This window comes from Miniopterus natalensis, chromosome 17, assembly GCF_054644295.1.
Source record: "Miniopterus natalensis isolate mMinNat1 chromosome 17, mMinNat1.hap1, whole genome shotgun sequence".
NCBI classification, from domain to species: Eukaryota; Metazoa; Chordata; class Mammalia; order Chiroptera; family Miniopteridae; genus Miniopterus; species Miniopterus natalensis.
Window position 1 is genome coordinate 21042694 of NC_142097.1, and position 72089 is coordinate 21114782.

At 42.0% G+C, this 72089-nt stretch overlaps 2 protein-coding genes across 2 annotated transcripts in view; both read left to right on the forward strand.

Annotated features, from left to right (window-relative positions):
- Positions 1–20577: 20577 nt before the first annotated feature.
- HEATR6 (HEAT repeat containing 6) lies at positions 20578–50512 on the forward strand. Its single transcript, XM_016202052.2, has 20 exons — positions 20578–20835; positions 23294–23401; positions 25130–25270; positions 25758–25873; positions 26716–26830; positions 29695–29796; positions 30710–30847; positions 32805–33106; positions 33849–34026; positions 36017–36223; positions 36599–36698; positions 38355–38710; positions 39564–39686; positions 40049–40135; positions 42856–42990; positions 43779–43901; positions 44642–44766; positions 45578–45674; positions 46888–47092; positions 48972–50512. The coding sequence occupies exons 1-20, from the start codon at positions 20578–20580 to the stop codon at positions 49511–49513; spliced, it is 3558 nt and encodes a 1185-aa protein (XP_016057538.2). The 3' UTR covers positions 49514–50512.
- Positions 50513–62411: 11899 nt separating this feature from the next.
- Positions 62412–72089, forward strand: part of LOC107528827 (leucine-rich repeat-containing protein 37A3) — a 31490-nt gene continuing 21812 nt past the window's right edge. The window contains exons 1-2 of the mRNA XM_087826493.1: positions 62412–63496; positions 65851–65922. Of these exons, the coding sequence (XP_087682619.1) occupies positions 62412–63496; positions 65851–65922 (1157 nt within the window). The remainder of the gene's footprint in view (positions 63497–65850; positions 65923–72089) is intronic.

Below are 72089 nucleotides of genomic sequence, written 5' to 3' on the forward strand. Positions count from 1 at the left end.
CCCATTGGCTCAAGCATAGACTAAGGGAACTGTGGATAAATCCAGGCTATAATCCCCTAGCCAGTTAGATCCCCATCTCCTCTGGCAGCCACAGCAGTGTTGCTGAGCTGAATTCTTCTACTTCAGTCTCATCTTTCCCTCAGGGCGAGTCTGTCCCAGGCTGTGCCTGATTTTCTCAAGGCTCAAGGACACCTGGTAGAGCCAGCTGACTGGTTTGACAGGCTCAGCCAGTGCTCTCTCGGAGTTGGTTTACGCGAATCTGCAGGGGAGAACTTGCCAGGAAGTCTTCTGTGCCCATGTCAGAGACAGAGGTGGAGGAACTGGCATCCTACCTGCCTTCAGCCAGTATCTCACAGTACTTTTGAGCCCTGTGAAGAGTGAGGCAGTCTCTCCTTGCTGTCCCGAACATGCTGTGACCATGTGTGAGCAGGTCAGGACTAATGGGAACAAGGCACCATCTTAGCAATTGGATGGACTCTCAGCTTTGGGATCCCCTGGAGAGAGGGCCCTGCTGCACAGGGCAGTATGGCCACAAGGACACTGACACCGGGGGCAGTGATGGGCCTCCAGGCTCAAGAGGCTTTGCAGAGAGCAGACCACACCACAGAGGCCAGATGAGGATCTGAATGGGTTGTTTGTGAGCACGTGTGGACACCTCAGGGACTCCCAGGAATATGTGAGCAAAACCAGGGAGATAGGGTGGGAGGGAATGGATAGGAGATAGGAGCAGCCAGACAGCCAGATGTGGGCATAAATAGACTATAACTTCTTTCCTCTCTCTAGGACTGTTAAGTCTTGGAACCTTGGGCTTAAAGTAATGTGACACATTGGGTGTAGGAAAGGGAAGGGGAGACCTTTTAGAAGAAGTGTTGCTGGTCACTATGGGGACTGGAGGCAGTATGGATGGAACCCAGATGACCCAGATGTGTGCCTGGAATACTTTTTTTAGATCAGCACAAGTAGAGGTGGAGGTTAATAAAAATCCAATGCCATTCCCCACAGGCAGACCTTTAATGCTCTGGCTCCTCATGACTGAAGCTTTGGTTCATCTCACCTGGCTAGAGTTCTGCCCTGTTGAGATGCTTGCTTAAGACCAGAAGAGCTTAGACTGGATGTAGGAGGAAGCCTCATAACTATTTGCAAAAAAAAAAAAAAAAAAGGCATCTCCCCCCGATATTTTTCTTCATAGTGCTAAACTATAATATATGTTACATATTTTTATTTTTAAATAGAATCTTTATTTTCAGTAATATTTATTTTCTCTTTTCCTCGCCCTCTTAAATAGAAAGTCAACACTTTCTATTTTAATCCAAGATTATATAATAGAGTTCTGCTTGTGTGGGACTGTTCATCATGGAATATTTTACCATTTATTCTAAAGGTTGTAGATAACTAATGAAGATGGGATCAGGATGGAAACAGAAGAGTGATGGAAAATTTTCGGAAAGGTGGCCGTAGATGCCTCACTACATACAACAGCTGGATATGTCATTCTACTGGGGGAAACTGAGTGTGTTAGTGGGTGTACATGGAAAGTGCATCATATTAGAAGAGCACCTTAGGATACGAATGTGAATGTGCACAAGGGCAGGCTGGCTGCAGGAGAGCCCTCCTGAGTTGGTTATAAGACTCACAGCAACACTCCCTATTCTGGAAAACAACTTAGTGGCCATATTTTCACAGAGTGACCTGGACTCTTTGACATTGGTTGAAAGATCCAGATCCAGACCTTTGAGTCAACTTCTTTCCTCCTAGGAGTCTGAAGTCTGGAAGGGAGAGACTCAGAGACTGGAAGTTATTAAAGTTGAGTCATGTTCATGGCAGCATCCTCAAGAGGAATTTAATAAAATGAAAATACCTGTTACTTATTCATTCTATAAACAATCCACTCTGTAGACACTCTGTAGGCAGACAGATTTCTCACACTCTGTGGTCACCCAGATTTGGAGCCATATGTTAGGGGAAGGTGATTAACACTCACCATGCACGGGCCCTTTCACATGTATTATCTCACTTTACACTCGCTACAGCTTTAAAACATCGTCTCAGTAGCAGAATTTTATAGATTTTACAGATGAACAGGCTCAGGGTCCAAGTAGCTAGATGACTTACCCAGCATCACACTCTTAACGAGCAGAGGGGCCAGTCTTCTGCTCCAGGTCTGGTTGGCTTTTAGGTAAATGCTGCATGCCCTGTACCACGCCGACCTTCTCTTCCAAAGAGGGAAGGTGCTCACTGGCAGGGTTTTCCTGGCCAGGTGTTAAAGTTTCAATAGAAAGGCATGCATGGATTATCTAGGTTTCATGTGTAACACAAGGACACACTGTCATCTGCAATGGGCTTTATAAGCTTTAAAGGAAAGTTTGCTCAGAGCTCTTTGGGATGCCCACCTGCTCACCCATATTTATTTTTTAAAAAAACAAAAGATTATATATTTTTTGGGTAGGCATTTTTTAACCAGCCAAAGAAAGCTCTTCACCACCTCTGGGCTGGCTGCGTCTCCCATATACAGCCTGTATTTGTGGCCTCTTGACCACACATCATTCCCTAATTCTCTGCTGTGAAACAGAGTTGGCTCTACCTCCCTAGCATCGCAGAAATGTACCTATATATGTGACAGGCTCACAGGATTTTGAGACTCCCTCCAGCTTGGCCAGGTAGCTGTGAGTCTCTTCCCTCACCATCTGTCCATGCATAGTTTAGAAAAGAAAGTCATGTAAAAAACCCATATTGGGGCCCAGCCGGGTGTGGCTCAGTGGCTGAGCATTGGCCTAGGATCCAGGAGATCACTGTTCGATTCCCAGTCAGGGCACATGCCCAAGTTGCAGACTTGATCCCCAGTCAGGGGCATGCAGGAGGCAGCTGATCAATAACCCTCTCTTATCATTGATGTTTCTATCTCTCTCTCCCTCTCCCTTCCTCTCTCTGAAATCAACAAACATATATATTTTTTAAAAACCTACATAGGGAAAGATTTTTTCAAGTGCTCTTTTTTATGTGGTTATGTAGTTATTTCATTAGCCTTCTTGAAATGCCAAGCTCCTGAGCACACTCAAGGCCTAGCACATGCCTTGGAAGTCTGGGAACAGGTTGTTGTAGGAAAATATTCCTGGGAGGCAGTGCCTTTCAAAGTTCATTTCTTAATCCCAAATGAGCCCTTGACTTTGAGAAAAAAATTCACAGATCCCCAAAGTGCCTTTCGGTTGAATGAACCAAAAGCCTCGTTCTCTTGGAAGTCATAGCCACTCCTTGCCAAGAGATTGAGAAACCAAAAAGTGATACCCATAGAACCAATAAACCAATAAAAACCAGCCCACTCTTGCACTTAACAACTCCCCCCAGTTTACACAGAATGTTAGCTTATCTCCAGCTTTCTCCTCCAAATAATCATTTTAAAAACCTCAGTATGTGAGGCATATGTGCAGCACGAGCTGTTTGGACAGGCCTGTGGAGATACCTAAATATCCGTTGGTCCAAAATTAGTAAGCAAAATGAGGTATATCCACAATGAAAATGCTTTGAAGCCTTTAGGGTAAAAAATAGAGGTGTAGCAATGCATCCACTCTCCTGGAAAGCTGAAAAAAGGAAAGTTTTACGATGTTTGTGAACTGTAATGCAATGATTATTTTGTGCCACACCCCCTGAAAAAATATATATACAAGGATATGAACAAACCTATAACTATGTTTATCTCCTGGTTGATGAGATTATGGGCACATTTTGATATCAATCCGTTCTGTAGTTTCTGACTTTTCTATAATAGGTATATATTCCTTTAAAAAGATGAAGATGTTTTTCAGGATTCTCCTACTTGAGAATGTTGGGATAAAGGGCCTCATGACCAGCCTTTCCCTCAGGCAGGGCAGGAGCAGAGGGAGGCCTCAGGCATTCAGGCGGATTTCTGCCACATTTCCCGGGAGCACACAATTGTGAGAGTTCAGAGAGCACCGAACTTCTAATTCTCCCTGGACAGACCAGGATGGAAAGAAGTCAAGACTTACCTATTTGGGGGTGTTGGGGGATTGGGTGAAAGAGGTGAAGGGATTAAGAAGTACAGATTTGTAGTTACAGAATAGTCACAGGGGTGTAAAGTACAGCAGAGGGAAAATAGTCAGCAATTTTTAATAACTATGTATGGTGCCAGGTGGATTTTGAAAATATCAGGGGGAACACTTGGTAAAGTATATGATTGTCTAATCACTGTGCTGTACACTTGAAACCAATATAAAATAATATTGAAAGTAAACTGTAATTGAAAAATTAAATTCAAAAAAATTGTTAAATAAAAAAAACTTACCTACTTGAATAATGGGAAGCATGTGTGACCGCAGCCCTGCCTGAGGCCCTGTGTCCCGCCCACAGTCCCTGCCTGCTCGGCTTTGGTGCTCATAGTTGCCTGATGAGAGGAAAGACTAGTTAAAAGCTTTTAAGTCCTACAATTAAAGAATAAATTTTGTAAATGCCTCTACAGTATCATCCAAAAAACCAACAATTACCTAAGTATAAATCTAACAAATTAAGGTCAGTAAACTACATGACATTACTAGAAAAAATTTGAAAATATCTTAATAAATGGAGTGATATGCCCTGTTCATGGATGACAAGACTCATGACTATGAAGGTATGAGTTTTCCTCAAATTTAAATTTAATATAATTCCCATCAAAATCTTAGAAGGATTTTTTATGAAAATTCATAAACTGATTCTAAAACTTTATGAAAATTCTAAAAATCAAGAATGATGAAGACAATTTTTTCTGGGTGTTTTTTTTTAAGTTACAATTGACATTTATATTAGTTTCAGATGTACAACAAAGTGATTAGACATTTATATAACTTACAAAGTATTCACCCCGAATCCAGACAATCTAAAACAAAGTTGGGGGTTTGGGGCATGGAGGGGATGAAGGAAAGAGAGGAAACTGGCTAATTTTATTATGACTATTACTCATAGCAGGACACTCATAGATAAGAATCAAAAAAAAGAAGGGAGCAATGGTAGTACTTAAAGGTTTTAGTATAAGATAACTGTTAGAACAAAAATGGAAACCTTTCTAAATACAAAACATATAGTAGGAGAAAGAGAAAGGGAGACACATTAAGCAAATAAAATAGGATACACGGTGAAGATCACATATCTAATAAAGAGGAAATAAAACTATAACAGTAAATATAATAAAAAGGTAAGATAAATCACGATGAAAAGGAATTCTTATCTTTTAGAGGTACAGACAGAAATAGTATGTAATAAAATAATGTCTGGAATTTGCTTCAAAATAGCGTGAGCTGAGGGGAAGCGGGCGGGGTCATGAAAGAGTAACAGTGACTGAGTCTCGGTGACCGGTGACCGGTACGCGGTGTACCGTTACACTGGTCGCTCTGCTTTGCATGTGTTTACATTTGCCATAATAAAAAGAGAAAAAATGAACTGTTTGTTCCTTACAAACGGAGCTCTATTAATTAATCTTGGATTAAACTAGTGTCCACTTTCTCCCAGGTCCTGTAAAGGCTGTGCCCCCGAGTGTATGCCTCAGTGAGAAGGCCGTGAAATGAAACCGCTATTTAATCTTGGGAGCTTTAGCTATGAGGCCTCTATTTTACAGATGAGGAAACTGAGGTATGAATCAAATGCCTTTATTTTTACTCCCTTGTCCTGATTCTTCTCTACTCTCTGTCTTAAGTCACTTGGATCACACTGTAAATAGTGACACCAGGAGGCTATCGTACCTAATGGTGTTCCCAATTTTTTAAAAAATTTATTTTATTGTTGAGAGTGTTACAGATATCCCCCATTTCCCCCCTTGCCCTCCTCCACCCATCTCCCACCCCCCCAGGCCCCCACTTGTCCACCATCTGTGTCCACAGGCCGTGCATATATGCCCACAAGTTCTTTGCTTAATGTCTTCCTGCCCTCCTTCCCATCTTCTCTCTGAGATCTGTCAGTCTGTTTCATGCGTCCATGTCTGTGGTCCTGTCGTGTTCAGGTGATACTTGTCTTTCCCTGCCTGGCTTATTTCGCTTAGCATAATATTCTCCAGGTCCAAACATAGTGTCCCAAAAGGTAAGAGATCCTTCTTTTATTACAGCTGCCTAGTATTCCATGGTGTAAATGTCCCACAGCTTTTCTATCCACTCATCTACTGATGGGCACTTGGCTGTTTTCAGATCTTAGCTATTGTAAACTGTGCTGCTATGAACACAGGGGTGCATATATTTTTCCTAATTGGCGTTTCCAATTTGCACTAACGGCTGGTGTCCTCCCCCTCCTGGGAAGCAGAGCCTGAGCACCTCTCTTAGGAGCAAAGCCTGGAACGGCATTAGCTCCATTGCGCCATCTGCTGGCTATCACCCCCGGTGCATGATCTACACGGCAGGACTAGCTAGAGGTGAGGCGGAAATGCTATCTGTAAATCCCACACTTTTGCCTTTACTCTCCATAACACCTTTTTGTAAACATTATTACTCTTACTGCAAGTGCTTGGAAACTGGGTCTCAAAGAGATTATGTATTAATCACATGCCAGGGAGTTAATAAGTGACAGGCCTCCTCACCTCCACAGCCAGAACACTTTCTAGCACACCATACTGTCTCCCTTAAGGATGTAGCTATGAGGGATCCACAGTGTTCTGTAATTTCCTTTCCTTCAAACCATTCAAACTATAAGGGGAAAAAAACCACCCCACATCTTTGCATAGAGTGACCACAAGTGTGTGTCCTAGTGTGGTAGCTGCTGGCCATGCTCTGACTCACTCTCATGGCCAACTTCCCCACTTGGGATCACTTCTTCCTGCCCAGACCCATCTTTTCCTGTTCTCTGAGGGGCCCAATGGGAGCAAGTAAGCTCTATCCCAGCGGGGTTTCCCCAACTCCGGCTGGCTGGCTAGACTTCCTCCAACCCCCCCCTTTTCCCCTTGTTGGGACTCACAGAGCCCCATCCTGAAGAGCTAAGACAGGAGGCCACGGGGGCTTCTGACTGGGGACAGCTATTCCTAGGGCTCTCATCACCGTCCTGGTTCATGGGTGGGCACGGCTACTAGCTCCACAGAGACTTGGCAGCAGATGAGGCATGAAGTCACACAGGCCCAACTGAGACCCTGGCCCCCCTCTCCCTAGCTCTGTGGTGTTGTGAAAACTCCCACAGCCCCAGAGTCTCATTCATAAGAGAGGATGATAGTTCCTGCCTCACAGCATCTTCTAAGGATTAAATGAGATTGCGTCAAACAGCCGAGTGCTCTGCGCATAACAAGTGCTCAGTAAATGGTGGCCAAGAAACAGGTGAGGTGCCGGTGCTGGATATGCGTCTTCCCTGAGGTTCCCTTGGCCAGTAGGGGGCATTAGCATCATGTGGAGGTGAAGATCCTAAGGTCTGGGGACAGGCAGACACCCTTTTGGGTTTAGGCCTTGCCACTTCTTGGCTGTGGACCACTTGGTGACCTTGTGTATTCTCTCTGTAGGGCCCTCGGTCTTTACTGAAGCCCAGGGTCCTACTTATTTTTAAGGCTTTAGATTCGTTATTTCTTATTGGCTCTTCCTAAGGACCCTTTTTAAAATGTCATAAACATTAAGACAATCCTTAGCCAGGTAAACTTTTAGTATTCAACATGCTTAATGACAACATGCTGAATGGATTCAGTAATTCCACTAAATGGAAGTTTGTCATTATTTACAGCAGTCTCTACTTATATTTGAAAAGAGTATTTATTCATTTTACAGACAGTGTATGGGTTGCACACGGACTTGCTGACCACATGCATTAACCCTGTTGCCTGATGCCGCCTGGCATGTACAAGGCTTAGGAAGCTGGCCCCCAAGGGCCTGGGCTGCCACCCGTCTCTGTGGCTCTGGGTCCCCCCTCTGGCTTCCCTGGGTGCTTGTCACATGGACTGGAGTTTGAGGGTCGGCCTGGGAAGGGATCTTCCAAATTCTGTGTCATCCTTTAAAAATCTGTTGTAGTGCGGAACTCAGAAAAGACGCAGACCCCAGGTTGCCAAAGGCCCCTTCTCTTAAAGGGGTGGACGGAAGGCTTTCCCCCTTTCCCCCGTTCCTGCTGGAGTTTATCTCCACCCTACTCCCAGAGCGAACAGAGTCCCATTAGGTTTTCACGCCTATAATTGTCCCCCCAATTTGCACTGAGGAGGAAGTTGATTCCAGACAGGAAAACCACAGCCTCACATCTGCAGATGGTGAGAAATGTATGTGGGAACAGCCTGTGTTGGAATGCAGAAAGTCACGACAGGCTGGCTAGAGACCACCACTAGCTCAAATGACACTTCTGTGATCCTTAGGCCAAGGCCCCCTTCCAGTGGACAGAGCCTAGTGTGCGCTCAGCCGGGTAAACAGCACCTTTATCCTGTGCAGTGAGAGTGTCTGTCCCTCTGTGGGGAGGCAGTGCCCGGCGTAGGACTTTACAAATGAAGTCGGGGATGGATTACAGTCCCGCTCATCCTGTCACCATACAGAATTGTGCAGAACACAACCTATAAAACCACACGTGGCGGCCCCGGCTACAGTGAGGTGGAATGAGGCGGGAGCGTGAGTCAGGCTTTTACCTGTGCTTTCAGGCCTTAGGACATGTCTCCAAGGTCATGGTGCCACGCTCATTTCATAGACATGGGAATTGGGGCTTAGGCAGGAGATGAGATCTGCTCATAAATGGCCAAGCTGGTCTCTCTCACTCGACCACCAGACACTTTCTCCCACACCAGACTGCCTCCTCGCACGAAGTATCTTTCAAGAGCGACCTCCGGCCCACTTCCCCATCTTACTTCTTTCATTTTCTCAGGGCATACACATTTTAACAACAAGCAGCCCCACGTCTTTGCATGTGGCCTGTTCCGGTGCGGCAGCTGTGACCGTGCTCTGACTCACTCGTGGCCAAGCTCCCCCCTTGGGACCGCGTCTTCCTGCTCAGGCCCGTCTCATCCTGTTCTCTGAGAAGCTCCACTGGGACAAGCAACTCTGGCCCACTGGGGCCTCCCCGTCTCTGGCTGGCCCCAGGCTTTCTCCACAAATCCCCCTCTGTTCCCCTAGTCAGGACCCACAAAGCCCCATCCTGAAGAGGCCATGGGGGCCCTGAAGAGGCCCATGGGGGCGGCTATTTCCAGGGCTGTGATCATAATCCTAGTTTGTGGGTGGGGACGGCTGCTAACTCCACAGAGACTTGGCAGCAGTAGCGAGGAGGCATCTTTTCAAATCTTTCTTAGGAAATCAGACTTAGTCTAGAGTCTATGGCTCTCTTTTCCTAGCTCTGTAGCTTTGTATAAATTGCTCAAGTTCCCAGAGCCCCAGTTTCTATAAACTGGGATTAGGAATACCTGCCTCACAGGGTCTGTGATGGATAAATGAGATCATGGTGTGAGTCACTTGCCTGGAACTGGCACAATAAGAGGCACTTACTAAAGGGCAGGAAGGAACCCTGGGGGCATGGGAGCCAGATGTACCCCATTTCTGAAGATCCCCTTCATCAAGAGAAAGCATCACCCTCACATGATGGTGAGAAACCAGAATGTCTGGAGTCCCACAAATACCAAATTGAATGCCTGAGCTGCGTTAGACCTCCTGTTATTGCTTTGGGCTCTGTTTGGAGGCGCGTTGACCAGCCTCCACGTACACCTTGAAGTGTTTTGATTCGTATTTTCAAACTGCCCCACGAGGACCGTTATACTGTAAAAAATGTTAGGCAACACACACGGTGGTTGTAGTATCCCGTTGACCCAGTGATGCTGTTAAACTGCTCTGTATTTAATTGCATACAAGTCCCACAGGTGTTTGAAAAATAGTAGTTTGTACTTTTTCTATATTTGGAGCCTAGGAGTTACCAACCTTATGCATGCACTGCTTCCCCGAAGGACACACAGCCACTGTGGGAACAAACACTGAGATCTGAGCTCCTGCCATGTGCCACGCAGGTTCTAAGGTTATTATTTTAAATCTCAGGGTTACCCTGTAGAATAGTTGTTATACGGGTGAAGAAACTGAGGCTACAGCCCGGCCGGGCGTGGCTCAGCGGTTGAGTGTCGACCTAAGATCCAGGAAATCGAGGTTCAATTCCCGGTCAGGGCACATGCCCGGGTTGAGGGCTCAATCCCCAATGACTCTCTCATCATGGGTGTTTCTATCTCTCTCCCTCTCCTTTCCTCTCTCTGAAATCAATAAAGATATATATTTTAAAAATTAAAAAAAAAAAAAGAAACCGAGGCTACAGAAGTTAAGCATGGCCACATTGAGAATGAGAGGAAGAGCCCAGGGCTGTCTGTGAAGCATAATGAAATTAGCACGGGCCATCTACCTTCGCCTCCTTTTGCATAAATTAACATATATTATCTCAATAAAGCATCCTACTGTGCATAGCATGTTATACCTTACAATTTAACATTAATTGTGGAAAGACTTCCATGTCAGCACAAATAGATCTAATTTTTTCTTTTTTTTGGATTATATAATTACTAGTGAATGAATTTGCTGTAGTTCATTTAACCAGTACCCTTTTGGTGGCCATTAATTAACCTGACATTTTTTGCTATTGTGCAGGTTGTTGTAAGGTGCATGATTTTATATTTTTATCCTCTTATAGAAACGTTTCCTATAGAATAAATTCCTAGGAGTGAAATTATAAAATCAAAGGTTATAAATATTTGTTTTCATAAATATTCTCTCTTCCTTCCTCTCCCCGGAGTCTCTCCCCCTTCCTTCCTCTCTCTACCTCTCTCCCCCCTCTCCCCCCTCTCTCCCTCTCCCCCTCTCTCCCCCCTCTCCCCCCTCTCTCCCTCTCTCCCTCTCCCCCTCTCTCCCCCCTCCCCTCTCTCTCCCCCTCTCTCCCCCCTCCCCTCTCTCTCCCCCTCTCTCCCCTCTCTCTCCCCCTTCCTTCCTCTCTCTACCTCTCTCCCCCCTCTCCCCCCTCTCTCCCTCTCCCCCTCTCTCCCCCCTCCCCTCTCTCTCCCCCTCTCTCCCCTCTCTCTCCCCCTTCCTTCCTCTCTCCCCTTCTCTTCCCTCCTCTCCTCCCTCCCCCTTTTATTTCATTCATTGTTACTCTCCTACCCAATGCCTCCGTAATGATTCTTCTCGGTAAATTTTGTGTACCTCTTCTTATGCACAGATGAAGAAGTTGAGGCTCCTTGGGCTTAAGTGACCCACAAATTTCCTATGGTTACAGAAACAGTGAGTGGCTAAGTCCGGATTTATCCCGGGTCTGTGTTTGGCAGAGCAGAAGGCGTAGGGCACCAGAGCCGTCAAATTCCCCCTCTGCAGCTCATCAATGTGAATTTTAGGGCAAATTACTTAACCTCAGGTTCCTCCTCTGCAAAATGGGGTAACCCTACCTCAGAGGGTTATGATGAGGACTCAATGAGCTAATGTATATAGTGCATTTGACCCTGACACTAGCACATAATTTAAAAAAAGATAAATAACAGTAGGGAATAGAATGAAGTTACAGGAGACACTGTAAGCGGGTGGCACCATCACACAGAATTAGGACTTTATTTCCAAATGTTGCTCTGATGCTTGGGAAATGTATTTAATTTTTTTAACCCTCAGTTTCCTCATCAGTGAAATCCAGAAAATGATTATCTCTGTTACAGCCTTGCGTGAGGATTGAATAGAATGCATGAAGGTGTACACTGTAAACATCTAGCGAAGCCTAAGTGCTCAGAAAACCAGAAACTGTCAGAGCCTGGGCTGCCTGGGGGCTGAACTCCTGGGAGCTGGGCGGAGCAGGAAGAGCCAGCCTTAGGGCCCACTCCTCCTCTCCCCTCCGCCCCCCCCCCCCCCCAATGAGGTTAAATTAACCCACGTTGATCAGAAGGAAATAAAGCAAGAATTGGAAAGAAGATCAGATTCTCAGCTAGGACACATTGTTTGATGTGAATCAGCCTCTATCACAAATTGCTTATCTGTGTAAGAAACTCGGCACTGCAAACAAGGAAACTAGCCCGGAGAAGAAATAGACTTCAGGGAGCCAGCATTGGCCCGGAGCTGTGGCAGAGATTATTTGTTCCTCTCCTCCCTAAAGGTAAGAAAAGCTCTGGAATCACACAGGAGATGAGCACATTCTCTAAGCAGTCCCTCCAGGCCAGAGAATAAGTGTCTCAGGGTTATACCATCCTCTATCCAAGAACTGGGAGCAGGACACCTGGGGTCTGAATTCTCCTCTCATCAGGCCTGGAGCCTCAGACCAGAACACCAACCCCAGGCCTCACAGCCTGGATCACTGGGGGTGAGCTTGTGCCCACATTGGCCCAGTTTCCCAAAGCCACAGGGATACTAGTCTCACTGCTGATCAATAGAATCAAGAGTGTTGGTTTCCCCTGCAGGCTGCTAGGATCTGACACATCCCCAACATTCAGCACAGGGCATGCTACATAGTAGGAGATCAATAACTATTTTTCCAAAAACCGAATGCAATTTTTAATGCACTAATATTAATAATTGCCCACTGTCACACACCCAGGAAGTGGCCACATGGAGGGATTCAGGTGGAGGTTTATCCAGCTCCAAAGCCACATCCTTTCTGCTCTTAGTACATTTATGAGCTTCCACTCTGGCAACCATAAGAACTCAATGTGGGTCCTATTGCGGATTCCCAGCCCTGTGCTTCAAAATCCCCCCCAGTCTCCTGCTGTGCTCCTTCTCTCCCCCCAACCCCTTAGTCAAAATTTCCATTCATTTATCACTCTGCACCATGTGTGCACTTAATAATTATTAACCAAATGCCCATCATTGAGTATAGAAGATGAAAGGTACATTAAGACCCCTCTCCCATCTTAGCCATCAATATATTCATAGGAGAGAATGTAAAAATAACAATAATCGCTAATTACAATGTAGTGTGTTAAGTACTATGACCAGACAAGTATAAAAAGACAGTTACCTTTCCCAGGGTGGGAGTTGAGAAAGTTTTGGAGGTGACATTTGTGCTAAGCCTTGTTAAATATGACAGAGAAACAAAGGGAAAAGAAATTCCAAGTTCAAGGAACAGCCTGAACTGAGCTATAAAAAGCATGGAGTGCTTGGCAGGAGCAGCAGCCAGAGCAGCCTGGAGGGCCTGGAGGGCTGGGAGCTAAGTCTCAGGAGCAAGGCAGGCTGAGGGCCCCAGCCAGTGGTGAGTAGCCCAAAGGACAAACTAAGCATGTGCTGAGGGCACTAGCAAAACAGGGCACCCAAAATAAAGTCAGAAGAGAGGCCATCTAAAAAGGAATGAGTTTGCACTGGCCAGTGTTACTCAGCGGGTAGAACATTGGCTGGTGCTCCAAAGGGTCACGGGTTCGATTCCCAGTCAAGGGCACATACCTGGGTTGCAGGTTGGACTCCTGGCCTTGATCAGGGTGCATTCGGGAGGCAACCAATCGATGTGTCTCTCTCACATCCATGTTTTTCTCTTTCTCTCTTCCTCCCCCCTTCCCTTCTTCTTTCTCTAAAAAAATCAATGGAAAAATATCCTCAGGTGAGGGTTAACAAAACCAAAAATAAAACAAAAGGAGTGAGTTTAATGTTCAAGGTGTCTTTGAATTTTGTGCAATTTCAAAAACTACTTTTATTTCAAGTGTTAGCATTTTTAAAAATTTGGAATTACATATGTAGACTATCACTATAATCTTTCAGGGTTTCCAGTCTCTAAAGATTTCTTCCTGTTACAGAAATTGGACACCAACCAATTTCAGTTTGGGGATAGGCGGGGTAGAATTGAGGCAGTTTACAAAATTACTTTCTGAGTAACCTATAACTAACTGTACCCCTTAACCCACCTAGGGGTACTAGCAATTTATGAGGTCAATTGTTTGCCCCAAAGCCCTCCAAGTGGTGGCATTTCAGAAACTGTGACAAATGAAGCATAATAGGGAGGGTCTCTTCCTGTAGCCCCAGAATTTGGAACCAGGGCTCCTAGTGAAACATCTAAACAGAAGTCAGCTGGCCCCCCAGGGCCTTATTAAGAGGCTGTAAACTGGTCCTGCCATTCCCACTCATCCCAGTCATTCTTATTTTCCATTAAGTAAGACATTTTATGGGAACACAGTGTTCATGGCCAAAGGTTATGTATGCCTCCCACACATCCCCACTGCTATTGGGAAGAGGGCATATTTTTCCAAAAAATTAAATGTGTTTCAGAAAATCACTCATTTATAAGGAGGGAAATGAAGTCTCACTCCGCAGCTGGCTGGTTACTGCAGCCCCTCCCCACTCCCACCCAGTGCTGCCTGAGGACAGACATCCTGGAAGAGTTTAACATCGGGAGCTTGGGTTCTCAGAAATGAAGGTAGACAAGATACAGTGGGACCCTATGCCAGGAAAATTACATATATCAAACAGGCAAAGACACTGCACTTGCCTACGCACCCAGCAGTGGAGAGAATCAGGCCAAACCAGAAGGTGATTAAGGTCACCTCCTTACCACCTGCAGGTAGGTGACTTAGGAGCACCCCTGGAGCCTCCCTGCCACCAACACCAGAGGCGCTGGGGCTCAGAGCAGAGGGGGGACACGTGGAAGAGCAGGCTGCACCCTCACTAGCTAGCACCCAGTTCCTAGGTTGTAATTTCTGTAAGGACATGTTCCTCATGCCTGGCATGTGCTGGGCCCAAAGGAGACATTCAATAATTGTGTTGAAAAAGGAATGTGTGAACGAAAGTACATAATAAAAGTTAGTGCCCACCCTCCATCCCCTTCTCAGTCCCTCATGTCTTTCCTGGTTTAGGAGTTTTGTCAGTCAGAGGAGGGTGTCCCATTGGCTCAGAGCCTTGTTCAGGTAACACCGTGACATGACCCAGGGTGCACGTGTGTCCTGAGGGAATAGCAGCCTCTGGGCGGGGCTTAGGCTCCTACAGTCGCTAGACCCACCCCTAGCCTTGCATTTGCAGCTCAGTGGGCAGAAAGGTATAAGTTTCAGCTGTTCTCAGCCCTGCTGCTGCATTTTTACCAAAGGCTTCCAACAGCACCATGAAGGTGGTAGGAGTCCTCTTGCTCATGACCCTCTTCGGCCTCAGCCTAGGGGAGCAGGTCCGGAGGGCTGCGCCGATATTGTTGCGTTTGCTGGGTGAGTCCAGGCAGAACGCAGCCCTGTTCTTCTAAAGTGGGGGAGCCAGAAAGTAGGGCATCGCGGCCCAGTGTGTGCAGGAGGAGGGGAAGAAATAACAGAAGGATAGATGTTCTAGTCCTAGAGTCTTTGCAGGGACCCACCTTGATAGCAGAACCTCTCTTCTGCCTCCACTCCCCCCTCCTTTCCCTGGTCACATCTCCACCTGGACTCTCCTCCACTCCCCTCTTCTGCCCCCTCATCAGCCATCCTCCATTGCCCAGCATCTCTCTCTCTACAGGTTTCTTTGTCTCTTGCTACAAATAAATCGGATTGTCTAGAGGAGATATTTTCTTAAGTATGTTAAACATTAACCCCTCAGTCTCTTCCTTTCCTTTTACCATCAACATTCTCAAAGAAGGAATCATAATTCTCTACCCTGACTTCCCCATACTTCATCCCTTAACCCCCTGAAGACTGACTATAGTCTCCATTGCTGCCCCCGTTACTCTGCTGAAACTTCTCTCCTGGATCCTGTTGACAAACCTCTTGGCTCCCTTCAGTAGCCAAAGTCTTTAACCTCTGCAGCATCTGACATTTTTTGCCACTGCATCAACCCTCAAATTTTCTTCTCTCCTTTTCTTCACTGTATCTCTCTTCTCCCTAAAAACTGTTAGATTCAACTCCTACCCCTCTTTTCTTTGCTCTCCTCTCCCTCGATTCAACTGGTTGTCAAATATCGCCCATTCTTTGAAATTGTCTCTTGCATATGTTCCTTCCTTTCCACTCCCCACTGCCACACTGTATTTCCAGCCCTGATTACGCTATGCTTGGGCCAGTGGAATAACTTCTCAGCAGCTCTCCCTGTCCCCTCTTCCTCCTGAAGTTTAATTCTGGTTCGTTCTGTGCTCTGACACCAGGATAACCTTCATTAGTAAACAGCAATCATGTCCTCCTCTTGGCCTGCTGAATGAAATCCAAATGCCTCAGATACTCAAGATCCGTTCTCTGTAACTTTGTCCCCTGCCTACTTTTCCTGCTTAACTTCCAATTGTTTCCTAATACTCATCCAGCCTTTCACTTGCCATTCCTCCTGTATTCCTTGTATTTCAGGGTGGGGAGTGAGGCAGACAAGGCACCCAGGGCACAACATTTAAGAAGGTACTTGCTTTCAGGGTTATACAAGTGCCTCCTTAAATGTTGTGCCCAAGGCACCTTATGCGCCTCTCCCCAGTCCAAGCCCTGTTTCATTTTCCCTTTGTGAACTTTGGCTGGGAATTCTTTCCTCACAACACTCTACTGCACCCCTCAATTCTGCCTTTAAAAAAAGTCCTGTACTTCAAGACTCACCTTTTCTGATTAACTTAATATGAAGTAATATCTTCTCTCTTCTGAGCCCCTTTAGTCCTTTGGATATACCTCTCTCAGGACGCTTGTCACAGAGTGCTTTGTTTTTAGTATTTTAAACATGTCTTGTTACCGTCGTTAGACTACAAGCTGCTTGCAGGTAATGACCCTATCTTACATCTTTGTATTTCCTGAATAACTTACCTCTATGATTCATACATAGTAAGAAATTAATATAATCAGAGACCAAACTGCCATGAGTGGGGACAAGAAATCTTTAACCCTCTCCCCATAAAACAACAACAGCTCATGGAAACATGGAGGGATGGTACTGATTTGCTCTGAGGTCTGCAAATACATTGTAGACATCCCACCAGGCCCCCTTCCTGCACATCTTTAAAGTAGTCCTTGCTTTATTGGGATTATGTGAATGTATTGTTTTTAACTAATATATATAAGATGTTAATGAATATTATTCTGCAAATAATCATTTAAATTACATTATGTATTAAACTAAAAAACAAAAAAAAGTGGAACTGGCTCCTTAAACAATGGCTGTCTTCTCTAGCACCTGTGCCTAAACCATGATGGTATTCAGCTGGTCTGTTCTAATGCAGGCACCTGTAACGACCGCTGCCACACTGACGCTAACTGTCAACCAGCGGAAAAGTGTGTCGTCCACGTGTGTGGCCTTGGCTGTGTTAAAGGTAAAAACATCAGGCCCTTTCTAGCTGCCTCGAACCTTATCCAAGCCAACGCCCTGATGGGACTTTCCAGAAATGGATGGGACAGAAGCCTATTTCTCTGTGGTCTCTCCCACTTCACCCACACTACCCCTGCCAAAAGAAGCATCTAGCACAGGATAGTGGTTTCCAAATCTTTAAAATAATTTAATTACCCAGTATATCCTGGAAATCATACTGTTTGATCAAAAAAAGATAAAAATCACCCATAATCCTCAAATGGTGCTTGCCTAACACTTTGTTGAACACTCTAAACACACACAAATATATGATATTTACATAAAAATAAGACAATCTTTTGCTTTCTTGAGTATTTCACTTAGAAATAGCTAGTGAACTTTTCATATCAACACGGATGCTTTTTTATACCATCAACTTTAACAGCCTTATAGAAGTCCATCATATATGCTCATGTACTTAGCTACCTCCATTAATACAAATTTAATATTTCTTATTTTTTATATTATTATGATGGCTGTATTGAATATTAAATTGGTGTACATGCCTTTATTAATTTTTGAGGAAAATTCTAAGAAGTATAATTAATGATCAAAGCTTTTTGATCATTTTAAGCTTTTTTTTTTTTTTAATATGTCTTTATTGATTTCAGGGAGAGGGAGGGAGAGGGAGAGAGAGAGAGAAACATCAATGATGAGAGAGTCATTGATCTGCTGCCTCCTGCACGTCCCCAACAGGGGATCAAGCCTGCAACCCAGGCATGTGCCCTGACCAGGAATCAAACCTTGATCTCCTGGATCATAGGTTGATGCTCAACCACTGAGCCACACTGGCCAGGCTTATTTTAAGCTTTTAATGCACAGTGCCATATTGACCTATGAAAAACCCTTTCCTCTAAAAATATTTCAGGGTCCTCACGGGATAGTTTTTTAAAATTTTCAGTAGCCATTAACTTTTTTAAAAAATTGTAATTTAAGAGCTACTGTAATTCCGTTTTCTTTATAGATTAAGTTGAATTGGCCCACAGAGGGCAGAGCAGAGTAAGCTGGCACTTCTTTTCGCCCCCTCCCTCCCTAGCCTTCCCCACTGGCAGATGTGGCAGCGCCTCTGCCTTGCCTTTTCTTATCCTCCCCCTTTTTTTTCTTTTCCCCCTTTCCTCCCTTTCACAATTTTCCCTTGGAAAAGGTTTTTAATTAATAATTAAGTTGTATTAAATATAATAGAATCAACATACAATTTTAAAATAACCCATTTGTGTTCATAATCTATTACTTGTCCAATCCACCCACAATCCTTGGGATGTTTTTTGCCTTGCTGGCTCCTTGCAAGTTCTTATTGATTTCCAGAACTGGAAACTGTCACCTCTCAATTGTGTAAGTGCATTCGGGTCCCCCAAAGAGTCTAATGCATAATTTTTTGTCCATTTCTCAGCTGAAGACTTAAATTAAGAATCATCCTTCTGCAATAATTGCCCAACCCTTCCTGGAGTTGCTGTCTTCTGAAGATGAGGCTGTTTGGAGCGCCTTGCTCAGGAAGACAGATGAATATGGGGGCCTGTGGATGGAGATTACAATGAATGTGGTGGCGAAGGAAAACAATCTGTTTCTTTTAATAATAAAAATCAGCATTGTAAAAAACACCCACACTTCTTGAGTTATTTGGGCAGGGGTGAGGAGGAGGAGGAGGAGAAGGTGGGGGATACATGACATTTGTTGAGCACTCGCTACACAGCAAGGACTGTTATATTCTCCACAAGCACCATCCAATTTACCCCTACAACAGCCTTGTGACTCTGCTTAATATCATTACCATTTTACATATAAGGACACTGAGGTTTGGAGAAATTAAGTAATTTGTTCAAAGCCATGTAAGTGTCAAGGTTTTAACTATAATCCCATGGAACCTAAGTTGAGCCACACCAAACTCAAATCCCTTCCACAGTCTCTTTCATGTCACTTCCACTGTGGTGATAACCAGGTCTCACATCCTTCTAGTCCAGTATGGACATCTCTTATGTACTGCTTCAAATACTCTTCACCTGACACTCCTATTATAATCCTTGCTACAGCAACCAGTTTATCTCAGTCATCTACCAGTTTAGCACAAGATAACTTGTTGACTTTTGCCTTGAAACTTGTACCCTAGCACGCCACACCTCTCGCTTTTGCCTCAGGGCTTCTTTGACTATACAGTAAGAGACTCCTGCAGGAACCGTCACATACTGATGCATGCTCAACTCAGAAGCACTGGAGAATTCATGCTTGGTGGGGCAACATTTGACAATAGAAGGCAAAGGCTTACGGATATGTGGTTCCCCCTTCCATTCCTGAGGATGGGCGGGGGAGAGGGGGATTCTGAGACCATTCGGAAAGACTTCGCAGAAAGTCCTGAGGATTGAGCACTCACCCCTTGCAATGGCCAACTCAGTAGCATATATTTGTATTGATTCTCCTTTCTTCCATGTTCATTCCTGAATAAATCACTCACATAGTAACCTTAACTGGGGCTCTGCTTTATGAGAACTCAAACTAAAACATCAGAGACTAGGTCTCAGCTCCTGATCTTCTCTGAGCAAATGCTTAAATAGCACAAGTACTTACACATACATAACATACAAATGCACACATCCCCAAAATAAACAATAGCAAGCGCAGTGAAATCTAAATTCAAACAAAAAATAAGTATTTCTCCCCAAAGAAACTCAGTCTTCAGAGAATTAGCTCTAGAGCATACTCCCAAATTTTCATTGCTAAACAGAGGCGCTTTATTCTCAGGATAAAACACGTACATTCAGGTGACTTCAAGGTTTCTCCTAAGAGCTGTGGGTGAGAAATTGCTTTACAGTTGCGTAACTCAAAGGTTTTCCCAGTCTGCCCAAATGGAAATTTCAAGGCTTCTCCTCTTGGCTGCCTGAAAATGGTTCACAGCTTTTAAAATGGCTATTTTCTTTGCCAGCATTTTGCTTTTAAGGTTTCAGGAAATCTTGGGGATGTCCAGTCTCAGCCAGGTCACCCTTAGGCAGGTTGTATTTTACATGGTTCACTTTGAACTCCCAAATTACTCGTGCAGTGAGGTGTCTCAAGATCCACAGGGATATTCACAGCCAGCGGCAAGGAATACCGGGGAATGTAACCTTTATTCGGGGTGGTTTTGTGCCTGGGGTAAAAAAGTGGGCTGTGATACGATGTAAGTAGAGGAATGGAGTAGAACTAGCAGTTTCTGCCCGTGCCACCCACAACGGCCCCTTTCCAACTCCAACCTGAATCTGAAAGGCCAGTACTGAACAGGAATGTCAGCTCTGCCAAGGAACAAGCTTCCTGGGAGGCCAAAGAGAGTCTCCACCTTTCAGTCGGGGCTCAGGGAGAGGTGAGGAGGTGGGGAAAAGTCTCCAAGCCAATTTCTGACGAGTACTTATTTATATGCAGGGCACCAGTCTCCGGAGCTGTTCCCCAAGGTCTTCGAACCCTAACGCGTCGGGTTCCAGCCTAAATCAGGTATTTCCGGAACTGGAGCGTGGAGACAGGGATGCCCCGGAAGTACTTCCCCACGTTCTACGTAGGAAACATGGCGACCGTGCAAGTCGCCTGCTCGCTGCTGGGCGGGCCGCCGCGGGAGGCGCCGCGGGAGCTACCCCGGGAACAGGGCGCCGGGTTCCGCCGCCTGTCTGCCAGGCTCTGCGCCCTGCGGCCGGATGACAGCAGCGCCTGCCGCACCGAGATCCACCTGCTCTTAGACCAGCTCATCTCCGAGAACTACAGCGAGGGCGGCGGCGTGGCCCCGGAGGTAGGCGGGGTGCGGGGCGGAGAGGACGCCAGAAGCATCCGCCGGCGCCGGCCCCGACCCCACCCCTCAGGGACCCCGGCGGGGAGCTCCCGCCTGCCTCTCGCGGCTTTTCTCACCCCCACTTCGCATTACTTAATTCCAGGCTGCTTTGCTCCTTCCGACCGTGGCTCATTCTCTTTCCTCGATCTGGAAGACCCCGCAGTGCTTTACAAACTTGTATCTTTCTAAACCCAACTTGATGGATTCTGCTCTGATACCAGCGCCAGTGGCATCTCTGTTTCCACCGGCCGGACCACCCCCCTCTCCCGTCCCTACCCGCTCCACTCCCTGCATCCGGAATACTTTGTAGATAAAGTTCATTACTACTATTCACTGAGTACTTGGTGTAGGACCAGGTACCGTGCTTTCCTGTGTACAGTTCCAGGAACTTTAGAACGTGGGTATCAGTAGGTCCGTTTTACTGATAAAAACGCTGAGGCTCATAAAGATCCAATATCGTATTGCTGGCAAAGGCGGAGCTAGGATGGGAACCTAAGTGTGTCGCGAAGTTCCTGCCTTTTTCTGTTCCTTCATGCTAGCTCTGCCCTCGGCCTCCTCTTTAGAAGTACTTTGAGTAACACTATTCATACACATCAGGCCTTGGATACTACTTACTGAATTCCCTGAACTCTTGACCCAGTCATACCACTACCTTCTGGTGCTCACAGGCCCCTCAAACTTGACACTTCCTAAAAAGGAGTACAGTGGTACCTCGGTTTTCAAACATCTCCCACCGTGTCTGTTGACAAACATTTCTGTTTAGGAACCCCGTAAACCCAGAAGTAAATGTTTCAGTTTCCAGCGCGCCTCCAAGGTGGACCATGCCCCATGGCTTCTGCTGAGGGCAAGATCCTGAGGCCTAGCTGATGGCTGTTGATCCCTTGGTTTTCCAATGTTTCAGAACCCGAACGGTCTTCCAGAACGGATTACATTTGAAAACCGAGGTACCACTGTAGTTATCTCCATACACACACCATCCCCAACCTGTCCTATTTCCCTACACACACAAACGTGCACATGCACAGTCTGCCAGATCACAAACTGGTTCTTCCCCTTTCCTTCCTTCCAGATCGTATCTAATCTGAATTTTTACAATCTCATAAATATTTATCTGTCCAGCCCCTCCTCTCTAGTCCTAATGCCAATGCCCTAGGCCCTCAGGCCAGATAACTCTTTCTTGGACTATTCCACATGTCTCCTCTAACTTATCGCCTGCCTCCAATCCAGTCTTTCTCTAAACCATTCTTTGCTCTGCTGCCAGCGTGACCTTTTCTTTAGTGGGAAAAAAAAAATCTTATTAGAGTAGTAAAACTGATTTGGAAAGATCTTCAATACATGTTGGTAAATGGTCAAAACAAGTTATAGAACAATTCATACAGTATGAGACCAATATAAGGTGAGGAGATTTAAAATTTAATGTACATTTATAGGTACAAAGAGTTCACACAAAAAGTAATAGTTTGTGTCTCAAGGGAGAGGAGTGGAAATAAGGGAGTAGTTAGGGACTTTTATTTGTATAATTTGATATTTTTGCATCAAAATTATGTGCCTTTCCAGTTTCCTGTTCTGTAACTGCTCCTTTTGTGCCCTGTGTGCAGTCATTTACAACTCACTGTTCCTCAGGCATCTATTGGGTGTATCATTCCCACTAGTATTCCAGGTCTTTGTACACCATACCCTCTGCTTGCAGTGTCTTTCAAGCCTTGTCTGTTTGCAGATTTCTACTCATCCTTCAAATCATTTCAGATTCTGCTTAAAAGTCACTTCCACAAGACCTCCCTAATTACCATCTCCTCAGAGGTTAGACTTAGTTCTTTCAGCACATAGGTCACTTTAAGTATTTGTAAGTACTTCGTTTCCCTCATTAGAATCTGAGGTTTTTAGTTCAGAAATATGTTTATCTTTGGAGCACAAAAACCTAGCATACTACCTGGCACATAGTAGGTACTCAGAGCCTTTTTATTCAATAAAACGTCAATGAATGAATGAATAGCGCAATTTTTTTATTATTTTTTTTTTTAGAATTCCCTAATTTTACATTAAGTTCATACAAGTGTCATTTCTGATTTTTCCAGTGGCAGTGAAAATCTGGTTTGCTGCTTTTTTGGTATTTTGACTTCAGTGTGTGCTCTTATATTATGGAAGCCTTTCTTCAGTTATTTAATTATACTGGCTCTACATATGTGGAGAATTGGGAATCTTTAGCCTGACAAAAACCATATTAGTTCTTTTCCTTCTTGTTTAGCACATCCTGTTTTTGTGCTGTCATTTCTTACTTTTTGCATCAAATTTCATCTTTCCCCATTTTGAGTGTAAAATTCACTTTTATTTTACCATTTGCCTTTTGTGGGGGGTGGTTCTTCACTTGACTAATAGATATATCACCTTTCATTGTCTTTTTTTGTTTTGTTTTTGGTAGGATGTCAGTACTCTTCTTGTCCAAGCTTGCCGACTGGTGCCTCTTAATCAGAATCATCTTGTCAGCAAAGTGTCTCAGCTTACCCACCATTTACTTAACACGTTACAGGTAATCATTTATGGAACTTTAGAATTCAGATTGTGAACTTTGAGAAGAATAAGTATCTTTGAAATACTACATCCATGGTAGGTATGATAGGCTGGTGTTTTGAGAAACTAAAGAGAAAGGAAATGCTCCTAAGAATGATATTAAAACAAATAAAACTCTGACCAAAAAAAAAATATTCTGCACAATTCTAGAACTTTCTGCGTTAGAGATATTCTAAAGAAACCAATATCATTCAAGCCTCCAGGTCTTAGGACTTTTCATGGCAGATGTATTTGACCAAGATACATCTAAGAATAAATTGAAACATTCCCCTACCCTTCTCCTACCAGTATTTTTTTCTTCTTTCTCAAAGCTGCCATTTTTGTGGTCTACTTTTGGTCTTTATAAAGCATGAGAAGTAGCTGGGAGGAGGAGAGGGGTAACAGGATGCTAAATAAAAACACCCGTTTTATTTATATCAAAGTCTGTACTATAGCTCCCTTCAGAACCTTTTCCAACTTGCTAAACAAATCTATTATCTTTTTACGAGTAGTTAAAACATTAAGTTTATTACTATAAGATACTACATGAGTATATGAATGTAGTTCACACAAAACTTACTAATTAGCATTATGTAATTGATGGTGCTGTTGGCTGCAAGAAACAGAAAGCCAACCCAGAGTAGCTAAATAATTTTTATTTATTTATTCCCCAAGCTGAGACAGCTCTAGGGGCACTTAAAAATAAGAGGATTACTGGCATCTTTCCATGTTGCCACCTAGGATGTTTGGCAGAATCCTTGGCCTCTACCCACTAGATGCCAGTAGCATCCCTCCAGTGTGACAATAAAAAATGTATACAGACATTGCCAAATGTTCCCTGGTGGCCAAAACTGACCCTAGTAGAGAACCACTGTGTTAGACTACTTAGGATTTACCCTCAGGTCTCATATGGGAGAGGTGGACACCTAAACAAAATTTACTCAGCCAGCAAAAAATGAGGAAGTAAATGGTGGTAGGTTACCAACAGTGTCTGCTGCATGTGACTTCATAAATGGAATAAGGCTGTTTTCAAGTTTAGAATTGTTGAGACTGATGTGATAGCTTCTGAATGCTTGCTATTCTCAGGTATATCATCTTTGTCACACTGGCAGTAGGAATAATTTCTACTCATCTATGGCATTTACAGCTCTTAATGAACTCTCTAGCATTTGATGACAGTTTATCTCAATTGTCTGTGAGTTGATGTTTAGATTAACCTACTTTGTCCTGACAAGATTATAAACAACTTGAGGACAGGGGTATGCCACATTTTCCTGTTGTATTTGCCACATTATGGCGGAGACCTAGTAGCTATTTAGTAGACATTTACTCATAATGTATTTGTGGAACATTTACTATTTATAAGGCAATTTAGTTGAATTAAGAAATTTCAGTGGATTGAGTCTTACATATCTGTATATTTACAGCTGCCAGTGTCTGGTTAGTTCAAGGAAAAGTTAAAAGGACTTTGCCAGATTCTTCTTTGAGTAGAGGGGGTCAGGGGAAGAAGTAAACAAGACTTGGAGGTCAGGAGAAGGCCCTGTCTTGATCAGACTTTCAAGGCCTTTAGAGCTCATCTTTTTGACACAAAAAAGATGGACACACCACTCTTTCTTACACAGCTTAATTCAAATTAGCATACATGTCTGAAAAGGATTAAAAATGTTTTTTGAAGTTAGATCGTTTATATTTTTTCCTCTATTTATAGGTGATTGTTGATGAACGGAACCTGGATTTCCTGTTGGCATATACGATTTCTGCTATTCAACAGTGCAGCCCCTGGACACATGTGAAAATTCTTCAAGCACTGGCAGCTCTGGTTTATTGCAATGGCTCAAAATGTCAAAAGGTAATTTAAACTGTGTTTTGTTTTGTTTTGTTTTGTTTTGTTTTGTTTTGTTTTCTTGAAGGATTAGGTTCTGAACTAACAGGCCTTTTTGTTCAGGCTTCTGTCCTGCATTAATTAGATGTGCTGAGCAACCCTTACTCAACCACTCTGAGGCTTATTTCCTCATGTGTAAAACAGTTCCTCTTAGGATAAAGTGAGACAATACTTGTAAAGTGTTTGGCACTTGGTAAATATTAACCATTATTATTTTTATCATTACCCTTCAGCTATGCAGCCAAGACTAAATACTTTAGTAGCTACCTAGGCTGGGAGTGATGGTCCTTACTGATGTCTTTTGGCATCTCTTTGCATCCCCATCTGAAAGATTTACCCAGCAGCTAGTCTTTTGGTACTTAACTGCCCTTTAATTAAAAAGTGAAATCTGTCTACAGAATAATATTTTTCAGAAGTTGTTCTTTGACCAACATTGGCTATTATTTTGTTTTAGTACCTCCCAGACTTATTAGGTAAGAGTGGACTCTTGGTGAAATTGAGTGACTTGGCTCAGCCTGATCCTGAAGTTAGGAGAGCTGCAGTGCATTGTATGGCAAACTTATGTCTCAGGTATGTGGATCCAATCAGATTTCCCAGTTGTAATAATATAGGGCCTCTTGTGCACTCTTGGTAGCTGGTTCAATCTGTCTGAAGCCAGAGCCAACTTAGAAAAAGCACCTATTTTTCATTTCCCATGTTCTTTGCTAATAATATCTTATATTGTTTATTTTTAACTTTCATATTGTTTGTAAAGAAAGCTTAAAAGAAATGAAGGAAAAATAGACTAGGACCATATCCCTAAAATATAATAGAAGTGATATATGTGCAGTATGTCAAAGTTTTCCTTTTACTGGTATAAATTCTAATCTTATTCAGTCTTTTAGAAGGATATATTCATATGAATTTAAGCTTTGGTGGAATTTTTTCTGTCAAGGCCAATTTCTTCTAAGAAAATGGAACCATTCACAGATGCCCAGCTGTAAATTCATGCAGCAGAAAGTGAGCAGCACAGACTTGGACTGATGTATGATATTTTGACTATGTTGCAGTGCTGTCCAGTGACTAGGAAGGCAGGGTCAGCTATGTGATTCTGACTTGATCTTTCTGCATTATTTCCCTTGCAGAACTAAATAAGATTTCTTTCTCCATATTTCTTCCACTATAAACTTCTGTAACTTTTCCCTATGGAAACTATTCTTCTTCCTATTTATTTGAGTCTTATGCCTGTCCCACAGCAGTGATTAACAGTGATTAATTAACCAAAGTGCACAATCTTTAATAATACAGTGTCACTCAAGGGTATTATTCCATCTCCATTAGTCTATATTATTGCTACTTTTAATTCTTACTCTTTTGCAAGCCCCATTTCAAAGGAGACTGAGTTTGAGTTGCTTTCTCTGTATGTGTTTTAGTGTGCCAGGCCAGCCGTACTTGGAAGAGCCCTACCAGAATATCTGCTTCCAAGCTTTCTTGACCACTTTACAATCTCCAAAATCATCTGATATGGATGATATCACATTTTGCATGGTAGGTGGGTCTACCACTAATCTTGTGAATGTAACAGATGAGACTAGAAGCAGCGGTGGTACAGAAGCTGTTATCAAAGATTTTAATTTGGTTGCTGTATTAGTTTTGTCTAGAGATATAGGCATAAGTGAAATGTTGATAACCTAAGACTAAAATCATATCTTTCAAGTTTAAATTACAAGAAATTGTTTTTGTTTCTTTTGTTTTGCTTGTTTTTTGTTTTGCAATTCTAGGTTTTTTTAAGAAAACTATTTTCCCTCTCGTGACTATAAAAGCAATATAGTTTCAGATTAAAATCTGTCATTTATTTATTTAGAGACAGGAAAAGAGAGAGAAACATTGACTGGTTGCCTTCCTTATGCACCCCGACCAGGGATCAAAGCCACAACCTAGGTATGTGCCCTGACTGGGAATCGAACCCAAAACCTTTGGTGTACTTTTTTTAAAAAAAATATATCTTTATTGATTTCAGAGAGGAAGTGAGAGGGAAAGAGAGATAGAAACATCAATGATGAGAGAGTCATCATTGATCAGCTGCCTCCTGCATGCCCCCGACTGGGGATCGAGCCCACAACCCAGGCATGTGCCCTGACCGGGAACCAAACCGTGATCTGGTTCCTAGGTTGATGCTCAACCACTGAGCCACGCCTGGCTGGGCCTTTTGGTGTACTTGATGACCTTCCAACCAACTGAGCCACACTGGCCAAGGTGCAACTGCCTTTTAGATGAAAAGAAAAAGAATAGGTTCCATAATATCTCCAGTATTTTATTTCTTTTTTTTTTTTTAAATCCAATGCAAATATGACAATTTGTTAACATATTTATTTATTTATTTATTTATTTATTTTTAAATATATCTTTATTGATTTCAGAGAGAGGAAGGGAGAGGAAGAGACAGAGATAGAAACATCAATGATGAGAGAGTCATTCATTGGCTGCCTAGCCCGCAACCCAGGCATGTGCCCTGACCGGGAATCGAACCCCGATCTCCTGGATCCTAGGTCGACGCTCAACCGCTGAGCCATGCCCGGCTGGGCTTTATTTATTTATTTTTTAAGAACAGTTTATTGATTTTTGGAGAGAGAGGAAGGGAGAGGGAAAGAGAGAAACATCGATGTGAGAGTTCAACTTCTATTGGCTTCCTCCTGCACACTCCCTACTGGGGATCGAGCCTGTAACCTGGGTGTGTGCCCTTAACTGGGACTCGAACTGGCAACCTCCCAGTGTACTGGACAACACCCAGCCAACTGAACCACATCAGCCAGGGCTGTTAACATATTTTAAATTACGAGTGGCAGCCCGGCTGGCATGACTCAGTGGTTGAGCTTCAACCTGTGATCCAGGAGATCTCAGTTTGATTACTGATCAGGGCACATGCCCAGACTGTGGGCTTGGTCCCCGGTGGGGGGCCTGCAGGAGGCAGCCAATCATTGACTTTCTCATCATTGATGTTTCTCTCTTTCTCTCTTCCTTCCTGTCTCTGAAATCAATAAAGATATATTTTTAAAAAAATTCTGAGTGGCACATATAAAAAATTACAGATCTAAGATGATGAAGTTTCTTAAAGTCCTGTACTCAGATATAACCACTAGGCACAATTTGTTCTACATGCCCCCAGATTTCTTTATATAAATGAACATGCTAATATGTTGTTTTGCCACTTTCTCTCCTTTTTAAGCTTAATATCTCTTGGACCCCTTTTCAGTACCTATTGCTATACCTTAGGCTTTCTAATTCTGTAGCTGGGAGACCTTGGACAAATTACTTAACTTCTTTGTGTTTTTTTAAAAAATATGTCTTTATTGATTTCAGAGAGAGGAAAGGAGAGAGAGAGCTAGGAACATAGGTCGATGCTCAACCATTGAGCCACACCAGCAGGGCTTACTTAATTTCTTGAGCCTCCATGTTCCTCACCTGTGAAATGGGACAAAGGATATAAATACCTTGTAGGGGTCTTACGAGGAGTATATGAAAGCAAGCAATTAGAATGCTTGGCAAAGTGCTTGCTATTATTGTTGAGCTTTGCAGGTAGTAGAGGGTTAGTTTCTTGTATAATCATTGTCATAATTGATGGAAATTGAAGTTTTTTCAATGTTTTCACTATTTCAAAAAGGCTACAGTTTACATCCTCTCCATGTGAAGAGTATTTCTTAAGGACAGAATTCTGGAAATGAGATTACTGAGTTGAAAAATCAATCTTGCCCAGCTGGCGTGGCTCAGCGGTTGAGCACCAACCTATGATCCAGGAGATCGCAGTTTGATTCCTGGTCAGGGTACATGCCCGGGTTTCGGGCTCGATCCCCAGTGGGGGGCGTGCAGGAGGCAGCCGATCAGTGACTCTCATCATTGATGTTTCTATCTCACTTTCACTCTTCCTTCCTCTCTCTGAAATCAATAAAGATACATATATTTTTTTAAAACCAATCTTGATCAGAGTTGCCCTCCAGAAACCTGCTCTCACATTCATTTCTTTGCCTTTGAGAGCTGCTGAGGATACTGAATTATAAATTCCCTGCTTCTGATCTCTGCTGCCACTTTTTCATTCCTATCACATTCTTCCCACTGAAAGTCTCTTTTTCTTCTTACCATTGGTATGTGCTGGTTTATAAACATGTACGATAAGGCCACTCTTATTCAATAAGAGCACTCTGTTCTAGAAAATAGTGATTCATCATATCTCTTCTCTGGGTCTTTGTGGGGTGTTTTTGTTTTTGTTTTTTTGTTTTTTCCTCCCCCTCCCTGTCTAAGGACTTTTTCATCATCTAAAGACATTTTCTCTTCTACATCATAAGTGATGGTAGAAAGTTGATCCCTGGACAACCAAACTTCATTTACCTTTAATTTGGTCTCCTTTTTCCCCCTAGTTGTTACAAAATGCATTAAAAGGTATACAGTCTCTTTTGAATGGTGGGAAGATGAAACTGACACAGACTGATGAACTTGGAGCACTCCTAGCTGTGCTAAAGGTAAGGCATTGGCCCTTTAAGCCCCACATCCTCATTATGATTAGTGTCTTCTCTATTTAAACCCCAGGCATAAGGACCACTTTATCACTACAAGGCTAGTTTTAGGGTATTATAGTTTAAGAGAGAAGAATAAACTGTTCATATTCAAACATATTTAAAATTAAGATCTGAAAACAAGAAATCTTGCTTTAGTACCTATATCAAAATTCTAAAATTTTATGTATGTATCTTAGTTTAGGAAGGGACTGCATATAATCTGAAGATAATTAAATTTTAGATTATCTTGAACCTGGTTGTATTTGAAAAAGAACCAGGGCTTTTTGGCTCTCACCCCCACGTAGTAGGCAGGCCAATCAAGATGTGAGTCAGTAGGCTGCCGTCTTTTGGCTTCTAAGCCTGCCAGTCAGTGGGAAAGTCAGGTCAGCCTCTCTGGGGACCCAACTGTCATCAGTTCAGTCAGAAAATAGTAAGAAGCTTTGTGCTGGCCTCAGATTAAAGCCATGTAGGATAATTTAGCTTTATCATGACTAAAATTTTAACTTTTTTCCTGTACCATCTCCCCTATTGCCAAATAGATAGGCAGACAGATATCTAGGTGGGGCATGGATAAGCTAAATTTAAAAATTATATTTAGATAAAATAATTAGATAAAACTCAATAAAAATTTAAAATTAATAAATAAAAATAATAAGTAAATAAAATCAGATCTAATCTGATCTGACCAAATCACATCTAACTGGATGAGATTAAACTCTTCTTAAGTCCTACATGCTATCTAACTTTTGTCCCATTTTTGTTTCCTTAATAAGCTTTTAAACAATCTGTTGTCTATGTGATCCAGAATATAATGAATAATTCTGATTTTTGATTTATGGGGTTTTTTTGTGTGTGTTTTCTTAATCATTCTCATTAGAAATCCATGTTTCATGGACTCCCTGGAATAAACATAGAGATGCCCACGGTGTTATACCCCACTCCGCTTCCTCAGTATGATGGGCGACCAACCGTCAAATTGCAGCTGTCAGAATCCAGTGCTTCTCGACTAACTGTGGTACATTTACATCTATTTAGATATAAGTTGCAGATTGTTTTTAATTGCTTGCTCTGTGTTTTCTATGATTTGCATTACTACTGTGCCAAAGACTCACTTTGAAGTTGAATGAATTTATGGGTTTTAACATAGTAAATTTAAATTCACTACAGTGCTGAAAATACCAGTTAGAGCATCTTCTACTTCTAAGATATCTCGTCAGTGTAACAGCTATAAAAATGGGTATTCACTTTACGCCCAAAGCCAGGCCTCCTCATCCCTCAAACGCTAAAGATCACAGGTCAGCAAACCTTTTCTGTGAAGAGCTAGCTGGTACATATTTTAGGTCTCTGTTGCAACTATCCACTCTGATGTCCTAGTACAAAAGCAGCCATGGACACTATATTAATGAATGAGTGTGACTGTATTCCAGTAGAACTTTATATACAGAAACAGGCTGTGCCCTAGGCTGGATTTGGCCTTTAGACTGTAATTTGCCAACCTCTCTCTACACTGTTAGAACCCAACTACCAGTCAGCTCACTATCTCCACACTCCTTACATTCACCAAGTTTTCTAGCCTTTCCAGATACCTACCATCTCCTCATGTTTCTGCTGGGGAACCTAGAATATACAGATTATGGCCAAGGTATTACATCTAGAAATGTAACACCTGATAAAAATGCTTATAATTAAGAATTCTTTAACTCATTCACTTAGTATTTACCATACATCTATCTCCCAGACTTTATGCTAAGCATTAAAGATATAGACTGTTTTTAGGAGTTTGGGGGGATAGGCAAAAACTGATAAATAACTACAATGCAATATTGTGATTTCTTTCATCAGCATAGTCACAGAGTACTTGGGGAAACATTCAGGGCACCCAATCAAATTGAGTAGTAAGAAGGCTTTTTAAAAGATGTGACTAAACTGAGACTCAAGTATGAGTAGTAGTACAGAAAAGGACCATTTTTATTTTGAGGGAACAAAAAATGCATAAATATACAGAATGAGAGTGCGTGTAGCACCTTGCTAACCAGTAGGTGTAGAGTGTCAGGTGTGCAGAGGGGAGGGGCAAGTATGTAGCAGAGGCCAAATCATAAGAGTCTAGTATGGTGTGCTAAAGAATTTGGACTTTTATCATATAGGTGGTGGAGATTCATTGAAAAATCTTATATAGCAGAGTGAGATGATAAGATTTGCATTTTAGAAGAATCACTGATAGCAAGAAAAGGGTGTGAATCTGGAGCCACATTAAGAACCTAAGGTAGAAGTGATGAGGACCTTGTTCCCCAAGGTCATGGACTTGAGAATGCAGAGGAGGGCATGGAATCCGGATTCCATGGTTTTGGAATCCGGAGGGCACGGATTCCAAAGGTTTTTGGCTGTCAGAAAGAAGTAGGAGAAAAGAAACAGGCTTTTACTTAATATCTACACCTATAAAGCCCCAATGCCCTAAAACGTGCATTGTATCTAATGGATTAACATCTCTCCTATGCATCTAGAGTGGTACAGACTATGTATCTTATTTGAGAGAACTGAGAAAATAATCACTCAAGTCATTTTCTATAGACATAATTCTCTTACAGAACCCCAGTTGAAAAGGCTGAATGCTTTCACAACTGTGCAAGGTAGGTGGTATTAGCCTTATACTTACAGATGATGAAGGTCAAGTTCACAGGCTAAATGATTTTTGCAGGGTCACAGAGGTGGAATTTAAACCCAGGACACACGTTTTGCTCTGTCCGCATTTTTTATACCTTGCTTCTTAATAATCCCATAGGGTATGTATATGCACTTAGCATAGTGACTGACACATAGGGTGTTAAGTAAGTGCCACTTTCTTCACTTTTCTTCTTTCTTTCAACTACATGTTGGGGACATATTTGGTAGTTAACAGATGAGAAAGTACCAGTGATTGAATTCGAAACTTCTTTAAAATTGTTGTCATATATGTTGTCATCTTCTCCTACCAGCAAAATAGAAAGAAAAAGTCAAAAATAAAACCAAAGAAAGTCCACCAAGGAGAGGAGGAGGAGGAAGAATCCAGCGGGGAAAGAGAGGCAGCCCCAGCCGTTGGCTTGGGCAGAGTGAGCCTGCATGAAGGGATCGCTCAGCCTCCCTCCTCCCCGGGTCTCCAGAGTTTGCCATTAGATGGAAGCGGACCTGCAGGAAAAGATCGAGTCTCCTTGCCCTTCAGTTCTTCCAGCTGGAAAAGAGTCAGCAGTAGTGAGTCAGACTATTCTGATGCTGAAGGAGGCATGCAGAGTAAAATGAGGTAGTAGTATGTTGTTATATTTTTATGCCTCGTATTCTAAGCTGTATGTAAGTTTTTATAACTTTGCTTAAAACACCGACTGCCACATGTGATTTAACTTGAAGATTCTTGTTTATGTGGGACTTTGCATTACTCTGCTTTTTGCCTCATTCTCTTGATTTGCCTTTGTACATGTGGTTTCTCTGCCTGGAATACTTCTTTTACTTTTTTTTGGCCTTTTTGCCTTATTAACCACTACTCAGCAGTCATGTCCTCTGAGAAGCCTTTTCTGAGCCTCCCCCATGCCATCCCCTTCTGGCTTAGATACCTCTGCTTGTATGACTCTTTTACTTATCTCTGCCATCAGTAAGCCAGTCAATGACAAGGGTTTGGTTTATGTCTGCCAGCCTCAGCACAATGTCTGGCACATACATGAGGATACCCAGGACATGTTTGTTAGATGAATGGATACTCTGCAATGTCTCATATCTAACACCAGTTTCCTAACATCAAAATGCCGCCCTCTTATTTTCTATCTAGTTGTGTGTTTTTAATTGTTAACTTTATTAATGTGTTATATAAACAAATTGCTTTAACATGGTTTAATTGTATTTTGAAAAATAATTTTTTTAATGTTGGCATCTTTAGGACTTAGAATGTTGAATTTCTCAATGTATATCATTTGAGTTGGCTGGAATAAATAATATTTTATGCTTATATTTTTAAGAACCATTAGAAGACTTTTTTTCTCTTGGTTTTAAAGGTCTTACCAAGCCAAAGTTCGCCAAGGAGCATTAGCTTGTTTTCTTTCTACTATAAAATCAATAGAAAAAAAAGTTCTTTATGGCTACTGGTCAGCCTTTGTGTCTGATACACCTGAGCTTGGAAGCCCGCAGTCTGTTTCCTTGATGACTCTTACGTTAAAAGATCCTTCCCCAAAGGTAAGAGCATTTAGATGCTAAGTGTTATGCTAGGAAGAAAAACTTTACAAATCCTTGTTGTTTTCTCTGCCCTGTCCAGTATTATCTGAACACAGCTCTTACTAATACCTACCCTGGTCCTGACTTGAGAACCAGGAGACTGGCAGGAGAATAGGAAATGGCCTTATATGAGTAACTGGTTGAGGAAGATCACCTCCTGCTCTAGGGCTTGGTTGGAGCTTGAGCTTGAGTTACTGCTTCAGAGTCCCCTTGCACTGAAGCAGCTTTGCTTTTCTCTCTCTGTGGAAATGTTGATTACCATGGTATTTGTAAGAAGAAAAAAAGTCGCTTAAATACTCAGTGTCATATCATACTGGTTATGAAGGATGTGTAAGGCTTAGAAAATGCTTATGATGGTTTATCAAAGTACAGGATATAGAATTATATGATCCAAACAGTGGGTTTTTTCCCAACTTTTCCATATATTTCAAATCACATGTAATAAATATTTACATAGTTTAATGAGAAAAACTTATTTTTAAAAAAGAAGAAAAATAACTTGGAAGTAATGGATAACTACAGCAGGGTAGCTATGGCTGATCACATATTTGCCTCTTCTTGGACATGTTAACTGTCTCTAGAAGTTAGCCTCTTACCCAAGTAAGGAAAATAGTGTGCTATTTAGATTCCCCTTATAATAATGAACATTAAAAGTCATGCTGAGCGGCATCTGGGTATCCTCAGGTTACTAACTATGCTTGGACAAAGCCAAAGAAGAGAACAGCAAGATGCCTTACATTGAAACCTCTGTGACTTTGTCACCCTCCCGGAAATATTCTGAGACTGAACATACATAAAAAAGGGGAAAAGAAGGATGGACTGAGCTACCTCAGCATACATTTCTGCTACATTCTTAAGTAGCAAAAAAGGAAAAGTTCTGTTTCATTACCTTTGAAAAAGCCTTCATGCCAAGGCAGTAAACTACCCTCTAGTGAAGCTGAGCACACTGGTGTTTATGAGATTGAAAAGTTCTTCATCCATCGTTGTAAATATTCAGACAATAAAAGCTTAACAAAATGAACTCTCTCAAGAGCTGCATTTCTAATGGTTTTTTTGTACATCAGTAATTTCTGCCGATTAGAACTGGTATACAGTATATTACATGTGGATGTAAGAATAAATGAAGCAGAACATGAACCAGATTCAGTGTCATAAGTAGCATTTTTATAACAAAAGATACATCAAACAGGGTTTAAGAGAAATTAACTCAGAGCTATGAGAAGTGTAATTTGGTAATCCCATTTCTATGTAGATTTTATACCTTAGTGGTGGGAAATAGCTAATTTCAGTGACATTCCTTTTGCTTTTATCTGTGATGGTCATTGGTGCTATTTCCTTCTTATGGTACCAAAGGTAACTGAACTGAAAATTTTCTACTTTTGAACATCAGTTCATTTCTTTCCACAACTTGGTTTTTAATTTTGTTTTGTGAGCTGTGAGAATTGCCTTCTAAAGAAACAGAGGTTTAGCATAACATGTACCTTTGTCAGTTCCAACCAGTCAGCCATTTAATTAATTATCGTAAAGGTGCTTCAGGGTAGAATATAAACCAGAATGTCCTCAGGAACACTGATGTGAAACAGACACTAGACATGTATATTTTTTTCTACCTCATAGGCTGTTCTCTCTTTTTCAGTTCACCTCATGCTTGAGTAAACTAGGCCTCTAATCTTTAGGTTATTCTCATGCTCATGATTTCAGGTTTTTGTAGTATGGTGTAGCTTAGACTTCATCCTTACAGTGAAAAGCCCTACTGGCAATATTATTCAAGATTTTTTTTTTAAGTGTTGAGTGCAAATGGCTACTTTTAGGACCTGATAGATAATCCCATTGCCTTTATTCTAATGAAAATAATCCTAAAAACTTTGGAAATTAAAAATGTATATAGGAAGAAGGGGATCCAACTCCTGATTTTTAACTAACTTATGTGAATCATCCTGTGAAATTTCAGACGCGTGCCTGTGCTCTGCAAGTTTTATCTGCCATCTTGGAAGGCTCAAAGCAGTTTCTTTCTGTTGCTGAAGATACCAGTGACCACAGAAGGGCTTTTACTCCCTTCTCTGTCATGATTGCTTCCAGCATAAGAGAGTTGCACAGATGTCTTTTGTTAGCCTTGGTGGCTGAGTCATCCTCACAGACCCTTACTCAGATCATTAAGGTAAATGTGCCAAATTATCTGTTTCAATTTTGAATAATGTTTTACATTGCTGAAAAGTAACTTGACTTAAGAATATAGCAAAGTAGTAATTTTATTTAGAGATACCCTATTTGTACCTACTTGTTTGATCTTACCTACCATCCCTAAATGTCCAAATAAATGGTTTACTAAAAAATACTCCTTTATTTTTAGTTTTAAGTTGTACTCATGAGAAAACAAGTGTTATCCCTCCATCCTCACCAAAAGACAGAAAAGAAAATGAGTCATTTTCAAATAAGTGTGAAGGCTTTTCTTTTGAAATTAAATGCTGTAAAAATTTGTCATTATATTATGGCTTAAGCAGGTCTATTGACAAGCTGTTCTTGTGCTTTTCAGTGCCTTGCAAATTTAGTATCAAATTCACCTTATAACCGTCTGAAACTCAGCCTGCTGACCAAAGTCTGGAACCAAATAAAGCCTTATGTCCGCCACAAAGGTTGGTGATAGTTTAAAACTATTTGCTTCTTTATATCAGTCAAATCTAGATTATTTAGTTTAAAAATATTCACAGCAATTATATAGCTCTAAGATAATACTCTACTTACTCTCAAGTTTTCAGGAGAATCACATACTGCCAGAACTCCACTTTTGATCCCTGAAGCACCACTGGAAGGAAGTGAGCTGGAAAATTAATTGTAAAGTTGAATGCCTCTCTGATGCTTCAGTGCAGTAATCAGAATGTCCCTTTAGATTGAGCCAAGTGCAAGGGATCCCCTCCAGTGTGTAATAGTTCATATCCTTTAATCATAAGTAGAGGATGGATAGACAGTCAGATAGACAGATGTCGTCATTTTGGAAAGAAAAACTAGGATATAAAACCTAACTTCTTTAGCATTATTTCCTCTGAAGATCAGATAAAACTCCAGAACCTCAAATCACCACTAACTACAGTCTTATTTCTTGCTATTTCCTGACTTACTCCCACACATAATATACAGGGGTGGGCAAAAGTAGGTTTACGGTTGTTCATATGGAAAATAATACAGTAATAAACAAATTAATACAACAATATGTTTTGCATACTTACAACTGTAAACCTACTATTGCCCACCCCTGTATATGTGCTGTAAACACTTGTGTTTAAAAACATTTGGTTTTTTTTTGTTTGCAAGCTTTATGATCACACCACATTCTGATAAGTTGAATTTTTTATTCAAAATTACAGAACTTGATGGAGGTGTGGATGGTTTTTTGTGACATTGTGGGAGGGGTACTAGACTCGGAGTCAGTCGGCCTCCCACCTCTGCCACCTTATAGTCATGGCCCTCTCTGAGGTGACTAAAACGGCTTGCAACAAAAAGGAATGTTCAACCCACAGAACATTTGAAAGAATAGTACATTGAACATCTGTATACCTCTACCTAGACTTTAATAGTTGTTAATATTTGTCATATTTGCTTTCTGTGTCTCTATATATATCTGTGTATGTATATATATGTATGTGTGTATATGTGTGTATTTTTGTGTACATGTATATATTAATGTAGACCTTTTTCCCTTGAGCCATTTGAAAGTAAATTATAGACATGATATTTTAACCTAAATACCTCAGAATACGTATCTTCAGAATAAAGATGACCTAAAAAGAACCACAAACCATTTTTGTACCCAAGAAACTTACATCAATTCCATAATATCGTCTAATATCTTGTCCACATTCAAATTTCCCCATGTGTCCCAAAATGTCTTTTATAGCTTTTTAAAAAACAAACAGATGAACAAAAAGCACCTACATTTATTCAGGGTTCATGTATTGCATTTAATTTTTATGTCACTATAGCCTTTTAAATCTAGAATTGCTCCCCACCTTTTTTTTTTCTTCATGATACCAACTGAGTTTTGGAAAAGTCCAAGCCAGTTGTCTTATAGAATGTCTCACATTCTCAGTTTGTCTGATAGTTTCTTCATAATGTTGTTTAACTTATATTTCTGGCCCCCCATGTATTTCCTATAAACTAGAAGATAGGTCTAGAGGTTTAATTAGGTTCAGATAAAACAAGAGTGCCATAATTCTTAATTGCCTGCAGGGATAACTTTGGTCCTTATAACAGCTGTTCCCATGGTGATAGGTTCTTACTGTTTCCTTTGACAGATGTTAATGTTCGTGTGTCAAGTCTCACACTCTTGGGAGCCATAGTATCCACTCACGCACCTTTACCTGAAGTCCAGCTACTTCTACAACAGCCCTGTTCTTCTGGACTCAGCAATAGCAATTCAACAACTCCTCACCTCAGCCCCCCTGATTGGTGGAAGAAAGCCCCCTCAGCACCCTTTCTGGAAGAAGCCTCACTTAGCTCACCAAAGGGGTCTTCAGAGCCCTGCTGGCTCATTCGACTTTGCATTTCCACTATTGTACTGCCCAAGGAGGATTCCTGTTCAGCTGTCGATGCTGGCTGTGCAACAGGAAGCACCTATGTGCCATCCCCCATGAGACTGGAGGCCTTACAGGTAGGAGGCTTCATTTCCTCATCTCTGAAATGGAAGTTAATTATTCCTCCTTCATAGGGTGTTGGTGAGGAGTGAGTCTGTGAAAATAATGTAAAACCGAGCCACATGTCAGTGGTGTCAGTGGGAGTTGTATTATAGGTGTGAGTGCCTTGTTTGTTGTTGCTGTTTTGTTTTGAGGAGGAAGGGCTTTGGTTGTAAAATGTCAGGTTCATTCCTTTCTGTTGCAAGCCATTTTAGTCACCTCAGATATTATATGACAGGTGGATATAATAATTATATAGTAATTTTGACAGAAACTGTGTAGTTAATCTTTGATTTCTGCAACTTAAAGTTAAATAAATGTTTAATCTTTTATAAACTTTTCTTTGGTCTTATATCTGCTTAGAGACAACAAAATATAATTGCTCCTTCAAAAGAAGAAAACAACCCTAGATTAAAGTATTTGCTTTTGTTGTACTCATATATGATCTAAGTCATAGGTTTGGTCCCGGGTTCTTTATCTGCTTATTATTAAACATGTCTTTAACCTCTTAACCTTTAACTTTTTCAACCTTAGTGTCTTCAGTTGAAGTATTCAATTAAGACCTACCTCAAAAGATTGTACCCAGGCTTTCTTAAATGAAATAATATTGATAATCTTAAACATATTTCATAAATTATAAAGCACTATAAAATTATATGATATAGTTCATTGATTTTAGCCGTAAAATAAAGATTATGATTATTCATTTCATTCAACATAATATTTCAGCCCTTTGTTAAGTGTGAATGATTTCTGAAATATTGAAATACTTTTCCAGATATTGCAGCCCTGCATTCAGGTTGTGGGGTTAATACTCTATTTTCTTTGCAGGTATTGGCTCATCTAGCAAGGGGCTACTTTTCAGTGGCTCAGGTCTATTTGATGGAGCTTGGAGAGGTGATTTGCAAGTGCATGGGGGAAGCAGATCCATCTATTCAGCTTCATGGAGCAAAGGTAATTTTCATGAAAAGCCACGTGTTTTTTTCCCTCTTTCCTTTATATTCTTCCCTCTGTTGCATATTCATCAGTTCTGAGGTTTCTTCAAGAGGTTTCAGGTAAGGAGGTCATACATTCCTCTCTTTTCAGCTCTACATATAAACCCAACAAATTGATTTGGTAAGAAACTAACAATACTGTATATAGCTGGTGATTTTGCCCCTGGAAAGAATGCTTCTGACATAGAAGTTACATAGAAAAGAAAGAATCAGTTGGAAATGATTTTTCCCCTTGATCTGAGGTAATCTCCCAATGGAGTAGTCTTTTACCTCCATAGTTCAATATTGTGCTTTGACAGTCTATTTCTTTTATCTCCACAGCTTCTGGAAGAACTGGGTACAGGCTTAATACAGCAGTACAAACCAGATTCCACCCTAGCACCTGACCAGAGAGTGCCCGTCACCTTGGTAAATAGATGTCAATTCTCTTTTCTTAGTACTTCAATAAGTTTATTTTGAGACTCAGTGATAAAGTGGAGTGGACAGTATGGTTTGTTCTAATGTGAAAAATTATGGTTTATTATCTTGGATAATAAGATACTAGCATGAATAGGTTTAATTGCATTTCAGTTTATTTGCATTCCAGTATGTGGTAGGATTATGTGTAACATTCAACCAGCCGTGCAAAAACCAATTTTTTCTTTTGCGTATAACCTAGTTTGGTTGCTCAGCCTGCCCAAGAGGAAGACTAGAAAGGTGGGGAGAGCCAAGGATTTGGAATCAGAAAGCAAGAGATCAAATCTAGGGAGCGCCACTTAATTATGTACTTGTGAGCAGAATTTCTTCATTTTTAAAGAGGAACAAAAATCCTTTACTTGTAGGGCTGTTGGCAGATTGAATGAAATGTAAAGATGCTGACAAATAGTAGCGCTCAATGAAGTTAGTCCCCCAACTACCTCACTGCCGCATCCCCCTCCGTGGTTGCTGTTGAGCTCTTGGGACCTTAGGTTGTGTCTGTTGCCCCCACACTGTGCCAGTTCTTCTTTGGGGGAGGAACATGTGACCTCGCCAAAAAGGCTTCCACTTGGTTCCAAAGGCAAAATCAACTCAACAGTTTTCTCCCTTCACCCTCCTCTTCCTTTTATTCTTTTTCTGTCACAGTTTCCATCATTCTTGCAGTGAATTAAGAGTATCTAGCCCCAGTCCCTTTCTGAGTCTACTACTAAACTGAAATGACACCGTTCGTGGGGAGATAAGTTGAGTTTTGCTATCAGAAACCTGGGTTTGAATCCAAACTTCTCCCCTTGTTCCTCAAATAACTTTGGGCAAGACACTTAAACTGTTCACACTCAAGTATTGTTTCATCTGTAAAAATGGGATATACTTTCTGTATTATCTGTTGTAGGTAATAAATTACCTTAAATGCTTAGCAGCTTAAAACAACATACATTTATTCTCTCACATTGTTTCTCTGGGTTAGGAATTGAGAGCAGCTTAGCTGGGTGGTTCTGGCTGAAGTTTCTGAGTTTGTCAGCCAGGATGATGGCGGGGGCTGCAGTCAACCGAGCTTGACAGACTTGGAGGACCTTCTTCCAAGGTAGCTCACTCACATGCCTAGCAAGTTAGTGCTGGCTGTTGGAAGCAGACCTCTCTCACTTCCTGCCCATGAGGCCCTCTCCAGAGGGCTGCTCAAGTGTTCTCTTGACTTAGAAGCTGGCTTCCCCCACAGCAAGTGATTCAGAGACACAGAGAGAGAGAGAAACAGAGCTGTAGGGTTCTTACGACCTAGCTTCAGAAGTTTCCGTGTCATTACCACACCATCCTATTGGTTACACAGGTCTGCTCCAGTCAGTGTGGGAGGGGGCTGCCTTTTTTTTTTTAATCTTTATTGATTTCAGAGAGAGGAAAGGAGAGGAAGAGAAAGAAACATCAATGATGAGAGAGTCATTGATTGGCTGCCTTCTGCACACCCCTGCTGGGGATTGAGCCCACAACCTGGGCATGTGCCCTCACCAGGAATTGAACTGTGTTGTCCTGGATCATAGACTGATGCTCAACTACTGAGCCACACCAGCCAGGTGAAACTGCCTCTTAAACATTAGAAGGCGAGAATCACTGTGGGCCATCTTGGAGGTTGGCAACCAAGCTGTCCACATGTTTCTGGTTTGGTCTGGAGGGAGGGGGGCTGAATGGGTTTCCAGGAGCTAGGGTTGTGGGGCGGGCAGAACTGGTGCACGGGATACAGGGCAGCACTCAGGACTACATCTGCAGGGCAAGAAAGTGAGACACCAAAACCCCAGACAGATGTGCAAAGTGGAAGCCCAGGGTTTGTGTAAGGCATGGGAAGGAAACGGGAAAGGCACTCTTCAGATGCCTATCTTGAGGAACTTTGAAGTGAGGTGATTCTTCTAAGTGCTTAAAACGGAGCCTCCTGCTCAGTGTAAGAGTCCATCATGCACCAAACACTATGCTAGGAACTTTGCAGACCGTATTACATTTTATTATCACTCAGACTCTGCCAAGTAGATGTCTTTGCCCTGTTCTGTTGAAGAAGAGCCAAGGCTTAGGTTTAGTGACTTTCCCAAGGCTGCAGAGACAGGAAGCCATAGCTGAAGGGCTCAACTCCAGCTCTGCCTCGGGCGCACGGCCCACAGGCCACTCCAGGACCCTGATCTCTGTGCCCATGAGGAGTCATATTGAAAGCCCTCTTTGGGTGTCAGCGATCTGGATTTTAGTCCAGCCCTGCTGCCCCCTACATGATTTCTTTGTGCCTCAGTTCCCTTGTGCGACTATGAAGATAATGATATATACTTCATTTTGTTGCGCTGAGGGTTGAAATGAGTTGATACACGTAAAGCACTTGGAACGATGCCTGGCGCATCAGAAACTCTTGGAAGAACATTAGCTGATACTGCTGCTGTTGTGACTGTCCTCCTCCTCCTCCTCATTGTTATCTCTGTTGCTGCTTAACTCTAGCAGACTGTAGTTTCCTAGTCAATAAAGTGGAAGGATTCAATGAATTGTTTTCTAAACTTCTTTTCATTGCTGTGGAAGACCTAGTAAAAGCATTTATAAACAGCTACCCTGGAAGGAAAGGTGTTTCATTACTACAGTCACTTGCGATAGTCTTGGCATAGCTGGTTCCACTGTTGCTCTTGGGCTTCAGTTTTAACACTGCCCTGTTCCAGGTGGTGCTGTTCTGGACTATGATGCTGAACGGTCCTTTACCCGGAGCCCTGCAGAATGCAGAGCACCCGACTCTCCAGGCGAGCGCCTGTGATGCCCTGTCTTCCATCTTGCCAGAAGCTTTCAGCAATCTGCCGGTAACTTCAGGAGTGTTTTCTGCTTAATGCTGTCCTTGAGCATCGTAGCTCCAGTTTCTCCTTCATTTTTGAACTAGTGTTCAGCAACATTCCTTATTCTACTTGAGTGTGGGGTGAGGGCAGTGGGAAAACTTACAGTCCTAATGCCTTGGGAAAGCTTTTCCTCCCTGGGCTTAGAAGGTGGGGGCGGGGCGGGGGGCGGGGGAGCAGAAGTAGAGGTAGTGGAGGCTTTGAAGTCCGAGAAATTTCAAAATTATTTCAGATTCAAAAGTTAGAAAGACCGGGGTTTAAATTCTAGCTCTTCCATTTTTTGGCTCTTTGATTCTTTTAACTTCTCTATTTGCATTTGATAATCTATAAAATGGGAATTATGTGAGTATAACATGAAGTATGTGAAAATACTTAGCTGGTGCCCAACACATATGGCATTCAAACTGTTCCTTTCCTCTGGTTCTCAGTGGTATTTACATCTGTTTTTACTTATATAAATTAGCTTTTACAAAGAAGGCAGCTTTAATGGAGTAGGAGAGTAGAATGACCTAATTCACACAGTTGTAAAGATTAGAAGATCACAGGTGCTGTGTGTGCCCTGCACCCAGTGGGTGCTCAGATAATAACTGGATCTGAAGTAAACCTTTGCTCTCTACCAAGGTAGCCTCAAGGTCTCAAGTTGTGTTCAGCTCCTGAACATGAACTCAAACACAGACATGTCACAGTCACTTGTCAAAAGACATTAACTCACAGTTATTTCATTCTTGCTTTTCCTTTGCCAACCTTTCCGACTGCAGAGTGACTGGCAGATCCTGTGCATCACAATGCTGCTTGGGCTGAACGACAGCAAGAATCGTTTAGTGAAAGCTGCAGCCTCGCGGGCCCTTGGAGTCTATGTGCTTTTCCCCTGTCTCAGACAGGTCAGAGTGAGCCTGTGTAACTCTTCTGTACTTCTTTGTTAGTCCATATCAGTACTTTTTTTTTTTTTGGTTGGATATAGAGCTGTTGAGTTGTGCAGTTAAAGGAAATTAAATTGCTTTGTAATCTGGTTTTTTTAATTACTACTAAAATCTTGTAATACCTATAGTTCATTATTTGTAATTACTTAGCACTCTGCCCAGGACCCTTAGAAGCCCAGTAAATGTTTAATGAATAATTGAAAAACAAATGAGATGAGGCATTGTCATGTGATAGTAATAATTTAGAAGGTTGATAGAGTTTTTACTAAGAAGGAAATAAATTTCTCCTTCACTCTTACTTGTGACATTTATCTCACTGAGTAGTGTGTAAGTAAATAGGATGTGTTTTGGAAATGCACTCATTGTCTACATCATTTCTCAAGGTGGAAATCAGTCGAGGCATAAGTTCATAGATAATTGTCACAGGCCAGGAAATAAGATATTTATAAGAGCAAGTTGGTAGGCTCCTCAAGTGTGTATGGCACATACCAAAATCATGGGAGACCTTCTCCTGGGATTTTAATGAGTGTCCAAATTGTAATATATACGAAGAACAATAAATTGAGTAAATGAATTTTGGTTTCCAAATATAAAGTTATGGTAAAGGCTTATCGCTTTATCTGAAAATAAACTGACAATTCCCAAGGTAGTAGTGTGAACTTCTAAAGTAACTGCATCATTTTGTTTTGTTTATCTTGTAGGATGTGATATTTGTTGCAGACACAGCAAATGCAATATTGATGTCACTTCAAGACAAGTCTCTGAATGTCCGGGCCAAAGCAGCCTGGTCCCTGGGCAACCTGACAGACACTCTGATTGTCAACATGTAGGTAACTCAGCTCATTTCCCTTGGGTGACTTCTGAGGCTGAGGTCCCTACTATAAAATGATTAGTAGCAATTCCCCCATATTATATAGTCAGTCTTCCTGGCTTGGTTTGTTTTATATTCCTTCAAGTAATACAATTAGTAAGCTGTTCTTAATATATATGTATAAAAATACTGGATGCTGATGTAAGAAATATATCCATATTATACAAAATGTGGAAACACAAAAGTGGAAATCCAAAACCTTCGTATGGTTCTCCTACTTCTTAAATATCACATTTGTATGTTTTTAAAGTAATATATTCACAGGTTAAAAAATATCAAACAGTACAATGGGATGTTCAATGTAAAGGCTATCTCTTACCTTAATCTCGTAGTTTCCCTCCCCAGAGGCAACTGTCGTTACTCATACACAAATGCCCTGGTTTTTGTCACTTAATTCTAGTATATAATGTGTATAATCATTCTCCTGACTTTTTATAGATCATTATTTATTATTGTACAGTCATCACTGTGTAACAGTTATTTAACCATTTCCCTGTTATTGGACATTTACATTGTTTTAGGGTTTTTTAGTGAATATTTTTTGTGCATGAAATCTCCATTTGGGTTATTTCTGTTGGTTATATTCCTAAATGTGGGTGTGCTTGATCAAAAAGTATAAGCTGTAAGTTCTCAGTATAAGCTGGACAGATTTGTTAAGCTGTTTTCCTGAAGTTTTTATAGTTGCACTAAGTGAATATATTTGTATGTATATAAATTTCAATGGGTTTTACATTTTAACATGTTTTGCATGCTTTGGATGGGACAGGGAAACACCAGACCCCAGTTTCCAGGAGGAGTTCTCTGGCCTCCTGCTCTTGAAGATGTTGCGATCAGCTATAGAAGCTTCCAAGGATAAAGACAAGGTAGACCCACAACAAAACCTATTATTTGTCAGGTAGATACTTAGTGTACTATAGTTTTATTCCATCAGCTTGATCCCTGTTTAGAAGAGAGTGAGAGTGTGCTCAGGGTCTAAAGTGGCCCACTCCATACTTGTACAGTTCGTTTCTTATCTCCTATCTCATAAAAAACATCAATGCCACTTGTAGTACTACTACATGATATGCCGATGTTTGTTTTAATATTAGTCTGTTTGTTTCAAAAAATATTTTAAGTAGAATGGACAAGTCGGAAAGATGAGCAGCTGTTGGTTTTGACTAATGACTAATAAGTTTAAAAAAGTAAAATCCGAGGCTTTAGGATCAGGCAGACATGGTTCAAATCCTGGCGTGCCGTTTAGTGGCAGGTGACCTTTGGTGCATTATTTAACTTCTCTGAAGGTCAGTTTCCTCATTTCTAACATGGAAGTTGTTACATATACCTCATTGGACTTTGAGATATCTAATCTTAAAGAACCTAGCACAGTACCAGACCCATATTTAAGTACTAATTTAGTACAGTGGTTCTGAAAACCCGGGACTCCCTACGTCAGACTAATTCAATCAGAATTTCTGGGGTTAGGGTATGGGGATTGATTTTTAAAAAAGAAAGCTTCCGGCCAGCTGTGGCTCACTGGTTGAGCGTCGACCTAGGATCCAGGCCATCGGGGTTCAATTCCCAGTAGGGCACATGCCCGGGTTGTGGGCTTGATCAATGACTCTCTCATCATTGATGTTTCTGTCTCTCTCCCTCTCCCTTCCTCTCTCAGAAATCAATAATGATGTATTTGGGGGAAAAAAAGAAAAAAAGTAGTTTAGTAGTAAACTATTGGACTGGGATTATAAAAACCAGCTTCTCCTTCCAGCTCCGCTGCAAACCAGCAGTGTCCTCTTGCCCCTGGGCTTTACCTGCCATCTCTGTAACTCGAGGAAGATGGATATCTCTGAAGTCCAGTCTAACACTAAAAATATCAGGGCAAGGAGCTCTGTAGAACCTCAGCTTTCTGATGGCTCAGAATGTTAACCATGCAAGACCTTGCAGAATTTTGAGAACTCACACCTTTGCAGACTATGTTCTTCCTTAGTTCTCTTGCTTCAAGATGTCTAGGGCCTCCTGGGTTTTTTAAAGCTGAAATTATACTTTCTGAAACATGTCTTTGGCAACACAGATTTCTAATGCTTTTATATTTTATTCTAGGTAAAAAGTAATGCAGTCCGGGCCCTTGGAAATTTGCTTCATTTTCTACAACCATCTCATATAGAAAAACCCCAATTTGCGGAAATCATTGAGGAGTCTATCCAGGCCTTAATTTCTACCGTTCTGATTGAGGCTGCCATGAAAGTCCGATGGAATGCTTGTTACGCAATGGGAAATGTATTTAAAAATCCTGCTCTTCCATTAGGTAAGAAAGTTTTCCTCTGCTCGCTGATGGAGGGCCTCTTTTGACAGCACACATGAGTCTACATTGTTATTAAAGATGTTCGTCACGATATTATTTATCACAGTATTAGGAAAAAATGGAAACAGAACACCTAAGTTTAGGGGAATCATCTGAGATAAATCATGGTATATATATTCAATGGGATATTTTGTTGCCATTTAAAATTATGTTTACAAAACTTTTTTGATAATTTGGGAAAATATTTCTGATGTTAAGCAAACTAAACCAGGATGTGAAATTGTTTCTATAGTATGATCTCAATAAATGGGTGGAACAAAGACTGAAAGGAAATTAGCCTAATTATTAACAGTGGTTGTTGCCTCTGGATGGGATGATGCATACGATTATTTTCTGCTATCATTTTCTCAGTTTTATTCAATAAGCATATACTGTTCTAACGAGCAGGAAAAAATAAATAAAGGAAAAAACTGGGGCAAAGAGAGCCCTTGGTACTAAAGTGGAATGCTTCCTATAAGGAGGGCATCCGTCTCGATAAGTAATGATATGCCATGCACCTCGCTATATCACCAGTGGCTAATAGCTGCCTAGGCATATGGATCATAGCTTCCAAATCCCATTCACTTCAGTTGCCAGCATTTGCCTTATACATTTGTCTCTGTGACAAGATTTGAAACATAAGGGTGTGTTCCTGGAGAGGAAAAGCCATTCTGGACCAGCAGAGCATGCATCAAGTTAGGGGAATCTGGCTCTGCTCCCCTTTATTGCCAAGAATATCTGGGCAGACCAGTCAGTCGTGAGCCGGTGGAGAAATAGCCTCATGGCTTTTTCACTGAGGAAAGAGTGTAAGGTGACTTTTAGGGTTGATGCTCATTGATGTCTGCTTGGCTGTCTTTGGAGGCAACAAAGAAGTTGGAAGGGCTGGGATAGTTAGAAAAGCTGCATTCTGCTCTTTTGCCCGTCTGAAGGAAAAAATGGAATGGGTAGTAGGAGTGCCAGCTCTGATGAGGAGGAAAGCAGGCTGATTTCCTGGGACCAATAGGAAGGGGAAGAAGGCAGAAATCTGGGCATCATCTTCTCAAAATTGAAAAATTGAGCCTTAAGTTAATCTGAGTATTCTGTTCCCCAGTCACTGCCTAGACAGTATTTTCTTTTACTTTGCAATAAAATGAGTGACCTGCAATGGCCAGAGCAGTGTCTGGATGCTAATCTGGGTGACAAAATAATGTTTTTGTTTTTTGATTTAAAAAAAAAGATTTTAGAGCGGAAGGAAGGGGGAGAGAGATAAAGAGATAGAGAGAAACATCAATGTGAGAAAGAAACATCAATCAGTTGCCTCCCATATGCACCTCATCCAGGGACCAAACCCACAACCTAGGTATGTGCCCTGACCAGGTATCAAACCTGTGACCTTCTGATGCATGGCCACTCTAACCAACTGAGCCATACTATCCAGGGTAACAAAATACTTTTTTCCCAGCATGAACAGGTCTGTGCATACAGTTGTACAGTTTGTGCACTGCTCAGAAGTAGCCAACTGAGAGGACAAGTGGGGCTGCAATTCCATCCATGCTGCTCCCACCAAGTCTTAACCCCTGAGGACAGCATCATCCCAGAGAAGAAGCCTGTTTCAAATTACCAGAGTCCCTATTTGGGTAGCAGAGGCCTTGAGCATGCGGCAGGCTTGTCTACAGAAAGAGAGAAGTTTGGGAGTCAGTACTAGGCCACTTACTTAGGATCCCACAGTCAGTTACTCACCACCCTGATTTTAAAGGATTATTGTGAGAATGAAAACAAACTGACTAACTTGAACACTGATGTATATGTTTCCTTCTGCCTGCACCCCCGCTTTGATTTGTGTTAATGACTGGATTCTTTCTAGGAACAGCCCCGTGGACCTCCCAGGCCTACAGCGCTCTGACATCAGTTGTGACATCATGCAAGAACTTCAAAGTGCGCATCAGATCTGCCTCCGCCCTTTCCATCCCAGGCCACAGAGAGCACTATGGGTCTGTTGACCAGTATGCTCAGATCTGGAATGCATTGGTCACTGCCTTGCAGAAGAGTGAAGACACCACAGACTTTTTGGAATTCAAGTACTGTGCCAGCCTACGGACCCAAATCTGTCAGGCGCTGATTCATCTCTTGAGCTTGGCCACTGCCTCAGACCTGCCTTGCATCAAAGAAACCCTTGAATTGAATGGAGACATGGTCCAGTCCTATATCCTACAGTTTTTAAAATCAGGAGCAGAAGGAGATGACACAGGAGCACCACATAGCCCACAGGAAAGAGACCAGATGTTCAAAACTGCACTGGAGCACATAAGCAGTGTCCAGGCATTGGCTGGCGACACAGCCAAAAGGGCCATCATGGGCTTTTTAGAAGATACCCTGACCATTTATTTTGACTCATCTGGATCATAAGTAGCACTCCTAGGATGAACAAATCAGTGACTGTCCCACCATACTTTTCAGGGGTCAAGTGGTAACAGGAAGACCTGAACTTGAGCATCAGATACGTGGAATTTAATCTTAGGAGCAGAAGTGATCCATCCACTCATTATTTAGAATGAGTTAGCAGCTAGTTAAATTTTTCTAGCCCTGGCCAAGTAGCTCAGTTGGTTAGAGCATTGTCCTGATACATCATGGTTGCAGGTTCGATCCCTAGTCAGGGCACATACAATAGGCAACTAATGAATGCATAAACAAGTGGAACAACAAGCCGATGTCCCTCTCTACCCCCTCTTCCTCTCTCCCCCTTCCTCTCTCTAAAATCAATAAATTTTTTTAATAAAAATTTTTTAATGTTTTCTAACAGGGCTCAGCCACTTTAGAGAGTGGTTCTGCTGCATTGCCCATGGTCTGGGTTGCTGGAACCTCTGACTTGTGCAGCCAGGAGTCAAGGAGTTGGGTTGTAGTGTGGGCTGAGTAGATTGGGGGGGTTGTGAAGGATGTTAAGTCTCAGAAAATTTAAAAAAAAAAAAAAAGGATTTAGGAATTTTGTCTGTGGGGATTGTTTTTCTTTTGTAATAAACCAATGAAAAATAGTGTGCCCATAATCCCCTGTTTTTATCAAGTTACATTTATAGAAAGCTGCAAGCAGTGCTGATGTCCAGCCAGTTCACATTGGTACAGCCACATTGGTTGCTAAAACACAGAGTTCCTTATAGGTTGGTAAATATCTGCTGCACTGAACTCCCCAAGTACCTACCCTGGAAGCCCCCTCCATGCCTCCTGAAGGAAGCTGCTAGTTTTCTTGTCATTTTCATAAAAGTAAAAATGTGGCACATATAGCTTATTCCTGTTCTTTGTTTTTTCACTGGTGTGTGTCTTAATATTGTGAACTGACTTCGGATTGTTTCATTTGATATATTACTCTTATCCTTTGCTTATCTTGAATAAAATCTGATATTTTTCTTTTTAGACCTTTTGTTTCTGTGAAGGTTTCCAGGTCTGTGAAAACAGATGTTGATGTTCATATACAGGGAAAGACCAAGGGTAAGCTCTTCTAGAAATTCCAGTAGAAATTCCCTGAGTCTGGGTTACGAGCTTCTTCCTGGTGGGATATCTTCTCACTGCACATTGTGGGCATACACCAGGGTTAGGAGCTCCTCTCAGACACCCTACGCTGATGCCTCAGTAAAGCTGCCATTGTGAAAGGAAGCCACACAGAGAATAAAGTGTTAGAACTTATTTGATGAGAATCAGTAAAAAGTTGCTCTGATTCAGAATTCCAATTCAGGATGCCAAATTCTAAACTTTGTTCTGATATTTACAATCTGTTTTTTTTAATCCTCACCCAAGGATATGTTTTTATTGATTTTTTTTTTTTTTTTAAGGGGGAGAGAGAAACATTGATGAGAGAGAAAACCATCAATTGATTGCCTCCTGTACTCACCCCAACCTGGTATAGAACTCAAAACCTAGGTATGTGCCCTGACCGGGAACAGGATCTGAGACCCTTCAATGTGCAGGCCGACACTCTAACCACTGAGCAACACCAGCCAGGGCAAGAACTTCCTTAATTTTGATATTTACACATAAATCCAGACCCAGAGCAGAATCTCACCATCTCCAACATAAGATCTAAGTGAGCTGTAGTTACTCTGGTTCACTCAGCCTTCACTTCATTAATACGGTGTAGTGGTTAAGAGCCTAAGCTTAAATCCTGACTCTGCTGCTCCCTTGTGCCTTAGTTTTCCCATGTGTAAAATGGGGATAATAGTACCTACCTCATAAGGATGTTATAACAATTAAATTTGATAGTACATAGAAAGTTCCTATAATAGCTTTTGGTACTCAATAATGTTAGATATTTCTTTTCCTTGAATTTTCAGAACACTAGGCAGAAATACTGTCAATATACTATGTGCTTTCTTGATGACAAACAGCTGGATTCCCCTTACAGTACTTTTAGGTGAGATGTTAGCTTGGATGCCTCAGATACCTGGATCCAGCAGTGTCGGGGAGGCATCAGCACTGGACCTCTTAGCCTGCCAGAAACGGACAAGGGAAAGAACTAGAAATGGGAGAGTCCACATGCTCAACAGGAATTCGTAACCGCTTTCCTAGTTCTGCCCCATGACCCATCCCTGAGGGCCAATCTTCAGAAATTACAGGTCCAGTTTCCACAAGCTTTGGAATTACACCTGGGTTTTAAAGGACAACTCTGCTACTTAGTAACTATGTCCTTGGGCAAGTTATTTGACCTCTTGTCTGTAAAGTGGGAATAAGTACCTCACAAAGTTTCAGGAGAAGGTCATATAATATCTGTAAAGCATCTGGCTCAACGCTGGCACAGAGCAAGTGCTCAATAATAAGCAGTGAAATACATACGTAAATAAATAAAAATAAGTGGTGCCCTTGTTATACTTTTCTTTGGTGTCCTCCCTGATCTTGAATGTCTCCTCATTAGAGTAGGATCATTGGAGTGGGATCTTGGGGAAGGAGCATATGTCTACTTCTAGTACAGAAAGGATCCTCGGCTTCAGCAGACAAGGACATTATATTAGGGTTGGAGCCAAAGTGTCAGATACGGAGCATTCATTTGCCTTTTCTGCCCAATACCCCCGAGGTCTACAACTCTGCCTCAGTAACAGTAGCTTACTGGACTAATGGGGGCCGGGAGGGAGGTGGTGGGGGTTCAACCTGCCTGGGGACATAATTCAAAACAGGAGCAGTTTGTATCATTCCATGACTAACCAGGATTTACTGTAGGAATGTAGGCATTTTTTGAATGAGAAGTTCTATTAACAAAATGTTACATTAATAGATCAAATAAAAAAAGCCAAATGGCCACTTTTAATGGATGCTGAAAGAACATTTGATAAAACTCAATCTCCTTTTTTGATCAAAATTATTTTTTAAAAGGAATTTTAAAAGGTACTTTATTAATATCATAAAACATATCTAAACTGATTTTTCTTTAAAAAAAAGAACCAAGACAAGTGAGCCTATCATCACTATGACCTAATATTGTATAAGATATGATGGCCAATGTGGTTAAAATAAACCAAAACTCTAATTTTTCAAAAAATTTTTTCAAAAATTCAAAATTATCACTATTTATAGAATACCAGATCATTATTTGCAGAAAATCAAGAAAATCAACTCAGAACTAATAAGCTCTGTAAGGCAGTCATAAAATAAATATGCCAAATCAGTAACTTGTCTATATATCAGCAGTAACCAGTCAGCCAGAATGTTCCCCCTCAGGGCAGCTGCAAACTGTTCTGAGCTGGGAATCTCCCCACAGCACCCATTCCAGGATTTGGTGCTTTTAGCATTTAAGTTCTTCCTGAATTCTGCCCTAAGTCTCTTCTCTGATCTTTTAAGTCATCCTAGACATCAGAGGAGTAGCTTTGACCCCCTGCTTTGCCTTCCCTTTCACTTTTCCCTTCATTGAGGCTGGGACCCTGGGTAGCTCGAGCCTGTCTCGCAGCACCCCTTCCTGGGTTCTTCCCCTTTCCCAGGGCCAAAGTCAGTGGAGGCAAGGCGTGTTCTCTGCTTTCTTCCCACCCCACCCCATTTGCTTTTTTTGAAAAGGCAAAGGACTTGTAACAATTTATTTTCTATTTTTATATTTTTAAATATGTCTTTATTGATTTCAGAGAGAGGAAGGGAGAGGGAGAGAGAGAGAGAGAGAGAAATATCAATGATGAGTCACTGATTGGCTGTCTCCTGTACACCTCCTATTGGGAATGGAGCCCAAAGTCCAGGCATGTGCCCTGACCGGGAATCCAAGACCTCCAGGTTCATGCGTTGACTCTCAACCGATGCACCACACTGGCTGGGCTGCTTTTCTTTTTAAAATATACTCAAAACAGGGATGTCTTGTTCATGCATGCTGGTTTGTAAACTTTTGTCATTCAACAGTGTCTTTTTGTAGTGATAAATATTCATCTGCAACAGTGGTTCTGAGCTGCTGGAGGACTTATTTAAACCTAGAGTGCTAGGCCCAGCCCAGAGTTTCTGAATCAGTAAGAATTAAGCTTTTGAAGAGTGAAATGTTTGGCTTTATGTGAATAATTTTGAAATAAAAATTTGATATGCATTAATTCTAATTTGTATGTTGCCTTTGGAATTATTAAATACTTTCCAATATTTTAGAAAGCTAACTTTTGGAAGAACATATTGGGAAAAATGTAATTTAAAAATTTTTATATAAGTTTATATTTTTATGAAAATATATTTAAATTTTTGAACTTTGAATATAATTGTTTTCAATCTTTAGATATATTTTAAAACCTTGATAATAATATAATTAGTGATTTTGCCAAAAGGAAGATAAGAAAAATAAATTTCATGGAATAGTTATAATCATTTATGAATTATGTATGTATTTATTACTCATCTCAACATGCTCAGCCCATCAACAGAGTACCCAGACATGTGCAATAAAAACTAAATGTGGTCATCTTTGACATTTTGCTACCTTTCAGTCATATACAAACCATAACTTTGTACACATTTTAAAATTTTATCCTTTTAAAGGAATACTTGTCAGAATATGAGGATAGAACACATGTTATTTAACAGCTTGTTAGTTTGATTTATAACTTGTAAATATTTAGACAGATGATTTGTGGCCTTCATTTGCCTTCTTGCCCCAGGCTGTGACTTTCGGAATTTATTCATGGACCCTAGATTGGGTTTTCCAGTTCCTTGAGCAGATAGGAATCCGCCCCAGGGTTTGTGGTTCGTGTCTGTCACATTTGAGGAGGTGAAGGTAGAGGGTCTTTCCAGTCCCCCTCTGAATGCTGACATTATCCCCCCTAAGATTTTATGCTACAGTTAGACCCTTCTCTAGTCAAATTCTACTGGGAGAAGTCCCCAGGCGGAGGGTAGGGGCAGCATTGCCCAGTTAGAAGGAGCTTCCTACGTTCTTTCTGTCAGACCCTGCCATCCTGTTTCAGAGGGTAGAGGGGCCATCAGTAACAAAACTTCCTCCTGCTCCTTTTTGCTCCAGTTGGTGGAAATATTTCCCAGACTTCCTTGGTGACTAATGATGCTGCAATGTGTGGCCTTCATGGGGAGGTGACGGGTTCTCATTCCATAGATGGTTAACTCCACACTGACTCTACTAGGCAGTTCTCTTTCGGTTGCAAGTGACAGAAACCCAACTCAAACTTGTTTTTGCAAGAAGGAACATTTATTGAATGGCAGGATTGCAGTAAATGCAAGAGTGTGTTTAGAAAAGGTGGACTCTGGGCTGGAAGCCTGTCAAGGAGGATTCCAAACTGTTGGCCTCCAGCCTTGCACCAGCAGGCTTCCTGTGAGCTGAGCTGCTCCTCTTAATTTCAATTCAAATGATACTGTCACCTGGAGGGTAGAGCCCTGTGAATGGCGACCCCCACTAAAACCCCTTGAAAAGTGGAGCTCCCCCAAAGTGGTACTGTTCCGAGAAAGGGAAGGAGATGGGCAGACAGAACCACCAGAGCTCTCTACCCTGTCCCATCCAGTGGTCTTCATCAGAGTTGTCACCTATCTTTCCTGGCCCAGCTGCCATTTCTGCATGAAGCTGCAATAGGCCTCAAGACAGCACCAATTTGCACAGTTAAGACCAGAGTATTTTCTGGAGAGTGATGATGTCACAGAACTGGGGTTTCAGAAGACAGGGGGTGGGGAAGGTAAAGGGGAGTGTGTGTGCAGCCCAGCCCTCCCACCTTCTTTAGAACATGGAGAGCTGTGAGCTGGGTGGGGCTAGAGTATAGTTCATGAAAAAGAGGAAGCTGCTACCCAAACAGCTTTGTTCTGCAGATTCTCACAGAAATCCTTGGGCCAGCTGGGACCTGAGGTCAGAGAGGGATAAGAGAGAAGTAAGCTTTAGAAGGGGAGGTAGGAATGCACCTATCAGAACCACTGTCTTCCTTCAGGGGACCCAAGAGTGGACTTCATTGCTTCCCAAAGCTCAGTGACACGTGTCTCTGAAGGAACCTACAGAGTCAGGGCAGGGTAAGGTTGCTTGAGACATACTAAAAAAGCATTTGTTGTTTGTCTGAAATTCTAATCTAACTGGGCATCCTGTTTTATTTGCTAAATTTTGCAACTCTAGGGTGGGAGAAACAAAAGAGTGGTTGCAAGCTCAGGATGGCATGAACTGAGTCTTAGAAGACAGAACAAAAGATCTGTGAGGTGACAAGGCCATCAGGGTAGTGACCTTGTCTGAGCAGAAGCTGCTTCATGCCTGATTCATGGAGCTGGTGAATGGAGAAACCGAGCTTTTGTCCTTAGGAGCATACACCTAGTTTAAGGGGAAAGATGCGCATGTGCGCACACACACCACTGGTGACAGAAATAGAGAGCTGTCACTCATTCTTTGTTTTCATGGCATTGACCATTTTGAAGATTATAGGCCAATTATTTTACAGAAGTTCCCTGTTTGGCTTTGCCTGATGTTTCCTCAGGATTAGATTTAGGTTATGCATCCCTAGCCAGAATACTACAGAATAAATGAAAAGAGAGTGGAAACAGCCAGATAGAGAGCAGTGAGTGAGCAAGGACATTTGGCTGCTCGAAGACTCAGAGAAACCTGCAAGAAGTCTGTGAAACCCTAAGAACTACACGCCCTTAGGTGCACCTTCTCCTCTTCGAGGTTGACAAGGGCATTATTCATTTCCTACGTCTGCCACCTTGTTGCCGTAACTCAGGCGGCCTCATCAACCACTGTAACTTTGCCAAGGTGCTGCACCAGGAAGACTTAGATGGATTTGAGCACTACTCCGTGAGTGTCTGTGAGTGCCGTTTCCTCACACCCACACCACCATTTCTCCCCTTCTGGTCATGCCCTAAGTGGCCATCTTTCTTTCTCTCTTTCATCTTTGAAAGCTAAGTTCAAAAAGCAGCTCTCTCCAAGAAAACTTTCCCAACATTTCATATTCATTCAACAATGATTAACTGAGCACTTATTATGTACCAGGAACTATTTTAGGTGCTGGCGATATAAACAAAGCCCCTTCCCTCAGAGTGTTCACATTCTGGTAAAGAGACAAGCAATTAACAAACACAGCCCAGCCATCATGGCTCAGTGGCTGAGCATCGACCTGCGAACCAGAAGATCATGGTTCAATTCCCAGCCAGGGTTACCGGGCACACAGGAGGCAGCCGATCAACGACTCTCTCTCATTATTGATGTTTCTATCTCTCTCTTCCTCTCTCTGAAATAAACACACACACACATTCTAAATATTTTAAATAAAGCGCTTCCTGGTGGCGATAAGTGCTATGCAGAAGAATAGAGCAGGGAGAGTGGTAAGGTGATACTGTTCTAGAAGGGGAAGTGAAGGAAGGCCCCTCTGAGGAGGTGACATTGAGCAGTGCTGAATGAAGTAAAGGACCTGGTCACCCAAATGTCTAGGGGAAGAGCATTCCAGGCAGAGGCAACAGCCAGTGCAAAGGCTTTACCCTATTGCATGTTAGGGATATCTCCACTTTGCCCAGAATTTGTGCATATCTGTCCCACAAAACTTGCTTTTAACTTGCTTTGTGGTTTTTTGGTTGGTGGTGTTGTTTTTTTTAAGGTACATATCTTTATTCTTGTACTATAGGCCCTTTGAGGGTAGCATCTGCATTTGACCCTGCTAAATGTCCCTCCTTCGGCTTTGCACAGTCCCTGGCACACAGTAGGTGATTAAGTGCCAGATGTGTGCACAGACAGATGAATGGTTAGACTGATGGGTGGGGGGAGGACAGGAGGATGAGAGAAGCTACGGGGTGTTTCTAGCACCTAGTCCCATCTCGCCTCTTGGGCCTAGCTCCTTTCTTTTACCCCTGAGTTGGCCTTGACCACTGTGAGTTGAGTCCCCTTGGTTGGTTCTGGCGACGCCTACAGTTTCATTTTGATTGCTCCCTGGGCTAAGCAGAGACCTGATGATTTGTCCGGTAGAGAAATACAAATTATTTCCTGATAACACACACATGCAATATTTAGAAGTAGGTTTTAGGCGGGAAGTCACCCTTTCTACAAAAAACTGGAAAGTTCATGTTGAGGTTGAGTTTCTAGCTGGGGCACTGGGGAAGGTGGAAGGAGTGCGACGGCGTCGCGCCCTGAGTTCCTAGGGGCTTTTCTGGCGGGGATTCTAACTCAGGGCGCCTCAGAGCGACTCCCCCTCGGGTCTGGAGGCCAGGGCGTGGCTCCCGGTGCAGCCTCCAAGCCCTGTCACTGGCATCAATTTCAGGCCCCCCCAGAAGCAAGCCTTCGCAGTTTCACATTTCGGGGGGGCTCGTCTCCCCGCCCCGTTAATTCCCCTGCCCTCCCGGCCGCCCTGCCCCCCCTCGCGGTGCCCGCCGGCTCTTTCAGCATCAGTTCCCCCAAGGGGGCTGGAGGGAGATTCGGGTGCAGGCCCCCCGCGCTCCTCGCTGAACCGGGGCGGGGAGGCGCAGGAAGGAGGCCCTGCTGACCGGCTGCAGCGCGGGCTCCGCCGGGATAGCGGCTCCCGAGGCTCTCAGGGCGGACACAGCAAAAGGGAGCGCCGCTCTGCACCGCGCCGCGCGGGGGCGCCCCAGGCTCCCCGCCTCCCCCGGCGCTCCTATGCTCCCCTTCGCGGCCGCCGAGACGCCCCAGGCGCCCCGCGAGGGGGCAGAAACAAGATGGCGGGTGAGGGCGCTCGGCGCCCCGCGGTGCGGACGGGCCTCCCGCCCGGGCGCCCCCCACGCCTCCGCTCGCCCCTCTCCCCCGCGGCCCCGATACGCGGGGCAGGCCGCTCTCGCAGCCCGCGGCTCCCGCGGCGCCCCAGCCTCGCCGCCCACGTCTGACCCGACCCGCTCGGGGCTGCGCTCGGGGCACCGCCCGGCAGCCGGCGCAGGTGGCCGCCGCCCGGCTGAGGCGACGCCGGGGATGCGGCCGAGCTCGCCCGGGCCGCCGGCCCTGCCCGCACAGCGCCCTTAGAAGGATGAGGGTTTAGACAGGTTGTGGGGCGCGCGCGCACACAGTCACACACAGTGACACACACACAGTCACACACACACACACACACACAGTCACACACACACAGTCACACAGTCACACACAGTCACACAGTCACACACACACACACAGTCACACACACACAGTCACACAGTCACACAGTCACACACACACACACAGTCACACAGCCACACACAGTCACACAGTCACACACAGTCACACACACACAGTCACACACACACACAGTCACACAGTCACACACACACAGACACCACGCACACACACACTACACACACGATCACACACACAGCACACCCAACCACACAATCACACACACCACACACAGTCACACACAATCACACCACACACACAATCACATACACAATCACACACACATACAACCACACACATACAGTTACACCACACACACATAATCACACCACACAATCACACACCACACATACAATCACACACACCCAATCACACACATACACACACACCAGGCTTCTCTTCGCACCCCTAGCCCTGTGGTTTTAAAATCGTGTTGAGGAAATGGATCAGTTTGGTTTAGTGGGGGAGCCTCTCCTGGTCCTGTTTTTCATCCTTGAGTGCCAGTGGGCTCCTGCTGGTGACTGGCTGACTAAAAAGCAAGGCAGAAAAACAAACAAAACCAAAACAAACATGGTAATTCGTCTGATTCAAAGTCACTGGTAAAATCCAAAATAAAAGTAAGAAGAGCAGGAGCACGCATCTTACTAATTTGATCCCTTCCCTTTGCCTGAGAAACTCAGTTTCGTGTCACCTGTTCCAGGACGTGTACAGTGATCATGTAGACGAAACTGCTGAAGGTGTACTTTTGGACCAACTTCTAAGTCACACAGCAAACGTATAGGGGGATTTATTAGGAAATGGCCATTTTATCCCATTTCTAAAGACAAAAGTCCTTCCTTGATCTGTAATGAATTTCTCAAGGGCGATTCCTCCAGTTTTCTCACATAGAAAGTTTCTCTAGGCTGGTGCTGAGATGCATTTTTTTTAAAAAAAACTACACACTTGCTGCTTTGTATTAAATATGTAGTTGCATGTTACTAAATTGTGGGGGGAAAGCACAACTCGTAGCAATAACCTATAAGATTTTTTTCTTTATATGTTTGTTAATCTGGATTAAATAGAATCCAGTTTTATGACCATTAAGCCAAGTGTAATCTCATTTAGATTGTCCTAAGAGCAAATGAAAAAGGTAACTTCTTTTGCCTGACGGCGAGAACCTCTGCCTTGGGGTGGTGTGTGTGTGTATGTGAGTGGCTGGAGAATGAACGGAATGAATTAAGTGTCAAGTATTTATGTCTTGTATGTAGAAGGGACTATGCCTCTTCTTGCCAACTCGATTTTAGTACATCTTTTATATACAGTATTTACTATGTGGTCCTCTCTACCAAGAGCCCAGAATTGAAAGACCCCGGGAGACTGAATTACACTGTCCCAGGGCGTTTTGGCAGGGCAGTTCAGCCAAGGTTAACTTCTCTTTGAAGGCCTAGCAAATAATATTTAGGATTGATCACTGTGTATAGGCTGAGTTAAGTTACAATTTGTGGTTGAGTTTCCTTTTTTAAAAAACTTGTATATTTATGTAGTTACGTGACATTTTGTTTTTCTTAATGATGCTCAGTCTATTTGTGTGTACTTGTCCTACCTTTATATGAAATTAAGGATTATGTATGCTTATATTAATCTTATATCCCCTGCATTTCCTAGCAGAATGGCTTGCTTGTAGCAATAGCAGGTGCTCATCAAAGACTGGTTGGATGAATGATTGTTAGTAGATGAGAACTTGTAATAGATGAGATGAAGTTTTGATAATTCTTCATTGGGTGTTATAACTAAATATTTTGGATTTGGGAAACCAAAAATTGGTCTAATTGGATGCTTTACTTTTTGAAACACATTATTTCTCAAGATTATGGTAAAAGGAATGATACATTTTGTGTTTTAACTTTTAGAATATGTCCACTCTCCTAGAATGACGGTGAGTTGTTTAGATTAAGCACTAGTTTCATTTGTTGTTGTTTTGGTGCTTTTTTGTCTGTACTTCCAGACAATAAAGACTGGAAAGAAGGCTGCTCGGTAAATGTGTATATGCTTTGGAAGTAAAAACATTCTAGGGCTGGTTTAAGATATTCCAAAAGCACATAAATATGATTGGTGGATTTGAATCCTGCTGTACTTGGAAGGCTAAAAGAGGAATATACTTTATTGGTACTTTAGATTAATTTTTGTAGATAAGAACATTGACTTAAGTACTACTATATTAAATTTCTAGTAGAGAGAGAGAAAGAGAGAGAAACTCATGGATAACAATGTGGTGATTGATTGGGGAAAGGTGGGAGGTGGAGGTGGAAGAGGGCATAGAGGAGATAAATGGCAATGGAAAAAATAAAATAAATTTAAAATGGTGATGGAAAAAATAAAATAAATTAAAAGATCCATTCATCTATTGAGTACTTCGTAGGTAGTGTAACTGTTGATGGTGCAAAGACATTGGTTGGTGTTACAAGCTTAATTTTCTAAAATCATAGATTTAAAAAGGCGTATTCACTGGGGATTAAGTGTTTTTCTTTTATGGAGAAAAATTTAAATGGGTATGTAAGGTACTCACATGACATGTTACTTATAGGGATGACAACTTGTTAATAATACAAAATTGAAATAATCTAATTTTGCCTAAGCTAGAGGTCTTTGGCTGAATAAGGCTCTTTTTTTTTTTTTTAATCCTCACCCAAGGATATTTTTTCCATTGATTTTTCAGAGAGAGTGGAAAGGAAGGAGGAAGGGGGAGAGAGAGAGAGAGAGAGAGAGAGAGCAGAACATAGGTGTGAGAGAGACACATTGACTGACTGCCTCCTGCTCGATCCCCAACCAGGCCGGGGATTGGACCTGCAACCAAGGAATGTCCCCTTGACCAGAATCGAACCTGTGACCCTTTGGTCTGCGGGACGATGCTCTAACCACTGAGCCAAACTGGCCAGGGAGGCTGAATAAAGGTTGTGAATTTCAGCCTATGGGTTTTATGGCATACTTTGCCAATACCTGGAGAAGGATTGTGTAGAAAATCTATTTTGAATAGGCATTTGGTAAAGTTGTGACAGTACCTTGAAATCAAGCATTTGCTAATTTAAAAAAATTATAGCTGAAATAGAATACTTCTTGCATTTAACTTTGTGTGGGACTTTTGAGAATACTTGACTGGAATTTTGAAATTTGAAACCTCTGATGATGACTACAGAAAGCAAAAGCTCTGGTGTTGTCCAGGGCTTTAAGAAGTCTGTTTTCCTGTGAAATATGTGAGGATGGGATAGAGTATTGATGCTAAAGATTTCAGAAACCTGATTATACCAAGAGATCCATCCCTATAGGAGGCCAATCTTGGAGTCAAATCCATTTAAAAACCAGTACTATGTGTTAGACACTGGGAGTAAGATGCAGCCCTTTTTCTCTTGGGAGTTTACATGCTAGAGGTTGTGCTAGACATAAAAGGGCTGTGAAGGGGGGAGGGAAGGCTCAACAGGAGATTATTGTCCCTTCTGCAGGTGAAAAGGACCACTTGGTCCCTGGTGATTCTGGGAAAAAGGCTCACTCTTCTGCGGTCACTCTCAGCCTAAGAGTAATAAAAGTTGCTACCTGAGGCAGGGGAGGGGTGCTTGGTTGCTAAGGGGCACATGCATGACACAGCTACCAATTATGACATGGTTGCCAATTATGACACGGTTGCCACTTGCCTGGTCCCTCGCTATGTCCCACTCACCTGTGTTGCTGGCTGTGCCCCACTCGCCTTGTCCCTTGCTGTGCCCTGCTCACCTGTGTTGCTGGCTGTGACCCACTCGCCTGGGTCCCTCGCTATGCTCTGGACCTCTGCCTATCATGTCCGGGCTGCACCTGTGGGCCCCTCGGCCCCTGTTCATGTGGCGGCTGTTGCTGCTGGTCCAGGCAACTCTGACTTCAGAGTTGGCCCTGGACCTTGTCCTGCTGACCTCCGTCCCCCCAGGCCCGACCAAGCCCTGGCCTTCAGATCAACAAAACCTCCCACCTGAGCCTTCGAATATCTTCGGAGAGGTTGAATTTCTGTCACTCCAAGAAGACTCAGCTCTGCCTACAGAGGCCCCTGAAGAGGTGAAACCTTCTCCAACACTTCAGGAGGCCACAGCTCAGGAAGTAGAAGCCCCTTCAATCCAGGAGGGGGCTTCAGCTCAGCTTCCACCCCAACAAGAGGCCTCAGCTCAGTCTACAGTGTCCTCTGAGCCATTGAAACCTTTGTCAGTCCAGCAAGGAATTCCATATCAGTATCCACCCCCCCCTGAAAATGCTGAATCTTCAATCCAGCAGAAGAGGTCACGTTCAGTACATCATGAGGTGATAGTCTCAGCTCTAGGTTCAGGTGAAGCTCAGCATCCAATGTTGCCTAATATTAATGTTAAAGATGTGAATCTGGGGGTTTTGGTAACTCCAGAACCCATTAAGGAGATTGAACCATCTGTAACTGAGCAGGAGGTCTCAGATCATCCTTCAAAGTCCACAGGAGAGTTCAAACCTCCAACCCAGCATGAGGTCCCTCCAAAGCCCCCTGAGAAGACAGAATCATCTCCATCGCAGAAGGAGACCCCAGCTCAGCCTACTTTGGAGGCTGATGCTACAGCCCTGCAGCAGACTACAGCTCCTCCAAAGCACCCTGAGGTGACACTTCCACATCCAGAACCTGTTCAGGCTCAGCAGCCAACCTTGACTGAAGTCACGGTTCAACCTTTGGACCTGGAAGTTACACTGACTCAACAACCAGAGTCATCTGAGGCAGTTCCTCCAAAGACTGAACAGGGTGCCACCATGAACACATGTGAGCTCTGTACCTGCAACAATGGGATGCTGTCGTGTATTGGTCTCCGCCCGAAGCAGAGGCTCCACAGAGTGCCTGTGCCAGAGCCCAACACCTACAATGGCACCTTCACCATCTTGTAAGAATTGCCTTTCATTTGTTCTCACGTCCTGCCTGACAGGGCAGCCGTTTCCTTGAGGTCTTCCTGGGCTTCCTCATGTTTCCCAACCCACGTTGACTGACTTTCTGTTTTTATCTTTTGTCAGCTACTTCTTATCTTCATTCTTCTTACTGTTGCTCCCTTTTTACTTGCCCATATTTTTTCCTTACCCCTTTCTTTTAGCCTCATGGTTTCATTCCGTAACCTCTACTCTCCTCCCACTTTTGCTCTGTCCTCTTTACAGCAACATGGCCCTCTCCCCATCTCACTGGTGGTGCTACAACAAAGTGGTTAAGAGAGTCTAGAGCCAGAGTGACTGGGTTTGAGCCCAGGTATGCCATTTATTAGCGTTGGGACTCAGTTTCCTCATCTGCAAAGTGAAGATCATGATAGTTAGCATCTCAGAGGATTGTTGTGAGAGTTAGATGAGTTAATATACGTAAAGCACTTATATCAGCGCCTAACACTTGTATGTGTTAGCTATTATTATTATTTGATCCCTCTTTTATATCCAGAACTCATCTTTGTCCCCTGGCTTTCTCTATATATCACCCAACCCAGGGCTACGTACTGTGGGAGCCATAGAAGTATGACATTGTCTATAGAACATGACAATGACAGGTGGGAAGAAAAGGAATATACATAAAAAGGGTGGGGTGATATATAATTAAGTACTAAAAGAGATACAGACCAGAGGTGCTATAATTCAGCAGAATCTGTAGTCACTGGGGTGGAGAAGTCAGGGAAAGCTGCATGGATAAGCTAGAATGTTAGCTGGGACTTAAAGGGTGGCTATGGTTTGTTAAATAGAGAAAAATAGTAAAGTCTAGGCAGAGGCATGGCTGCAGGAATGGTCAGGACTTAATAGACCAGTCTGGCTATAAAGAATTGGTTTAGGAAGCAGTGGAAAATATGGTTATGAAAAACCTTGGCTATCAGCTCTAGGGATTTGGAAGTTACACTGAGACAGGGAGAGCCACTGAAAGTTTTCAAGCGAGAGAGACATATGATTAAAATAAGAGGATTATTTTAGGTCTCGTATGTAAAGGGATCTAGAGAGGAAACCTTGACTCAGGGAGACCAACTACAATGCTCTAGCAAAATGTAGGAGTCAAGTGAGAAGGCCCTGAATCAGAGTGGTTGTGAGTACAGTCTAGGAGTAGAAAGAAAATCCTGGGAACACTATAAAGGAAGAACTGACAAGATTTAGTAACTGATGGGAGTGGGGAATGGGTGTACTGGAAAGAGAAAAATCACTTAGGACCCTGGAAAATTTCTGTCCTGGATGATGAGGAGAATGATGGTGGTATGATAGATGGACATACAGTATTCGGGAAGGACAGCCAGTTTGAGGGAGATGAGTTCAGTTTGGGCATTTTTTATTGGTGAGCGTAAAGCAACCAGAGGCTTCTGGTTGAGTGGAACGAACTGTCCACTAGGCAGAGAGGCAGACGGGTGTCTGCTTGACTTTTTCTGGCCTTCCTGAAAAACGTGTATGCAAACTGAGTAGGTACGTTGTTGCTGAGGAAAGAGGGCAAAGCTAAAGGTAAAGATTCTAGTCATCCAAAGAGTTAGTGGTTGAAACTGAACCTCTGGAATTGAACAGCTTCTTTTAAACACTTGTAATTCATGGATGCATTCTCACTTTTTTAAAAATGTGACAGAAGTAGATAGGATAAAGTGTGAAAATCCCACCCAGTCCTTCTACCACTCCTGTTACCATATTGGTGCTCATCTATCCTTCCAACCTCTTTCTTTTTCTTTTATCTTTTTGTTTGTTTTTTGCATTTTTTCTCCTAAAGAGGTAATACCTTTCTCCTTGCTCAGTGATTTGTGCTTTTCCCTGTAAATTTGTCTGTGAGAGCTCTCCATATTAGTCCTCTCATTTCCAATTGCCCTTATCTTTCTAACACCTGGAGAAATTTCCACAGAGGGCCCGGAGCCAAAGCTTTGGTGTGGCCTGGCATAAGGTTTCTTTATATTTATTTGCTGATAATGATAAGTTTTTGCCAATTTCTATTGAGTTATTATTTTTTCATTGGTCTATAGAAGGAGTCATTTTAGACACAAGTGATTTTGGGAAACAGTGCATTCGAAGTGATCAATTGGCATTACCTGTCTGAGAGCAGAAGTCCAGGCTCTGAAGAGATGCCTCAGTGTCTGGGCCTGTGGCCCCACATCATGTCTTTATTCAGTGCACAGACTGGGAAGCCGAGAGCTGTGGACATCAGAAAGCTGCTACTTTCTGCGTGTGGCCATTCCCCATGATTGTTCTACTTATTCTGTTCATTCTTTCCTACTTATTCAAGTACACTACCTGTGTTTCTTCACAGAAACTTGCAAGGAAACTCTATTTCGTACATCAATAAAGATACATGGAAGTCATACCATTCGGTTAAGAAACTGTGAGTATATTCTCTCCAAAAATGAATACAAAAGATAACTAACTGCACTGTAAGACCCTTCTTGGTCCAGAATTTTGAGATCAGTAGCTCTGAGAAATGGTGTTTCCCCTTCCATATCCCAAATCAGCCTCTGTTGATTGCAATTCTGTGTTTATTTAAAAATTTAATTTGGGCCCTAGACGGTTTGGCTCAGTGATTAGAGCATCTGCCTGTGGACTGAAGGGTCGAGGGTTCACTTCCAGCCAAGGGCACGTACCTAGGTTGCAGGCTCCATTCATGCAGGAGGCAACCAATCAATGTCTGTCTGTCTGTCTGTCTCCCTCTCTCTCTCTCTCTCTCTCTGAAAAGCAATGGGGAAAAGTGTATCCTCTGGTGAGGATTTAAAAAAATAAAATGAAATAACAGGTACACTGAAAACCCTGCTTGTGCCCTCATCCCCCTCCCTTTAGGTAACTGCTACTTTAAGTTTACTATATATCCTTCCAGACCTTTTCCCAAGCATTTGCCTGCATACATATTTATAGATAGCAAAATAAGTGTGTTGTGTGATTTTCATTCTTTTTTTTTTTTTTTACATAAATGGTAACATTTTACAACTTGGTGCTTTCACCTCATGATATATCTTAAATTTGTTTCCCTCTTGGTACATAGAGGATTACCCAATTCCTTCAAACTCCTGCATAATATTCCATAGTTTAATAATCCTCCTCTTGATGGATGTTTAGATTATGTCCAGTGTTTTTGTTACATGTATTGCTGCAATGAACATTCTTGTACATGTATTTTGTGACCATGGGCAGGTATTTCTGCAGAATAGATCTTTAGAAATGAAATTGTTGGGGTGAAGACTATGTTGATATAACATATTAATTGCCCTCAAAGAAGTTGTGCCAACTTACACTCCAGTCTATGGGCCGCGGCGGCATTTGTTTCCCTCTCCCCTTCCACCACTGGACAGTCTCTCCATTGTTTTGCTGATCTAGTGGGTGAATAAAAGAGGTCCCATCTGAATTTGAATTTTTCTGATTACTTGTGAACTTAAATATCTTTATATATTTATTGAACATTTCTATTTCTTCTCTGAACTTGCCCTGTCCTTTTTGCCCATTTTTCTTTTTTTATTGATTTGTAGAAAAGTCTGTTTAGATACATAAGTGATTTACGGAAAAAATATTTACATTCAAAGTCCTCGGCACTTTTCATGACAGTTTGTGTGTCATATTATTGGTTCAACCTGAGAAGATGTCATAAATTACTTATGAATTAATAATAAAAGATATAATAATCATAGTGACCTAAAAATAGGGTTTATGACCACCTCAAAAGATAACGCCCTTAGTCTAATATCTTATTGGCAAAGAAAAAAATGCTAGAACCAGTTGTTAAGTGTGTTTTTTAATTTATGAATTTCTTTGAAACTAAATATAGTTTATATTTCCCATAATAGTACTGACTTGGAGACTTTCTTTCCCAAACTTGTAAGAAAAATGAAAGTCATTTCACACAAGAAATAAATAACATTAGTTTCCTTTAAGGAGTAGAGGGAGTGGTGTAATCTGAAAGACGGTGAAGGAGAAAAAACTTTGGATTGTGTGCTATATACCTTTGGAATTTTGAGTCGTAGGAATATACATTACATATATTTTTTTAAATCGAAATTTACACATTAATTTTTAAAAAGCTTGTCTTTGGGAATTTATACCCAATAACATAAATCTGGTAAGGATTGGATTTCTAAGTCAGCTTGAGATTTATACCTTATAAGGGAGAAGTTCCTAACATGGGGCGATGAACCCCCAGGGCAGGATTTCTTAACCTGTTCTTTTTTTTCCATATGTCTCTTTGGTGATCTGAAGAAGCCTATGTTCTTGGGAACTATGTTTTTAAATGATTTATAAGTTAAAATATATAGGAAAATAAAGGAAACCTATTATTGAAATACAGTTTTCACAATATTTTTTAAAAAGATTATTGATATAGTAATAAATCTGCTTTTCTTAACATATTAAGTAACAAGCTATAGTAATAGGTCTAATAACTTATAATTTCAAGGTAGTGATGAGAATGAATAAATGATATTTTGAGATATCTGCAACAAATATGTAGTATGAAAATAGCTGTGATTTCTACTGGACACCCAATTAACCACTACACTGCTAATCTATGGTTTGCTGGCTACATTCATAATGCAAGGCAATGCTAATTTTAGTCAGAGGTTTGTGAGAATAGAGATGTAATTTTATTTCCCATTCAGGTTTGGCCTCCTGAATTCAATCCATTCAGTCCTATTCACTGACCTCTGCCCTAAAGGGTAATCCACAAATGGAAATTACTTGCACACTTTTGCACATATTCAAGAAAATGCAGTTTTCTACAGAAAAGGTCCACAGCTTTTACGAAATTCTCTCAGGGCTCTTGTCTTAAAAGATTAAGAGTCGCAAATGTAGGGGAGAAGAAAGACATTTCTTTTCCTGTAAAGCTGTACTTACCCTCATGAGTGATAGTAAATGGGTGATTTGTTTTAAATCAAAGTAGTATATCTGAATATTGATACCTGTCACTTTCTGAATTCATTGAACAAATATTTATGGAGCATCTGCCAGGAACTGTTTTACATGCCAGGGTTATAGGTCCAAGGACAAAATAAACAAAATACATCAGTCCTCAAGGGGTTTAGAAGTATATAATATAAAAGTGAATATGTAAATATAATAGCTAAAATTTCAAGTATTGATTAGTTCTTTGGAAATGAAAGCTGGGAAAGGAAAATGAATCAATTCTAGAATGGCCTATTGTTTGCATTTTATGTATAGTTAAGTCCTCAAAAAAAACCCCACCCCTAAGCCCTCTCAGTTTTCTAGAAGTTACAGAGGTGGGGCTGAGGATAACCGTCAATAATGTAAGCTCAAGAATGAATATCGTGAAATTCAGAGGCCTGCCTTCATGAAAGGAAGTCTGATGAGAAGTCAAACGTGGATCTCCCTCAAATGTTAGTTCATGCCTGGATTTGATATTTTCACGGTGTGAGAAAATTCTAGATCTGGCTTAAACTCTGATTCCCTATAGTTTAAAAAAATTTTTTTGGTCAAAATGAATATTTGAAGTTCTACAGATCAGTGTATTTTACACCAGTTAGTTGCTTATTTAAAGCTCCCTTTTGGGGGTAATTTTTTGGTGACTGACTCATTCTCAGTCTAAACTTTCTTTCCACGTTTTATTTGTTATTGTTATTTAAAATTTTTTACTATCCTGTCATCCAAACTACTTCACAAAAAGAAACTCCATTAATTTAAAATACATACTTACCCTTTGCTACTCTTCATCTTATCGTGATATTTAAACTCTTTCACCAAACAGTCTGATATGGGCGTCAGCCAGTTAGAGAAGGCTGTTATAAACAGCTGAGGATTAGCCCTCATTTCTTCTCTGTCCTTATTGATGCTTGTGAGGTTTATATTTTTTAAAGTTATAATTGGCATATACAATTTTGATTTTTGTCTTCACTTTTTTTCATATACCATTATTTCCTATGACCTTTTTGTATATCATCTATATTATACACATACAGTTTTGTTAAGTGATATGGGGAGGTACAGTTTTTTCCAACTTTTTATACTTACAAAAAGGGTTACTATAAACATCACTGGACATATTGATTTGGTTTTTTCTTTTTGGATAATTTCCATGGAAATATGAAACTGTTACCTAAGGGAGGTGAGTCAATCATAGCCTCTCTTCTGGCCATTGCCCCTTCATACATATTCTGCCATCACTGCTGTTTTTCTAATGTGGTGAATTTCAAATTGACATCAGAGGCTTTGATGCATTCTTAGGACTCCAAGAGTTCGTTGTAGGAATTAAAGTTTTTGTGTTTTTATTTTAATGGTCTTTTTAAAATGTAACTATATTCTGTGTCATATGAAGTACTTACCTTATAACTGAGAACTGTCTTGATTTCAGTTATAGAGTTTCTGTGCTACTGCCAGAAACTCTACAACTTATTTTGCCATAAGCTATGAGTAAAGAATTAAGCTTTGAGGTAGAACGATGCTATGAGATGGAATTAATAGAAATATGTGGCCAACAGACATCACGAGGGAAAGCAGATTGTCTGAAATGCTGAACTTGGTGGAAATAGTTTCACAAGTCAACACAGCATGTTCTCAAATCCCCAAGGCTCCTGAAGAATGTTCAACTTAATATTACTTGCAAGGATGGGGATTCTCCTAGGAAGAGACACTTACCTTTGACATTTTACAGAGTTTCTTCTGTACTGGCTCTCTACCAGTCCCCCAATCCACTCCTGGAGACACTGGCTATGTGCCTTTCTGCTCATCAGCTATAAGAAATGAGTGCAAACTCCCCCCATCCCTACCCCAAGCATGTTCCTAGTCATTACGGTGAGACTGGGTAAAGCAAAGGCCTTCACATTCTTTGGGCAGACCAGGTGCCAGGCTTGTCTGTGGATCATTCCTGTTCCCCTCCTTTCTCATTACGGAGAACTCATAGGCTGGGTCTCTCAGTTTTCTAATTTATTCAACTGTCATTTCTGCTGCTCATATACTGAGGGGTTTTTTTTGTTTTGTTTTTTATGGACGATAACACTTCATTTGTATAATTTTGAGTTGATTCTTTTCGGTGGATGTACTGTCTGCTTACATTTGTCCGAAGATATTAATTATGCTATTCTGAAGTATTCTTGTGCTTTCTCTGTGAACTCTGATTCATGGGCTATAAGCTCTTATGTTGGTTTTTCTCTCCTTAATGGAGCTGGCTTCTCAAGTTGCTTGGTCATTCCTGACTGCAATTCATCTTTGTCATTGATATCCTACTGCTTCTGTTTGCTGGCTCCACGGGAGAGGTGGAATGAACTGCTGGGGCCTGTTTTCGGATGGATTCCCCTGACAATAAGGAAGAGTGGAGAATCCTCCTGGTGGCTAGTCAGGGAGTGCATACCCTTTCTCCGGGGTTCTGGGACCCTGCCCCATTTCTAACACCAGTTGCTCCTACCTAGAGGAAGACACCCTTGCTGACTAGTCCAAGGAGGGAAGGCGAGGGGTTGATGTGCTGCCAGCTGCCCCTACTGCAACATCCCAACTACTCACCTGCAGGTGCTCCAGGGCATTTCTGATAGGGGAGCATTTGTGGAGCTGCTCCCATGCTTTGAGCTAAGTTTGTGATTTTTAAATGATATCTTTTCCATTATTCTTAGGGATTTTGGTGGAGGTTGGAGGGGTAGAGACTTGACATGTTTCAATCTGCCAACTTGAAATAGCATAACATCTTAGGAAAACAATTTTGCACCCCTGTTATATCATGGAGAAACTCAGGCAAATGGGTATCAGGATACAAGTACAAGAATGTTCAAAGCAACATTGTAATAACTAAAAACTAGAAAAACCTTAGTGCCCACCAATGGTAGAATGACTAAATAATGTGTTGTATAGTCATATAATGTTATACTATTCATTAGATACATTATCAAGCCACATGAGTAATCTTAAATTTTCTGGTAGCCACTTAAAAATAAAAGTAAAAAGAAACACTGAAATAATTGTTAGCATATTTTATTTAACTCTTATATCCAAAATATTATCATTTCAGCATATAATAGATTATTAATAAGATATTCTGCATTCTTTCACAGTCTTCAAAATATCCAAAGTATTATCATTTCTACATGTAATCAATAGAAAAATGGTCAATGAGAGAGTTTACATTCTTTTTCCCATATTAAGTCTTTGAAATCTCAGTTGGGTTGCTATATCTTTTATCAGAGAGACTTGATCTATATTTAGACTTTATAAATTGAAAAAGGAGCATCATATACCAATGTTGTTGCTAACATCCTTGAATGGGAGTCAGAAAAAGGGCTGTGATTAGAAAGGGGCACCCTGGGGGCTTCCAGGATGCCAGCATCGTTCTTTCTTGACATGAATGGTGTTATATGGGTATTTGTACTTATCTTGTGTGCGTTTTATGCATATTTAGTTCTCAAAAGAATTTTTTTAATGGGGGAAATAATCAAAAGACTTCATTTGCAGCCCTGATACAGTTCTGTATGGGGCTTCCATAACAAGTTTTGGGAAAAGAGAGGAGGAAATGGTAATTCAGCCAATGTTGGTACCACTCAGAGTTGGATTCTAACAGGGACTTTGTGATCTAGA

What these genes read in the sequence shown, in the direction of transcription:
- HEATR6 (XM_016202052.2), top strand. Translation starts at nt 20,578, where the DNA reads ATGCCCCGGAAGTACTTCCCCACGTTCTACGTAGGAAACATGGCGACC. An exon ending in ATGGCTCAAAATGTCAAAAG is followed by an intron (nt 25,271 to 25,757) that starts GTAATTTAAACT and finishes ATTTTGTTTTAG; the next exon opens with TACCTCCCAGACTTATTAGG. An exon ending in CTTCCAAGGATAAAGACAAG is followed by an intron (nt 45,675 to 46,887) that starts GTAGACCCACAA and finishes ATTTTATTCTAG; the next exon opens with GTAAAAAGTAATGCAGTCCG.